This window comes from Balaenoptera physalus, assembly GCF_965194825.1.
Source record: "Balaenoptera physalus genome assembly, chromosome: 17".
Classification (NCBI taxonomy): domain Eukaryota; kingdom Metazoa; phylum Chordata; class Mammalia; order Artiodactyla; family Balaenopteridae; genus Balaenoptera; species Balaenoptera physalus.
This window is the reverse complement of record NC_138895.1, coordinates 3,927,320-3,988,267: the sequence shown is the minus strand read 5'-3', so window position 1 is coordinate 3,988,267 and position 60,948 is coordinate 3,927,320. Positions and strand designations below refer to the sequence as shown.

The 60,948-nt window shown below is 43.7% G+C and overlaps 1 protein-coding gene across 2 annotated transcripts; it reads right to left on the bottom strand.

The window, feature by feature from the left end:
* Window positions 1-3,810: 3,810 nt before the first annotated feature.
* Window positions 3,811-38,158, bottom strand: LOC309646593 (uncharacterized protein). 2 transcript variants are annotated; one of them, XR_014255450.1, is made up of 6 exons: window positions 36,449-38,158; window positions 9,787-9,873; window positions 9,305-9,453; window positions 6,326-6,408; window positions 5,302-5,372; window positions 3,811-4,010 (listed from the first exon to the last, which is right to left on the bottom strand). XR_014255450.1 is itself a non-coding variant. In XM_082433114.1 (5 exons), the coding sequence occupies exons 1-4, from the start codon at window positions 36,505-36,507 to the stop codon at window positions 6,395-6,397; spliced, it is 309 nt and encodes a 102-aa protein (XP_082289240.1). In that variant the 5' UTR covers window positions 36,508-36,534; the 3' UTR covers window positions 3,811-4,010; window positions 5,302-6,394. The 2 variants fall into 2 exon arrangements, 1 of the variants encoding a protein (XP_082289240.1); XM_082433114.1 differs by having other exon boundaries at window positions 5,302-6,408; window positions 36,449-36,534.
* Window positions 38,159-60,948: the final 22,790 nt, after the last annotated feature.

Below are 60,948 nucleotides of genomic sequence, written 5' to 3'. Positions count from 1 at the left end.
CCAGCCAGATATCTGCACCCGCCCGCCCAGCACCCCTACACCATTTGGAATAATATCAAGTGTAGCGTCCTATAGTGGAAAGTATCCACTATGCTTACTAACACCAAATGAAAGAAATATATGGAGAGGATGAGCAAAATATTTTTTAATAGTTCCAGATAATGCAACACATGAAGGAAGCTTCTTCACAAATTGTTTTCCTTCCTGTGATGAAAGCCAGGCATTTAAAATTTCATGTGAATTCAATTCCAATCAAAAACACTGAGATTTCTTAGTTCATTTAAAAATTTGTATTGGTTAATTTTTCATTTACTTCCACTCATCTTTAGCAATTTAGGTTTTGTAATTTATTTAGCATTTATAAGAAACTATTGCCCTTCCTGGCAGGACTCCATGGGATACTGAGTATACTTATATTTTTTTGTTTTGTTTAGTTTATTTATTTACTTATTTTTGGCTGCATTGGGTCTTTGTTGCTGTGTGCAGGCTTTCTCTAGTTGTGGCGAGCAGGGGCTACTCTTCATTGCGGTGCGCGGGCTTCTCATTGAAGTGGCTTCTCTTGTTTCAGAGCACGGGCTCTAGGCGTGCGGGCTTCAGTAGTTGTGGCTCACGGGCTCAGTAGTTGTGGCTCATGGGCTCAGTAGTTGTGGTTCACTGGCTGTAGAGCACAGGCTCAGTAGTTGTGGCGCACGGGCTTAGTTGCTCTGTGGCATGTGGGATCTTCCCAGACCAGGGCTCGAACCCGTGTCCCCTGCATTGGCAGGCGGATTCTTAACCACTATGCCACCAGGGAAGTCTCTATACTTATATTTTTATCACACTCCAGGTAACTCCTTAAAGGCAGGAGAGCTTTTGGTAGACTGTGTACATTCATATGCTTGTCTAGTGTTTTTCAGAGTAGGATCCATGGACCTTAGGAAATCCCAGACATTCTTAGGGATCTATGGATTTTCTATGAAATTTAGTAGTTTTTGTTTTTTGATTGGTATATATATATATATATATATATATTTTTTTTTTTCCCCCTGTGTCATGAAGATAACCAGCTCATAATCACTGACAGTTTCAGTTGTCAGGTTGGATTGGTGTTTACCCACAGTGGCACCAAGCAATATGACTTTAATTGTTAGGAGAAAAAGAAACTTGGTGGGGTGGGCAGGGAGTGTGGGGTACCTCTTAGTAATGCTTTGTTGCTGGTTGAAATTACACTCTAAGTTTTCAAATAAAATTTGAATAATGTTTAGTGTTTTCTAAACACCGTTTAAACTTTTCTGTTTTAAAATATGGCAGGTTTATAATAAAATTTAAGATAATTAAATAGTTAACATTTCTTAAAATTTCAGTGCTAATAATATATTATAGTGTCTGTGGGATGATTATTTCCGTGCAGATTATAGTTGCTGTACAGAGCAGGTGGGGTTAGCTAGCATTTCACTACCTGAATCAGAAACTTCACTGTTGAGATACAGACCACTATATATAAAATAGATAAACAACACAGTCCTACTGTATAGCACAGGAAGCTACATTCAATATCCTATAATAAACCATAATGGAAAAGAATATGGAAAAGAATATATATGTATGTATGTATGTATATATATAACTGAGTCACTTTGCTGTACACCAGAAACTAACACAACATTGTTAATCAACTATACTTCAATAAAAAGTTTAAAAAAGAATCTTCACCGTTGAAATAGCTAGCAGGCGGTATACTACTAACATCTACACTAAAAATGTATTTGTTAATCTGAATAAAAGGTACTAAATAATTTTTTTGTTGGTAAAAGTTGTAGTGACTCAAAGGATCATGGCCCTTTTGTTCTTGCATAAATGAATTACAGCATCTTAATCCCCTCTTCCAAGCCTTCGGGGCCAAGTAGAAAGAGAATCTGATGCGTATTAATTAATAACCCACAGAGGTGTGGGACAGCACTCTGTAAGCACACAGACTAAAATTTCAGCACGAAACAGGCACATTCACACTCAGCGGATAAACGAAATTAGAACGAACCCTCAACATCAATTCTTTTCTGCCAAATAAGTTGTACAAATACTTTTGATTCTCCGTGTTTTTTTTTGTTTTTTGATGTTTAGAATTTCAGATGAGAGGCTGCGGACCAGCCGAAGGCTCCACCCAGCCCAGGTGGCCTTACATCAGAGTGAAGTTGCAAACTGTCACGTAGGTGCTCTTTGGCGTGACCCAGGACAGACAGGAAAGATTCCTTTGGGTCTAGAAGATCAGGAAGTATGACTTTTTAAATTTCCTGGCTAAGCATTTATGCATTTGGCAGGATTTGGCCCAAGGTTTGCAAGTCTCCCGAGAGAGACTGTATAGCCCCAAGTACCTCAAGCCGCGGGAGGTTACTGATATCCATCAACGGCGCTCGGCCACGTGGTTGGGGTCAGTGGGCTCATCACAAGCGGTGAAGCCTTCAAGCCCATTAAAGTGGGGAAGAGCATGCGTGTTTCGGTCTCACCGACTTGAATTTTACATTAAGTCCTGTAAAAACCGCACGTAACCCCCGCATAACTGAGACCCGGTCTTGTCGGGAGTTTTTAGAGCTGCTTGAATTGGGGATACAGGATGATGGACTTGAACACATTCTACCACCTGAGCTCTACGTGATTTTGAGAGAGTTACTACTTGATGCCTCAGGATCGTAGTTTATAAATTGAGAAATGATTTGTCATGAGGACTAAACCAGCTGGGGTCAAGCACAAGGCCATGAATTTTATAAGAATTCCAAAGATGTGGGTTCTCTGGAGCGCCAGCGACAGCAGTCAGATCTGGCTATTTAATCAGAAGGGCATGGCGTGGAGAGCTGTAGGTAAATGAGGAAACATGAAGGAAGGACGAGCTGAACCTTCAGGAGGGGCCGGAGCGGGAGGAAGAGGAAGTGGGGTTGATGTGGAGGTTCGGCTCCCGTGACCCCCTGGGTGTGTTACTCCGGTTCAGCTGGGCTCTGGAGCAGCACCAAGGGGGCGCGGCGGGGGGGGTGCCAACACCTGCGCTGGAGGTGGAATCCGGGGCTGTTTCCATCCCTCCATCTTTAATTCCTATACCAAGACCATGTCCTGTAAGAAGCAGCCTTCCAGCTGCAATAAATAATTCATTACAAACTCAGGGGAAATGAGGAATAGGTGTCATTTATGTACCACAATGTTTTATAGTCTAATTCAAATCTTGGCCCTGCCGTTTATGCGTGTGACATTGGGCAAATCACTCTGAGCTCCGTCTTTAAGGCAGGTTATAATTGTGCCTGCGTCCCACGGCTGTGGTCAGTGCGATGGTGGCTTGATGCACTTCCACTGACCTTACACTGAAATCTGACCTTGGCAGATTTCAAACGAAACATCTCACCAAACAGGGTACATTTTCATGCATTTCTGTTGTATCCGTAGCTACCCTTGGGAGGGAACGCAGTTCACAAAGGTAAACACAGCAACCAGAGAATGAATAGCTGGACATCAAAGCCACTCCCAGGGAGGGGGTCTGTGACAGCGGCTGGTTAACGTGTCACTAGGGGCTCTCTGAGGGCACAGTTCGGTTTCATTCTTTCCCTTCTTCCTTCCTTCCTTCCTCCCGTCCACTCCACTGCCAAGGGCTGGGTGGGTCACCAATGCTGGGGACACTTGGGGCTTAGAAATAGGTTTCAGATATGTTTTAAGATAGTGCTAACTGATACCCTCCTTTTGAATATTACTTATCTCACCAAAATAAAATGACTCGGATAAAGACATATATTAAAATACCTGCTCCTATATATTAAAAAAAAAAACAAAACAAAACTACACCACAGACAAAACAGAAAAGGCATGTTCTAAAATCACAGATTATGTCAGGAGAGCAGAGGCGTATTTGAGGTGATGAGAATTATCAATAAGGAAATTCAGTCCCGCAGGTTCTCAGTAGACGCTCCACAGTCTTTCCTTATCTCTCAAAAGGTGATACAAGTCAGGAGTTGGAGAGTATCAAATCTGATAAGTTTGGTGGATAAAGGAGTCTGGAAGAAGAGAGGAAGAAAATGCTGAATTCTCAAAGGGCAGACATTCCCTCTGCTTCCAAGCGTCCCGGTGGCGGCCAGGCATCAGTGGAGGGACACACCACCCAGATTGCGTTTTCTCCTTGCCGGACTTTGTCTGAGGTTGTAGCGACCGGAGTTCTCCTGTTCTCAGGGCAGAAGGTGGAGTGGGGCGGGGGGGTGGGGTCCCGCCCCTGGAGGGGGCAGAGAAGTGACCCCGTGGGATAAGCCTGCTGGGCCATGCCTGTGACTCAAACCGTGGGGTGGAGATTCGAGGTGCACGTGTGCTAGAAAACATCCCTGGGGGGGAGCTGGAGCACACCTAAGGGACCCCCGCGGCCTCGTCACGGTGTTTATTATTTTCAGTAGTTTTCAGCCAAGAAGCCCTCAATGAGAGACAGCTATGGAATCTGGCATCTCTACTTCCACCTCAGAAGGATGGGTTTCTCCACTGCTATGTCATCTACTTTCTCTAAAATAAGCAGTCAGAGGTAATCCCCAGCCCAACCCAGCCAAACTGCGCTATTCAGCCTGCTTGATAAGAGATGAGCGAAAACAGACCTTCTCTGAACAATCAAAGTAAATCTGAGGAATGTTTAAAGGTCCAAGAGGCATAAACTGTCAGGGTGGTGATGGGGCCGGTCACTAAGAGACTAAGGGGGTCACTAAGACTAAGAGATGACAGGCTGGGAACACTAAATGAAGCCACGGGGGTGTGGTAGGTGCCAGCGGCCGGGCGCGAGGGAGATGGAGGGACAGAGGGCGGACGCCACAGTCCTGATGCTCCCCGAGGAAGGGAGCTCCGTCAGAGGGCCTGGCTTGACCCCTGTAGGGAGATGGTGATGCTTGGGGTGGCAGTGGGCTGGGAAGCGGCTGAGCTGGGCGGACTGTGCGGTGGCCTAGGAAGAGCCAGCCAAGGTGGGAGGAGGCGTCACCCGGAGCCCGCTGAGCGCAGAGGCTGTTCTCTCTGCCGATTTGTTCGACGGCAGCCCAGGTAGAGAGAGACCCACACGAGGATACTGATCACAGCCAGAAATAAACAGGAATCCTGGAAGTATGAGCCCACCTCCTGCTGAGCCATGTCCCAAACTGCTAGAACTCCTGTGAAGGGTAACCTAAAAGCTCAAGAACATTTCCTCTTCTTCACATTCGTCTGCAGGTGATGTCGCCCCTTTAGAAGTGCCCTTTGATGTGACCTGTGAGCATGGCAAGCGTGTTGCTGTCCTGTCCTGCCCAGCTTTGTTCTCCGTAATTCACACGTGTGTCGACTCACCTCAGTTCAGCTCGAACATCCAGGGAGGTGGGCCTGTTCTCTCCACTCTCAGTCGCCCGTTTGGCCAGAGCCTGTGAAATGAGGCCTTTAAGTACCTTCTAATTTTGGTATTTATTATAATAGTGTAAGAGTCTGACTATATTTTTGAAAGGAAAACCGATTTGATGGTCACTGAGCAGCAATTCGATAAAAGAATTCCTGATGTGAAAAGAAGGAGTTTAGGGTTCTGAGTTCACAGGGGCCACTTGCAGCAGGAGAAAAAGGCTTTAATTCCCCAAATCGGTTCTGTGTGTAGACCATGTTTTACTTTTAACAATACACCAAAAAATATTTTCCTGTTTTTTGGAAAGATCTTCTTTAATGACGTTGAGAAGGAGAATAATATAATCTACAACTTAAATTAAGGATTCAGAAGCAGTTAAGCTTCATCTAGTGAAAATTCAAACATGTCTTTTCTTTTTCTTGGTTGCAACGCCACGGCATGCGGGATCTTAGTTCCCTGACCAGGGATCGAACCCATGCCCTCTGCAGTGGAAGCATGGAGTCTTAACAACTGGACCGCCAGGGAGGTCCCAAAACATGTCCTTTAAATCAATAGGAAACGAAGCACATGAAATATTTCAGTGAACATGAAGGTTTTAATATAGTTAAATATCTTAATTATTCTTCTGATGGATCTAGGAATTTTTCTTTCAATGTGACTGGCTCATGGTAGAAATAATTAAATTGGCTGCCATACAAGACAGCTCTTTCTAATATGAACTCTCTAAATTTCGTGCTTAGTACTATGTGCTTAAACACAGCAATATATATTCAGAGTTCAAACTCTCAGTGGATCTCCGGACCAAAAGTTTTGTTAAGAAATCAAGGAAGAGGGTTACCATGTGTTATATCTATTTCCTTTTTAAAACAATTCCTAGATATTGCTAGAGACCAAAGTTTCGAATCAAAATGTTTCTGTCGGTTTCCATGTGGACGCTGCCACAGTGCACGTCACACAACACACGCTACCTGGAACCCAGACCTGGAAGTTTGAAGAATCGTGTGGATAAACTGATGGAGAATTCCCTGGCAACAGGGCCTCAGGCATCTTCTAGCCAGTTGGTCCTATGGAAGAGATAAGCCATTTCAGCCACACATGTCATTATCCAGCTTTGGAATGCATCCAAAGGAAACAAGAGAGGCTTCTGACATCAGAAAACACCTGTTGATTTTGGAGCATCTGTATCAATGAAGGCAAAACACACAGCAGATGTGAGCCTGCTCTGCGGGAGTAAAAGGAATGTCAAGTATGAAAAAAAAAAAAATCAAGAGGAAATGGAGATAGACACTTCCAGATTCTTCTACCTCTTTGTAAATATGCCATTAACTAGGTTAATTTTTTTTAAAAATGTGTCCTCAAAAACAATTCTAGGATGGTATTTTCAGTTTTCCATTGCCTTAAACAAAAGTCTGGTTGTAGATATTTTTAAAGATCAAGAGATATATGACCTCAACCCCCCAGTTTGGCCTAAAACGGTCATAGTAACTATCGATAACGAATGATATTATGAGGAAGTAGAGTCAGTTTTCAAAAGGTTTAGCAATATTTATCTAGATATTTATATATCTTATTTGAAAAAGAAAGTGTTGAGATAAAAGTTCTTATAAGTATTCTTTATCTGAATTCACCAGAATCAGGAGAAATAGATAAGAAGACGTCTAGAGAGAAAGACAGTTAAATTTCCAGCCTGAATTGTTGGATTAAAAATAAAATTAGGGGATTGTTTGGTCAGAATCCTCTTTCTCTGCCTGTTGGTGTTTCCTGACCGTCTGTCCCAGGCTTCTTCTCTTCCCACTGTACACGGCCTCCCTGTTCTACCTCTTCTACTACCTTGAGTGCCAAGGACCCCCAGACACACCCCACACTCCTTCCTGAGCCCTGGACCTTTGCGTCCAACAGCATGCTCGACCCCTACAGTTTAATCTTTCAAAAACAGAACTAAAGCACGCAAAAAAGCATGAGAGCTAATAAATGAATTCAGCACATTCCCTCAATCTTGGGCCGTCGTGTCTCTTGAATATCCTGAATCTGTCACATCCCCTCCATCCTCACGCCCACCTTCGTGATTCATAATGCCATCATTTCTTGCCTAATGACCACAACTGGTCTCCATGTTTCCAAGCTTGCCCTCCTCCAGTTCATTCTCATGATTTAGCCAAAGGCAATGATATTTCTGAAATACATGGTCCCATTTTAAATTAAACCAAGATAATAATTTCTCTTTATCTCCCTTTGAACCTTTCATTTTTCTTTCATACATATGAGTAAATATATATGATTCTGGAGATACAACAATTAGAAGACATGATCTCAGCCGAAGGAGCTTGTAGTCTAGAGGGAGTCCCCAAAAGTATACGGGCAATCGGGGTGTATTACAGTGAGTGCTGGAGAGGGTCGTGGTCAGGGAGCCTGGGTGGGTTAGGAGAGGATTCTCGGGAGTGGTGAAGTCTTGGCTGATTCTTGGAGAATGAATAGGAATTATTCAAGCAAAGAAAAGGAAGGGAAATTCCAGAAAAGGAGGTACCTTGTGCAAAAGTCTGGATGTAAGAGATTCCTTATGGAATCTTCAAAAGACAAGGAGAAGCCAGGGTCTCATATGGCCATCTGTGGGAGTCATGTCTCTTTTGTTAAAAAGAAAGATATCAGCTCAGATGGAGCTGATAAAAAAGGGCCTGTGTAACTGAACAGACTGGGGGCGACATGGCTCGGGCAAACTTGAGTCTCAGTGGCCGACGTGACAGAGGTGTGTGTGACCCAGGCTCTGCTCTGTTGGCCCGTCTCTCTCCGCAGGTCCAGGGTCCACGTCCAGGTGGCCCCCAGCAGCTCCGGGCTCAGATCCCCCAGGGTGCATACCCAGCAGATCGAGCTCTTCCTGAACAATAGTTCCAAAGACTGATTTTTCACTGGGCTGATGGACACAAACGGCCAAGCCTGCATCAGTCACGGTGCCAGCGGGACCACATTCCCTCTGCCTGCCAGCCCTGGAACTGGATTACCCCGAGGAGGTGGAGAGGCACGGCGGGGGGATCAAAGCACAGGGAGGGAGGGGGGCGGGAGGCTTCCCCAAGGAAAGTCAGACAGTGTGACCAGAGGTAGGAGGAGGGAGTGACGGACAGGCTGAAACAGCTGCGGCCTGTGAAACCCAACTAAGGCTGCTGGGCTCCTTCCAACAGGCATTGGGGTCCCCGACCCACAGGCAAGAGACGAATCCCAGCGGGGACAGTGATGGAGGCGGCAGCATGGAAGACAAAGACCCCTACCTGGACGAGGCTGTATTCATTCAGGTAACATATTACTGTTCCTGAAATCAAAATAGTGTCGCTACAAATAAAGAACACGGTGAATTTGAACGATACCAAGATGGCAGAACTTAGGTAACTGGTTAAAGGTAGCAACTACGCAAGTGGAGGCTTCTATTCCGGGGCTGGCGAGTGGGGTTGAGAGTGACTCCCAGGTTAAAGCCTTGGGCCACTACGTGAGCAGAGACCATTGACTCGGGGCAGGGGCCGCAGCCGCTCTGCGAGCAACCGGAGCTCAGTGGCTGCAGGGCACCTGTGTGGCATCCGAGTGCCGCGGACGCAGGTACCCAGGGCTCCTCGTCCCAAGCCCGGCGGAGAACCCAGGGGGTGTCCAGCTCCTGCCGCCCGTTCATTCAGGGTGGAGAGTGGTGAAGAAGACCCTTTTCCAGCTGGCAAGTCCTGAGGGACGAGGGCCAAGTCCCCAGTGATAGGGAAGGACGGTGCTGGCGGATGAAGACCCCCGCCCTGCCCTAGGGACCCTGGGAACCCAGGGAGGCGTTTTTAGCGATGAAACCTCAGGCATCATTCAGAGGCACAAAAGCTTCAGGAGATGATGAGACGGAGAATAAATTAACTTACTAAATCAACTATATGCCAATAAGATTTTAGAAAATAAAAATATAAAACAAGAAACAATAATAATAAAAAAAAATTAACTTACGAAGGCACACTATGCTCCGGAAATCTTTGTTTCCCCTCATACGTTGGCCCATATATAAAAACAGTCGACTGGCAGCTGGCCTCTCTCCTAGGGGTCCGGGAAGCAGGACCACCCACGCAGGACTGGGTGTTTCCGGGCCACGGCCGGGGCTGCAGGAAGAACAGGGTTTGTGGCAGAGATACCTGGAGGTGTGGGCTTCCTGACGCCACGTTCTCGACAATTCTGTGCAAAGAGCCAGAGGATGCGCTGCGGTCTCCCTTCCAGGACTAAGCCCCGAGCATCCCTGGGCAAAACGGCTCATGTGACCAAAGGCCCTGAGGATGAGCCAGAACTGCAAGGTCAACCTGGCTTTCTCCTTCCAGAGTCTTCCCCAAGGGTCGGGGAGACACAGCCCAGTGAGCCCGAAAGCCAGTCCTGGTGGGCAGCAGAGAAGGGTCCGGAGGTCCTCGTGAAAGCGCAGGCACACTGAGCTCTTGACTAACCCACAGCTCCGGGTCCCTCCGTCTTCGTGGTTTTCAGTATCCAAAAAGGAGGCAGCCTGGGGTGTATGAGGTACTGCTTCCCGAGGCCTAAGGAGAAGTGAAAACAACGTTGACTTCAGGTCAGAAAACTGTCAGGAAAACTGGAGAAGTGCTGTGTGTCACGGTGAGGAAACACAGATCAGGAGGAAAACAGCTTCTGTGTTTCCACGGGTAATTATAACATCATTAAGGAAACAGGAGAAAGCCATTAGCATGACATGAATGTGTCTGTTTTTAAGGGTCGCTCAAACAGGTTAAACCTCAATTGCACGCATAATTTTTCAAAGTGTCCATAAATGATGTTTTACTTTTGCTACTTCACTATTTATTGAAGTATGTGATGACTCTTAAATATTCCATTCCTAAATTACCTCTAAAATTAAGACTAAAACAATAAATACCTGTAATACTGATATGGCAAAGAAAAGAGCTCTCCTGTAATTATACAAAGCTAAGCCCTGGTCAAAATCAGTATGGTTTGTCAATAGTTATTTGGATAGTCAACTGTATGGAGGATGTGGACTAACTTGGGTGCTAGAAAAATAAGGAAGCACTGTGCTTCCTTTCTCGGGCAAGATCTCTACGTCTGTTATCTGTGGGGATCTCTCGGCTGCAAAGCAAATCACAGTGTTCTATGTATAGCTTTGTTGATTGACGGGGTCTCAAAGGCACACACCCAGGGTTTGTTTCCAATGAATAATGTTAACAGACAAAATGGCTAATAAACCTGCAATGTTGTCTCAGGCGATGGAGGGAAAGGGAAGATCTCTGGATGATTTAGGTAGTTATTCTTCTTGACCTTGGGGTCCTTCTGTCTCAAAATGATATGAAGATTGGATTCTCCTTCATAGGTTCAACTAATGCAGGTGTGGAGTAGGGTTGGAACGAGGTACCTCTCGCTTCTACAGAGCGGTGGTGTCTTACCCTGGAGAGAGTCTGTGGGTCAGAGGAGCTGGCTTGTTTATTGCCCTGCAGGATCACGGCTTTTATTCCCAATGGATCCCTCAGGGTCACACTGAAAACTGCAGCTTAGCAGCACGTGAGGGACCCAGCTGGGATCTGCAGTGTGTGCAGCTTTGTAGAACCCCGCTGGGGGAAGGGCTGTTGGAAAGATCGCAGGTCCCTGCAGGGGAGGGACTGTCCAGGGCACCTTCAGGTGCCATCAAATTGTTATGGGTGCCTCAAAATCAAAAGCAGCTCCCTCTAGCACTTTCTGTAACAGCTAACTGTGGCAGGCCTCGGTGTCAGTGCATCAGCTCCCTTAACCGTCCCAGAAACCCCACCACAGGGGCCAGACAGACCCAGACCCGGCTAGAGGAGGAGCCCAGGCCGCGGGAGGCCAGCCTCTGCTCCTCCCTGCTTAGCCAAACCTCTAGTGTGTTATGTGTCAGACCATCCTGCGTGATGCCCACCTGCCGTCTTCCCCTCTCTCTCATCATTTGCAAACATATACAAAAGATGGCTGACTAACCTCTTCCGACTTGGGGAGCCAACACCAATTCCCTTAACCTGGCTTGGCTCATGGATCTGAAAATATGTCCTGGACTTTGGGAAATGCCCAAAGGACAGTCTTTTCAGGGAGCAGAGAAGCAGGTGATGTGACGTGGCAGAGGGTGTGCCGGAGTCGGGAAACCCAAGTTCCGATCCCGGCCTTTCTCCAGACCAGCTGAGTGACCGTGGCCAGTCGCTGCCCCTCGGCCTTCAATGAGGCATCAAACGAGGAGCTGGCCCGGAAGATCGCTCCACTCCCCTCAGGCTCACACACTCTACAAGCCCACGGTAGGAGGTTTCAGAGATTTGACAGAGCGTTAAAGAAAGCAGGTGGCAGTTCAGGAAGAATGTTAACTAAACATGAAATTTGATAGAGTGTCATGTTTCTGCCTCTGCTTCCTGCTCACAAATCCATCTTCCCTCTGATGGACAATCTTTGGGCTGAACTGGTGAAGCCTTACTTGAGTGATCGAACTTGTGACACTACTTGTTTCTAAATGCTCAGTTAACAGTTTGATGTTTGAAGAGGACTCAAAAGAAAACATGATATACACAATGGAATACTACTCAGCCATAAAAAAGAATGAAATAATGCCATTTGCAGCAACATGGATGGACCTAGAGATTATCAGACTAAGTGAAGTAAATCAGACAGAGAAAGACAAATATTACTTGATAGCACTTATATGTGGAATCTAAAGTATGACACAGTGAACTTATCTACGAAACAGAAACAGACTCACAGACATAGAGAACAGACTTGTGGTTGCCAAGGGGTGGGGTGGGGAAGGATGGATTGGGAGTTTGGGATTAGCAGATGCAAACTGCCAAATGTAGAATGGATAAACAACAAGGTCCTACTGTGTAGCACAGGGAACTATAGTCAATATCTTGTGATAAACTATAATGGAAAAGAATATGAAGAAGAATATATAGATTATAACTGAATAATTTTGCTGCACAGCAGAAATGAGCACAACATTGTAAATCAACTATACTTTAACAAAAATTTTTTAAAGAAAAATGAAGATTAATAATTCTGACATGAGGCTGTACACACACAGTTCTCTGCAGGACTGAAGGATAGGTGGAGAATACTTTGAAAATGAAAGCTATTGTAATCATATCCTTGCAAAACATTTGATTTCTCATCTATTCTGCTGACTTTAAAATGATTAGATGTGGTGTTGTCTTTCAAAACCAGGCAAGTATTACTAGTGGGTTCAATAAGAAAGAACATTTTACTTTTAAGACATTATCACATAACACTTTTCTCAACTGTTGGATCTATTCCATTCAAATATGTAGCTTCTTATTAAACAAATAAAAGTTCCAGTTCCAGAGAAAGCTTTCATTTAAAAAAAAAAAAAAATGAAGGATTTATACGCTCAACCCTTACGCTCTGCTACAACTTTAAAATTGTGATTAAATTTATAGCTCTGTTGGCCTTCAGGCGAAGCAATCACCGGCTGTAACCCTCATCTCCTGTACGTTTTGGAACAAGAGTTACTTCTGATTTGTGACATCAAACAGTATTAAATTTGGTATAGGATCTTAATAAAAAGCTATTTAAACACACCAGAAGGAAGAAATTGAATATAATAATCGGGGTTCTATAGGCATCTCATTAATGTTAAGCCAAACACAATTTTTGGAACTATTTCATCAAAGGACTGGAGTGTCAGCTGGTTTTGCCCTTATGCTGGTCCACATCTCCAGAAAAGACAGTTCCCAGCTCCAACGTGGGGCTCTGGCCTTTTGACCCTGCAGTGATTTTCAGAGAAAGCCTGTGTGGGTGCGGGGTCCGGGTGGACGCACACTTAGAGACAATATCAAGCGGCCGCGTGAGCTCCAGCTCTGAAAAGAATTGTGAAGCTGCATCCTGTCAGAGTTTCCTCTCATTCCTGTATTTCTTTTTCCCTGTAGCTCCTTATTGGCAGCAAATTGACTATTCTTTCGTACTGTTTCTGTACATTCTTTCCCACAACGCTTTCTCTTTTTCTTTTTCTATCTCCCTCATCCCCCTTTCAGGACCTCTCCCCCCCTCCCCCCGTAAGTCACCTGGTTTTCCTTATCTTTCCCCTGAGTTCTTTCATCCCTGCATCCCTTTTTCTCTCCACATCCTTCTCCATGCTGCTAATCTCTGGGAAGAAGCAAACAAAAATTACAGGGAGAAGGAAACTTCATTTCTTCTGTATCACCAGAGTTACTTATTTTGTGCTTATTTTCTCCAGGGCGAAGTGATTCAATATTCACATCTTGATTGAACTATGAAGAGAAATGAGTTTCTCTGATGTTGGTTCACTGAGAAAGCAAGAGAGCGCTGTTCTGACACGCCTTCCCACCCAAATAACCCCCAGCTACTAGTGAGCTTGGATGGCTGCTGGGTGTAGAGAAGATGCAGCCCCACTCTCACGGGGTGCTGGGGACACAGAGACTAGACAATTATCCACAACACAGCGTGACATGGAAAGGGCTGATTCAAACGCACTTCTGAATTCTCAAGATAAAGTAAGCAACTGTGCCTTGGGCTGAGAGAGAGGGACGGTCTCGGAGAGCACGTGACCTTTATGAAGAGACCTGGAAAAACCAGGAGACCCCCAGGCTGAGTTCTGCGGACAGAGAGGATGTGGCCACTCCTGACTGAGGGCACCCGCGAGCCGAGGCCTAGTGGCAGCGCAAAGCATCGCTCAGAAATACGGCGTACGTGGGGGGTGGCAGGAGACACCGCTGGAAAGGTCACTAGAGCCAAATAACGAAGGACGCCGTGTGCCAGAGCCTGGTGAAGAATCCCGAGCTCATTCTGCAGGTGAGGAGGAAGCATGGAAGAACTTTAAAAACCAAAAGCGACAATGGACACACGTGCGTGTTTGAAGGATAACTCTGAAAGGTGAGGCTGGCTGACCAATAGGACGGTGGCAGTAGTTCAGGAAAAGGGAGATGTAAGCAGGAATAAGGGGAGGAAAGGCAAGGAATGGATATGAGAGCCATTTGGGGGTGAGGATTGGATTTGAGGAGCTACTGCCTAAGGCGGGGGGGGGTGGTTAGGAAGAGAAGGACTCAAAGATAACTTCACAAGTTTTTTAAAATTATTGTTTTGAGTTTCCTTTTTTATTGTTTCCAAATGAATGGATAATAATATTATTAACCCAAGTAAAAAGTTAGTTTGGGAAAGGGAAGTTGATGAGTTTCAGTTGGAATGTTCACTTGGAGATGCTCGTGGGACATTCATATGCATTTGAAGGGGGGCCATCAAACCCAGGGAAGCAATGCAGATTTGGAAACTGTTGATGTATTGCCAGTGACTGAAGTCAAGGATGTGAATGAGACACCCCAGGGAGAGCATTTAGAGAGTGAGAGAGAGAACCTAAGTTGGAACCCTGAGAATAGCCAGTGAGTAAGGGCAAGGAGCAAGCAAGGGGCGGGGAAGAGCCGGAAGGTGGGAAGAGATAGTGAGAGGGTTAGTGGCGCAGACATCAAAGCGAGAAAGATTTTTCAGAAGGGAGAGGACAACAATGTCAGAGGCTTAAGTGTGGTCAAATAAGATAAGAAACAAACACTGAATTGGATTTTGAAATTTAGGATTTATAGGTAATCTCACTGTGAAGGGCTTCAGAAAAGAAGTAAAAGAAAGCAATATTGCCAGAGGGCTAAGAAATGTGTGGAACTTGAGAAGATCAAGATAATGGGTAGACAGACCAGCACATCTCAAACGTTTAGGTCTTGAGAACCATTTACACTGCATGAGTATTGAGAACCCCAAAAAGCTCTTGCTTATGTAGACGACATCTATCAGTAGAGGTTTAATATTAAACATTAAAACTGAGAACTTTTCAAAATAGTTATAAATTCATTAAAAATAACAAAAAATAACAAATCTACTGTAGGCAACATAAACAACATGCCTTTTTGTGAAAAATGATTATATTTTTCAAAACAGGTGCTTCTTTCGGGGTTAATGAAAATGTTCTAAAATGGACCGTGGTGAACATGTAGCTCTGTGAATACACTGAAGACCATTGAATTGTACACTTAAGTGGCTGAATTGTATGGTCTGTGAACTATATTTAATAAATAATAAAATGGTTTAAAAACCAAAAGAGTGGGCTTCCCTGGTGGCGCAGTGGTTAAGAATCAGCCTGCCAATGCAGGGGACACGGGTTCGAGCCCTGGTCCGGGAAGATCCCACATGCCGCAGAGCAACTAAGCCAGTGCACCACAACTACTGAGCCTGCGCTCTAGAGCCTGCGAGCCACAACTACTGAAGCCCTCGTGCCTAGAGCCCGTGCTTCTCAACAAGAGAAGCCACTGCAATGAGAAGCCCGCTCGCCGCAACTAGAAAAATACCGCGTGCAGCAAGGAAGACCCAACACAGCCAAAAATAAATAAATTTATTAAAAAAAAAAACCCAAAAGAGTGAGCACAGGGTGTTTAATATATATATTTATGGGATGATTATAGTACCAAGTTATAAACGCTTATTAAATAATTTTAGTAACACTGATTACTTAATCTCACCCTCCTCTCAAACACACAAACAATACAAAAAAAATTTTTTTGAGGCTATTCTTCTTGGGGTTAAGTGCAGGCATTGGAAAAAGAGAGATGTCATACATTTCCTCATGGAAATAAAATAATAGTATAGGATTTTATTACCCTTTTCCCTCTCCTTTTTTAAAAACAAGTTCATTGAGGTATGAGTTACACACCATAAAATCCATCCAGTTTACATCTACAATTCCGTGATTTTGTGTAAGTTAAATACAGTTACTTAAGCACAGGGAACTCTACTCAGTGCTCTGTGGTGAACAAAATGGGAAGGAAATCCAAAAAAGAGGGGATGTATGTATATGTATAGCTGATTCACTTTGCTATACAGCAGAAACTAACACAACATTGTAAAGGAAATATACTCCAGTAAAAATTTTTTTAAAATACAGTTAATTCCTCACAATTCAGTTTTAGAACATCTTCATCACCCCGAAATGTTCCCTGGTGACCGCTTTCTGTCAGTCCCTGCTTCTATCCCAAACCCACTTATCATCTTTTGTCTCCATACTTCTGCTTTTTAAAAACATTTCATATAAATGTTATCAGACAATATAATATTTTCAGTCTGTTTTCTTTCACTTAGCATAACTTTTTGAGATTGATTCATGTTGTTGTATATATTAATAGTTCTTTCATTTTTATTGCTGAGTAATATTTCTTTGAATGAATATACACACTTCATTTATTTATTCATTAATAGATGGACATTTGCAGTGTTTCTAGGTTTTGGTTATGTTCTTTTTTTTTTAATTGAAGTATAGTTGATTTACAAAGCAAAGTAAGAACAGGGTTTGTGAGCAAAGTAACTCAGTTACACATATATACATTCTTTTCTATATCCTTTTCCATTATTATTTATCACAGGATACTGAATATAGTTCCCTGTGCTATACAGTAGGACCTTGTTGTTTATCCATTCTCTATGTAATAGTTTGCATCTGCTAATTCCAAACTCTCAGTGCATCCCTCCCCCAACCTCCCTTCCTCTTGGCAACCACAAGTCTGTTCTCAAGTTTTGGTTATTATGAATAAAACTGCTATGAACTTTTGTGTACAAGTCTGGGTGGATGTATGTTTCTCATTTCTCTTGGGTTGAATTTCCGGGTTATAGGTATGCATGTGCTTGACTTTTTAAGAAACATCAACTGTTTCCCAAAGTGGCCGTACCTTTCTGCATTTCCACCAGCAATGTATGAAGGTTCCAGTTTCTCCACATCCTTGCCAACACTTGGTATTATCAATTTGTTTGATTTTAGCCATTCTAATAGGTGTATAGTCATCTATTCTTATTCACCCCACCCCCTTCCCCAGCCCTAGGCAACCACTAACCTGTTATCTATCTCTGTTGATTTGCTTATTTGTATAAATGGATTATAAAATATGTGGTCCTTTGTGATTGGCTTCTTACACTTAGCATCATGTTTTCAAGGTTCATCCATGTTTTAGCATGAATCAGTACTTTATCTCTTTTTATTGCAGAATAATATCCCATTGTTTGTATACCACATTTTATGTATTCATGGACATTTGGGTTGTTTCCACTTAGTGACTATTACAATGCTGCTATAAGCATTCATGTACAAGGTCTGTGCAATGTCTGTTTTCATTTTTCTCTAGGAGTGGAATTGCAGGATCATTTGGTAATTCTATGTTTAATTGTTTGAGGAACTACCAAATTGTTTTCTGAAGTGGCTGCACCATTTTATATTCTCACCAGCAGTGTATGAGGGTTTCAACTTCTCGGCATCCTCATCAACACTTATTATCTGTCTTCTTGATTACTCCTATCCTAGAAGCTGTGAAGAGGTATCTCACTGTAGTTTTGATTTGCATTTCCCTAATGACTAGTGATACTGAGCATCTTTTTATGTACTTGTTGGCCATTTGTATATCTTCTTTGGAGAAGGTTCTATTCAGATTCTTTGGCCATATTTTAATTGGGTTGCCTTTTTATTATTTTTTAAATTTATTCTTTTACCGTGGTACAATATACATGACATAAAATTTACCATTTTAACCTTTTTAAACCATACAGTTCTGTGGCATTAAGTACAAAGTGTCGTGCAACCATCACCATTAACCATCGCCAGAAATTTTTCATCTTCCCCAGCTGAAACTCTACCCATTCAACAATAACTGCCCATTCTCCCCTTCCCCTCCCTGCTGGAAACCACAATTCTGCTTAAAGTCTTTATAAATTTGACTACTTTAGGTACCTCATATAAGTGGAATCATACAGTATTTGCCCTTTTTGTGACTGGCTTATTTCACTTAGCATAGTATCTTCAAGGTTCATACATGTTGAAGCATCTATCAGAATTTTCTTTCTAAGGCTGAATAAAGTTTCATTGTATGTATACACCACATTTTGTTTCTCCACTCATCTGTCCATGGACACTTGGATTGCTTCCACTTTTTGGCTATCATGAATAATGCTGCTATGAACATGGTTGCAGAAATATCTCTTCAAGTCCCTGCTTTCAAGCCCCTGTTCTTTGGGGATATACCCAGAAGTAGAATTGCTGAATCATATTGTAATACTTTGTTTAATTTTTTGAGGAATCACCATGCCATTTTCCACAGTGGCTGCACCATTTTATCTTCCCCCCAACAATGCACAAGTGTTCCAGTTTTTCCACATCCTCACCAACTCTTGTTATTTTCTCAGTTTGTTTTGTTTGATTGTTTTTTTATAATAGCCATCTTAATGAGTATGAATTGGTATCTCATTATAGTTTTGATTTGCACTTCCTAATGATTAGTAATATTGAGCATCTTTTCTGTGCTTATCAGCCATTTGTGTTTTTTTTTAATATCTATTCAAATCCTTTGTTCCTGTTTAAAATTGGATCATTTGGGTTTCTTGCTACTTTCTTTTGATTATTGAGTTGTAAGAGTTCTTTAAATATTCTAGAGTCAAGTCCCTTATCAGATATATGATTTGCAAAAATTTTCTTCCATTCTTTTGGTTGCTTTTTACTATCTGGAGTCCTTTATTCAAAGTGTCCTGTGAAGTAAAAAAAGTTTTTAATTTTTATGATGTCCAATTTATCTTTTTTTCCATTGGCTGCTTGTGCTTTTGCTGCCATATGTAAGAACTAGTGCAGAATCCGAGGTCACAAAGATTTATACCTATGTTTTCTTCTAGTTGTTTATAGTTTCAGTTCTTACATTTAGGTCTTTGATCAATTTTGAACTTTTTTTTTTTATATGGCACGTGGTAAGGGTCCAACTTGATTCTTTGGCATGTGAATATCCAGTTTTCTCAACACCATTTGCTGAAAATACTATACTTCCCCACTGAATTGCACACTTGTCAAAAATCAGTTGACTATAAATATGAGGGCTTATTTCTGGACTCTCAATTTTATTCTGTTGATCTATTATGTCCAGCCTTATGCCAGTACCACACTATCTTGATTGCTGTTGTTCTGTAGTAAGTTTTGAAATTGGGAAGTGTGAATTCTCCAACTTTGTTCTTTTTCCAGGATTGTTTTGGTTTCTCTTGGCCCTTTGAATTTCCATATGAATTTTAGGATCAGCTTATAAATTTTTTCTAATAAGCCAGCTGGGATTTAATAGGAATTGAGTTGAATCCGTAGGTCAATTTGGGCAGTATTGCTATCTTAGCAACAGTAAGTCTTCTAATCCATGAACATGGGATATCTTTTCATTTATTTAAAACTTAAAAAAAGGGGCTTCCCTGGTGGCGCAGTGGTTGAGAATCTGCCTGCCAATGCAGGGGACACAGGTTCGAGCCCCGGTCTGGGAAGATCCCACATGCCGCGGAGCAACTGGGCCCATGAGCCACAATTACTGAGCCTGCACGTCTGGAGCCTGTGCCCCGCAACAAGAGAGGCCGCGATAATGAGAGGCCCGCGCACGGCGATGAAGAGTGGCCCCCGCTTGCCGCAACTAGAAAAAGCCCTCGCACAGAAACGAAGACCCAACACAGCCATAAATTAATTAATTAATTAATTAAATTAAAAAAAAAAAACTTAAAAAAATTTTCAACAATGTTCTGTAGCTTTCAGGGTACAAGTTTTGCACTGCTTTCATTATTTCTAAATATTTTATTCCTTTTTTGAAGCTATTCTAAATTGAATCATTTTCTTAATTCCAATTTTAATTCCATGCTACTCTTAACCACAGCAAACCCAATAACTGGGCTTCGTTTCTTGATTAAGGAAGAAAGTTTCAGATGAAGAATCTCAGTTCATTCTGAAATGCTTATGTCTGGACCCAAGGATAAAGTTACAAATTGATTCAATGTGTTTTAAAGGTCTCAGATGATAAGACTAAAACATATCTGGACACCCTGTTTAAGTACATGCATCTAATATTCAGATTGAGAAGGAACAGAAATAGGAATACGCTAGCATGATGGTACAGCTTCCTGGAAGTGCAGCTGGAGTAGCTACAGAAATGAGAGAGGTCATGAGGTCACAGGGATGGCACAGCAGCCAGTAGCCTTTCCCACAGTGGTACCCCAGTGACCTTGGGCAAGGGCTTCACCTCTGTACCCCCTCAGTGTGCACATCTTTAAAATGGGAATGATAACAGTTTATACACTGGTTGCAGAGTGGTCTCCAAATTGGGGTGTCCATACTCCATTAGTACACAAACTACCATCATGCAAAAAGGAAACATAAGAACTTCTATTTGTTTATTCACGTCACTCCTCTCATTTGTATTTTTATTTATGCTTTATAAGTGTACAGAATATAACGGGATGGTGGTGTATTTGCATATTTTACATTGAATTAGCAAACACAATTTGTTTGTTCATGCTCAAACAGTTTCTTACTGATGGAGACTCTTGACTTAAAGCCAGTGCACAGCAAACGTTAGCTATCATCAAAATAATATTCATAATTGTCATAATATCATTGTAAGTCTAAAAGGATTCATTATACTATTTTGATTTATTTTCTTGCCACCATTGATGAGATTGTGAAATGCACAAAAGTCAAAGATCAAAATTATCAGAATGAATTACCCAGCAACTCAACCATGAATAAATAATTTTTTTATTATTATAATTTAAAAGTATAGGAAAATATTAAGGTCAAGAAAGAAGGAAAATAGATTTAAATTTTCATGTCCTTCATGTGTAAACAGTAAGCCCCCTGAAAAATATTTCCTACTGGACTAGAGTGAGGGTGTGCAGAATCCATTTGTTTTTTCTGATTTTTAAATCTCTACTCATGTCAAACACAGGAGCCCCGAATTGTGGGAATTCCAGACATCTCTCAGTTCTCCAAAGCGGCCAGGTCCAAGGTTTGGGCGTCTAATCTGGGAATGTCCTTCTCCAGCTGGGCCAGCTTCCCTGCCATTCTTCACAAGGACTGTGTGTATGGCACCAGACTTACTTTCCCAGAAGTGCTTCTGGGACCTCGGTCTGCACAAAGGGGCTGTTAAATGTGCTTCCCTCCTGCTGGCTCAGCTGACTCCCGTGCCTCAGGTCACACACAGCTCCTAGTTCCTATCAACTTTTCCCAAAGGAGCGCTGGGCTTCTGCAGGAGCCAGCACTTCCCTGGAACAGGAAGCTCTATTTGCACTGCCTTGGAGCCCGGTGCGCATCTATAAAAGGGAAAAGAGTCCTTTGGGAAAAGGGCAGGGCGCTTGGACGCTCTTTAAAAGTGAAAGCTTTGCAACCGGTTTCTGTTGTTTTACACTGTTGGTTGATACGATTTTTCAGAATATAAAAATACGTGCTCTTTGGGCTAGTTGAACCGTAAATCTGAAAGCTGACATGACAATAAACAAAAAAAAATATGGGGAGAATGTCATGCGAACCCTCCAGAGTATACACCTAGAACAGTTATTTCTTTCTTTCTTTTTTTTTAAATTAGTTTTTATTTTTCGCTGTGTTGGGCCTTTGTTGCTGCGCACGGGCTTTCTCTAGTTGCGGTGAGCGGGGGCTACTCTTCGTTGCGATGTGCGGGCTTCTCAGTGCGGTGGCTTCTCCTGTTGCGGAGCACAGGCTCTAGGTGCGTGGGCTTCAGTAGTTGTGGCACGCGGCCTCAGTAGTTGTGGCCCGCGGGCTCTAGAGCGCAGGCTCAGTAGTTATAGCGCACGGGCTTAGTTGCTCCAGGGTGTGTGGGATCTTTCCGGACCAGGGCTGGAACCCGTGTCCCCTGCATCGGCAGGTGTATTCTTAACCACTGTGCCACCAGGGAAGTCCCTAGAGCAGTTATTTCTTTCTTTAGCCTTCCAGAACATAATTCCAGTTTATACGTGAATTATTCAATCATACTTTAAATGAGGAAGAAAGGCTACTAGACTTTGTTATATCATGATGTTTAGTCTGTGGATGGTCGTTACCAATTTTCCATGCTGGTGTCCAACATGTAAGTAGTCTTCCATCAGCTGATAGACACACTTAATGAGTGATCTGAATCCCCCAATTCAGCAAAAGGTATGCCAGGAAAAGAATGCATTGGGAGAGGGAGGCTTTAGGAATCAGAGCTCTTAGGGTATTTCATTATAATGGTCAATAATTATTTAATCATAATTTAAATTATTAAAAATAATTAACCAGACTAACTATTAATAGTAATTGTGAACAATTATTATGAATTGTTGCAAAGCATTAAGTGCTTTACACATATAAACTCATTTAACCCTCATGATAACCTTGTGAATTATATACTATAAGAATTACGGCTAAGTAACTTGGTTAAAGTCATGGTAAGTAGTGAAGCCAGGACATAAACCCTGGGTACCTAGACCCATAGAGTGGTGCCCTAAACATTATGCTCCACTGCCTCTTACATTCTGTGCCTGACCGTGTTCTAATCAGTTTAGATACATTAGCACTTTTAATTTAAACAACACCAATAATGTGGTAGGTTTCATGAGAGAACATTCAGTCATTCTTCATTTATTCAGCACCTGCTAACACCTAGGACCACACCTAGATCGAATGCAGTGATTCTGATGTCCTTGGGGCTGGAGAAAGAGGCTAAGAGGCCGGCATCCTCTGTGTGAGCCCCTCTGCATTCCTGGTCAGAGATGTATCCATCTATCCATCTTTCCACCTATCCATCTTTCCATCTATCCATCTTTCCATCTATCCATCTAACCATCTGTCCATCTGTCCATCTTTCCATCTAACCATCTATCCATCTAACCATCTATCCATCTAACCATCTATCCATCTAACCATCTGTCCATCTTTCCATCTAACCATCTATCCATCTAACCATCTATCTGTCTATCCATCTATCCATCTATCCATCTTTCCAGCCCCATCTCCCCCACCTCCATCATCACCTCCTCCCCAGGCTTCTGCACAAGGTTCCCTGCATGAACCTGGGCACATGTTTTCACTGGCTGGAACATGCTCCTTGCCTTTCAGCCACTCCACTTCACCCCTCACACCCCAGCTTGGGCATCGCCTTTCCGGACCCCTGCAGAGAGGGTTCATCTTCCTTCTTGCTTTGTGCCCCCTGGGCCCTGCCGGCCTCACCAACTGCTGGTAGCGATGCATCACCATTGCCTTTTCACAGGGCCAACCTGCAGGTCTGGAGAACAGAGCTGGGTCTTATGGAACCATGAAGTTCCACTGCTGAACCCAGCGCCTCACACAGAGTACGCAGTCAGTAAATGTGGAGTTGGTCTGTTAAACTGATTCTATCATCTTCTTTGGAAGTTACTTTCTCCAAAGCTGCAGGACTCTGGAGAAATTGTATCATGAAGAGAAGCAACCAGTAGGCCAATAGCTGAGAGATGCAAGGTTGAAGGGTGGTTTTTGTTTCTTGCTTGTCTAGCTGCCGCTACTATTGTGTAGATGACACAGGTCCAGGGTGGAAGGGACTGGGTAGAGAGGAAGGAGGGGAGGGTGAAGGCGATAGCTGAGAGCCTGAAGTTTGGGAGAAAACAGTAAGTAATTTCCTCCCTTCGTAATCAAGTTTCTCAAATGAGTTGTCTGTAGCTGTCTTATTGTTTTCTTCACCTTCTAGCACCTTCCATGTGGCCTTCTCAGGGGTCACCAATGACCTCCACATGGCTGCCACCGTAAACCACTTCTCCATATCTTCAGGACCAGAGCAGGATGTAAAGTAATTCTTCTTTAGAGGAGGAATGGCCACTCGGTTGTATCAAGAGGAGAGGAAAACTAGGACAGATGCAGGTGATGGTACAGATTTGGCGGCCCCAAATCCAAGAGATCTTGTCTGATATTTCTATGTTTTATGAAACAAAAATGAAAACCAAAGTCAATGAAGGAGAGGTGGGGCATATTTGAGGTTGAAGGAAATGACAGAAAATGTTTGAAAAGTTTTTTCAGAGGCTGGAGTGTAAACAGGTCAGAGAAGCATGGTGAGATTGCCAGCAAAGGGAGCCCCCTGAGGTTGGTGGTCCAGGGTGTGTAGTGATACCAGTGTGCGTGGCTGGGGACCTTTCCTCCAGCAGTGCCCAGCTGCTCGGTGCAAGGACAGACGGTGAGTATAGTCGGGTCCATCCCACCTCAACTTTGCCAGGCATGCGCGAGAAAAGAAGGGCACGTGAGCTTAGAGCTTGCAAGCAAGTGGTGGCTGGAGGGGCCGCGGCATCCGACCTGAATGCTGGCAAAGTTAACAGAGGAGCGACCCACGAACAGGGAGATGGCGCAGAGGCGTGGATGGCGCCCCGAGGTCGAAGGACGGTGCTGGCGGGAATCTCTGCTCAAGAAGAGGTAGGAACAGGCTTCGTGACCAGCAAGGAGGATGTCTGAATTCGTGACTTTGGAGGTGGAGCAGTTTCAAGAGATAACGTGGTTCAGACTTCACATTCTGCACCGTGAGAACAGGAAGCCGTGAACATTAGAGAATAAGGTCACTGGGTCACGGAGCTAAGAGGTCACGGGGTCAGATGTGTCCGAACGAAGGCAAACGCCAGGATGAGGAGGAAGAATCAGGTTCTGCGTCTCTCACGAAGGGCGGTGAGTGGCCAGGAGAGGCCTCGGCCGAGCCCTCCGTCCTAAAGCTCAGTTGTTTGGGCAGTGGGGGCAGGTGCAGGCTGGCCTTGACATTGCCTTGGTTGTCCATTTCCCTCTGTGAGCGCCTCTACGCATCCAAGGTGGTGAGAGAGTCGGTAGACAAGCTCACCTCTTGCCTTCCACATTTAGGCTTTATCTACTCTTCTCATCTGCCTCTTGAAACCTTCTTAGCTATGAGAATCAGCTGCTCAAGTTAAAGGGAGGAATAAAGGTATAAAAAAAAAATAATGTAAGTGGTGCAGCATTTCCTGTTTAAAATTAGAAAAGCCACTGCTTCTCAAACTAGATGTGTATGCAGCCAAAAAAATGGGGTCATATAAATTTCGAAGAAAAATGAGCGGTGGATTTTGCTCACGGGAGAGTGAGCTTGGTGGTGCAGGGGGAGGGGGGGCAGCTCCACGCGGAGGCGCGTAAGACAGCCTGCCCCCTCCTGAGCACACCGTGCCCTCTGGAAGCCGGCCGGAGTGGCACTGTACCATTTCCTAGCCCGCATCGAGCAACCTGGACTGAGTCCAGGTTTAACTGAGGAGGCTGAAGAACCTTTTTTATTTGATATCATATCACTTTAGGATCAGGCAACTCCCAAACAGATTTCCTCTGTGATGAAATACCTTTTTTCCTTTAAAAAGTTGCAATTTCTTAGTAAAGATTACTCAGCTAGTCCTTACCATAACCCATGAAGACAATATGTATTTTTAGGTTTTGTCTTAACAGCAAGGAAACTCACTCACAGATGGAAAATGATTTCACTAAGGCCATCCAGTGAGTCAGGCCCAGCACCGAGCTGGACAAATTAGGCATCCCAGGTCTCAGCTATTAAACTTCTAGGTCCTGCTAATAATCTGAGACAAAAGAGAAGCACTGTTACGGTATCTTTGGAAAGTAATTTTAATGCCAAGTTTTGTGATTAGACTACACGGCACCCTTTCCCTTGGAAAAGCTCTACTCAGCACCCTGGTAAGGAGGACAGGACAGGAGGGGACAGGTGTGACGAACAGAGCACAACACACAGGATGCAGTAGCTGCTCAATAAAAAAGGCCCCCTGCCGCTGCCCTGCCCACCAGTCTCTCCCCTCCCGTGGCGTCCCCCGCAGCCAGGCTGGACTCAAGGGGTGACAGTCCCCCGCCCACCCAGTCTTTCTTCAACACTGACCTGACCTCCTCCTGGTCCAGCTCCTATGCAGCAGCGAGCGAGCCAAGCATCCGGGCTGTGCTTTATCAGTCTCCATGCTGAGGCTCCTACCCACATGTGTATTTTTCTCCTAACTACACATGTGAGAATCTAGTTCTGCCTAAGGGGCTTAGTTATTAATTCACTCAGAAAAACAAAAACAAAAAACTACCTTTGTCAACACAGCACTCTGATATGAAGAGGCTGAATTTCCCAAGCTCTGCCCAAACCAGTAGCACCTCACACACAGCTAGAAAGTCTGCCTCAGATTAAATGTCACTGATCGTCGCTGAAGGGATTCTAATCCTTCTCATTTCTTTTTTTAAATCCTTTTTTTTTTTTTTTTTTTTGGCCACGCAGCATGTGGGATCTTAATTCCCCGACCAGGGATCGAACCCATGACCCCTGCATTGGAAGCGTGGAGTCTTACCCACTGGACAGCCAGGGAAGTCCTGTAAATTCTATTTTAACGGCACACACATCTCTCTAGGTCAGACTCTTACAGATGCTGTGACAGTGGCAATATGTGTATAATGAAGATATTCCCCATGTTATTTTATGGCCTATTTCTTTTAAATGAGGTAGTTCTTTCATTCTATGCCATGTTGTTTAGAAATAGGATTGTATCTGTGCCTCTTTTTAAGGTTCAGTAGGTCTCTTGCTTAGAAAAGAAGATATTACATAATCACTAAAAGAAGAAAGTTTAGTTCTTCAGTCCAGAATCCCTGAATTTTAATATAACCTTGTTATGATGGTTTTTCTTGTTTTACTTGGTCAATAAGGTGAGTAGCTTCTCCCTTCTGAACAGAAGAGTAGAAAAAAACTCTATGGTACTTTTTTAAAAAATGGACATATTTCTTACTTTTAAAAAACGCTCTCTGGTGTTTGAGGAAAATAACAGATTGTGAATTTCCCCATTTAATGTTAATACAGTTTCATAAACTAACGTAAAGCACTGTGACTACTTATAGAGCGAAACAGGATTAGGAGTTGACACTACAGGCCCAAGGTTAGAAAGTATTCTGCTAAAACAGCACCACGTGCGCCGCTAATGCTACCAGCGCGGCGTCCCGAGCAGGCGCGGGTCTGAGCCCCACCGGCCTCCAGGGGACACAATGAACAGGCGCCCCCAGCCCGAGGCGGCAGCGCGGGCCTTCAAGCAGGGGGTTGCTGCCCCCGCGCCCCGCCGCTGCCCCTGGACCACAGCCCTCGCCTCCCCGCGCTCGCAGGCCATCGCTGGGGCTTGTGCAAACCCGCTCCTCCCAGGGGGATGGGGAGGCGGGGAGCTCCTCCCCCAGGGCCCGGCTGGACCCCACTGGCCCCCCTCGGCGGGAACTGGAGCTCCACCTCTGCTCGCTCCCCGCAGGCTCTCCTCGTCCGGCCCAGCGCAGTCCTGGGCCACCCGCTGCGTGGCCCGTGCCCGAGCATCTCGGGCCTCGCCAGAGCCGCCCTCGCTGCCCAGAGCGCACGCCTGTCTGTGCCTCTCAGAGCCCTCTTAGCAAATGCAACACCCGCCACACCGGGGCCCACATGCTCCCCCTCCCAGCCTGCTCCTGCCGGGGCTGGGGGAGGCACCTCGTGCACCCCCAGGAGGAGCCGCTGGGAGAGGTGCCATCCGACGCCATCCGCGAGGTGCGGGTCTCCATCTCCGCGGAGGAGGCCGTCGGGATGCACATCAGGGTGGACGCCTGGGGACCACCCAACTCCTGACCCGCTTCCCTCCTGCGAGGCGCGCCTCCCTCCCCGTCCTCTTGCCTTCCCGCGGCCAGGGCGCAGCCTTAGGATAAAGTCCAAGCCCTGACCACGGGGCCGGGGTCCACAGTCACTCTCCCCGCCGGCGGAGATGCTTCCACCAAGCTCACGTCGGGTCTCACGCCGGGTCTCACGCCGCGTTCTCACCCTGGTTCATACCCTCGCCTGCTCCCCTTCCCTCCGGGACTTTCCCCTGCTGGTCCCATTCAGGATGGGCATCTCCTCTTCCAGCAAAATTTCTCTAACCCCGTTGCCCAAGCCCAGGCCCGGGCGAGGTGCCTTTCTGGGACCCACCACGCGACGCTTACCTGGTTACCCAGGTCGTGGCCACCACCCTACCACACGCGACCCACTTTGTCATCATTCCCCTCCACCAGACTGTGGTGAAAAGTGGATCTGAATCCTGATCTGCTTGGCTCCTGTTTCCCTTCTCCCCCCTGTACCTGCCTTTCTCCGGGGCATCTGCACATTTCCCATTTCTCCTGTGTCTGAGGAAGGATGAGCTAAGCCTGCTCGCGCCCTGCTATCTGCAAAGTAAACAGTAGGTGCCCATAAAGCCTGCACAGTGCCTCACTGCTCTGTTTCCACTGGCTCGACTCTTGCTTCCTGAGAGTGAATAAAATGACATGGGTGCATTTGTTTATGGCATCCTCTCAAATGCTGTGGTGCCCTTATAAAAACAACACGTATTTAGTATTTTTTTTAAAAATCTGACAAATGCAAGTGAGAAAACAAAACTCATCCACAATTCTAATTAAAAGTTGAAAATATTTTTATAGTTATTATTTAAATTGTGAGTTTCTTTGGTTTTTATTCTGGCTGCATGTTATGAGTATTCTGTTCAATATTTTTGCCTACTTGCCTGCATCGACATCTTTTCTGTTGATTTTCAATCTGAAGCTAAAGAAAAGGCAGTCCTGAGGTCTTCCCTTGGCTGTGTGGAGAGCTCCTTATGTAACTAGGGGAAGACACTCACTTCAGTAGTTGTGAGGGTACCATCAGAAAATAACTGACTTCCTGGGCTTCTCTGGTGGCGCAGTGGTTGGGAATCCTCCTGCCAATGCAGGGGACACGGGTTTGAGCCCTGGTCCAGCAAGAGCCCACATGCCACGGAGCAACTAAGCCCGTGCGCCACAACTACTGAGCCTGCACTCTAGAGCCCACGAGCCATAACTACTGAGCCTGTGAGCCACAACTGCTGAAGCCCATGCACTCTAGGGCCCATGTGCTACAACTACTGAAGCCTGCGCGCCTAGAGCCCATGCTCCTCAACAAGAGAAGCCACCTCAATGAGAAGCCCGCGCACCGCAATGAAGAGTAGACCCCGTTCGCTGCAACTAGAGAAAGCCCACACAGCAACGAAGACCCAACGCGGCCAAAAATAAATAAACTAAAAAAAAAATACTCAGAGATGAGCGGAAAATTTGTTAAAAAAAAAGAAAGAAAGAAAGAAAATAACTGACTTCCAGACATTTGGGAAATTAGAAAAGGGAATCTTTTGACTCCATTTACCACTGGCTTCTGTGTTTCAAGATTTTCTTGCAACCTTGACTAAAAAAATGCATAGTAAATACTCACAAATCAGAGAATGGCAGGAAATAAAGGTCAGACATATCAGGAATAAGAAAAATATGCTTTTACATATTATTACCTACTCTTGCTTTGAAAAGAAAAACAGCTTGGCTTGTTTCTTTATAAATCTTCATGTAATACTGTATACTTTTTGTACAATTAAACTATGAGATCTTTTGTATCTAGATCAGGAAATGTGATTTGATTAAAGTGAGATTTCAGAAAAATTCCTTTCGGGTAAATGAGAAGATAAAGTGTCCACACCAGCTCTTAGGATGACGGTGTGATACTTCTGTTTAATCCAGAGTTGCCTCAGCATATATTATAGAAACGCTTTGAGCCAGGTTCATATTTTGACACTTCGCTCATTTTGCCAGAATCCCAAAGAGAAGTTAAAAGACTTCTCCAAGGGCAAACAACTTCAGAATTAGAAAGCTCATCCTTTTTTAAACTTTTTTTTATTGTGGTAAAAACACATAACATAAAAATCACCTCAACCATTTTAAGCATACAGTTCAGTAGTGTTCAGTATATTCATATTGACGTGCAACAGTGCTTTTTCATCTTACAAAATTGAAGCTCTGTCCCCTCTAAGCAACCACTCGCATTTTCCCGCCCCAGAGCCCCTGGCAATCACCCTCTGCTTTCTGTTTCCATGTGTCTGACTAGTTTAGAAACCTCATATGATTGGAATCATACATGTTTGTGCTGTGTCTGGCTTACTTCACTTAGTATAATATCCTCAAGGTTCCTCCAGGTTGTAGTGTGTGTCAGAATTTCTTTCTTTTTTAAGGTCATAATACCCCATTGTATGGCCGGACCACATTTTGGCGGGAAGGCACCAAGAGCACTTAGAGAAGCCTTCCTGCAGGAGATGCGACCTAAACAGAGTGTCAACATCGGGAGTTAGGCAGATGCAAGACCCTTCTCCAGACAATCTGGGACTGAAGTGAGAACATTTCCTAAACCAACGCTTTCCAAGCTTTTCCTTGGCAGGTAGGCTAAAGCCCAGTGTATACAACCGATCAAAAGTGCAGTCTCTCCTACGGGGAAAGAGAGAGGCGGAAACCTCAGTCTTCCGGTTTCTGCCTCCCCCTTTTCATTGACTACGGACATGGTTAACCTCATGATGGCACAAGCGTGGTGGATGCTGACTTGGACGTGGGGCACAAGGGGCTTCTTTGGTGCTTGATCTGGTTACACAGGTGTGTTCAATCTGGTGAAATTCATCAGGCTGCCCCGGAGGACATTACGCTCAATGAAGTAAGCCAGGTACAAAAGGACAAACACTGCATGATTCCACTGATATAACTCATACCTAGGGTGGTCAGATTCAGAGAGACAAAGTAGGATGGTGCCTGCCCAGACTTGGGGGGGGGAAGGGGGACAGTGAGTGTTTCATGGTTGTGGGCTTTCATTTGGGGAAGATGAAAAGCTTCTGGAGGTGAATGGTGGTGTGGATGCAAAACCACGTGAATGTACTCAATGCCATCGAGATATTCACCCCAAAATGGTTAAAACAGTACATTTTGCCCTATGTACACTTTTACCACAATTTTATTTTAAAAGAGAAAAATACTGATCAGGCTGTATATTTACGGTTTGCACACTTTTCTACATACAAAAGTTGTTTTAAAAAAAACCTACCCAAAGCCTAGTTGTAATCGGCACTCTCTGGAAACTTTCGAAGCATGGTGTTTTTCCATTCGTTGGACTGGCAAATATTTCTATTTCGTGAAGAACTAAAGGATAGTTCCTGCTTTTGCATCTCACCTCCCAAGTCAAAAAAACCCAAGATTTGACAACCTTGGTGACTCCCCCCTGACTGCTATTTCCTGAAGTTTGTCGGAGGCTATTTCTGCTTCTGTTTAGATTTCCCTCCTCCAAAATGGCCCTTGCTGGCAGGCATGGCTCCAGTAATGAGGAGACTGGGCTCTCACCCTGGTTTCCTCTCTGTGAGGGACCCTGGGGTTACACCGTCGTGTAGTGATGTCCAGGGTCAAGCTTTCAAAGGTTCCGTGATTGTCAGGAAAACTTCTTCAGCTGAATGAGTTTTTTAAACTTCCCTGTCAGCAGAAAAAATCCTTCTGAAATAAATTATTCACTTTGGGCATGGAAATCAAGGGAAAATGTTAGAAGATATTTATTTAAGATAATACTGCTGACTTATCATGATAATTTACTTAAGAAAACATTCATGAGACACTTCTTCTTGAAATGAAAAATCACTTGCTCTTGAACAATGTAAGTTTTGGTGAAGGTTCATAATTCCGTAACAGTTACACTAATTATAAAGAACTATTTATTTAGAATTATTTAGATTTGCTACAATTATGATCCGAAATGGCACTATCCAAACAGATTTTAATTAGGGAGGATTTTGTGTATGTATGTAGTCTTAATTCTCTTGGTTGATAAAAAATAGGAAAAAAATAATTGTGAGTTGTTTAAAACCCTACTTACTGAAATGCTGACTTGGATGTTTCTTTTTTTTTTTTTTTTTAATTTTATTTATTTATTTATTTATGGCTGTGTTGGGTCTTCGTTTCTGTGCGAGGGCTTTCTCTAGTTGCGGCGAGCGGGGGCCACTCTTCATCGCGGTGCGCGGGCCTCTCACTGTCGCGGCCTCTCTTGTTGCAGAGCACAGGCTCCAGACGCGCAGGCTCAGTAATTGTGGCTCACGGGCCCAGTTGCTCCGCGACATGTGGGATCTTCCCAGACCAGGGCTCGAACCTGTGTCCCCTGCATTGGCAACCACTGCGCCACCAGGGAAGCCCTTGGATGTTTCTTAATTGTCTAAGTCAAAAAAATAGCCAGGGAGTTAAAAATCCAAACTGTTTTAAAGGTGAACTCCCTTTGTAGTCTGTATTCAGTAAAATAATATTTTTAATTTAATTTTTATGATATTTAAAAATATTTGCCATGTCAATATAGTATCATATGCGCTTTCTGAGTTTTTAGTATGAAAATGAATTCATAGACTATTTTTGTGTCAATATATATGTCCTGAAACCATAAGAACTATTCAGATTTACAAGACCATCTACTAAAGCTACATTTTTACTGGGTGTGTAAAATTACTCTCCTTTATTTTTAAGTTCGAGTTGACCATGCATTGAGAAGACCTCCACTGATTCTGCATCTAGTTGAGTGCACTTAAATTATCTCTAAAAAGTTTGAAGGTTTATTAGCCAAACAATTTTTGGAGTACGTCAAGAATTAATTTTATTTTCCCCTGACTTTATTGGGTGTATATATATATTTTTTTTGGCCACACAGCTGTGGGATCTTAGTTCCCTGACCAGGGATCGAACTCGCGCCCATGGCAGTGAAAGCACAGAGTCTTAACCACTGTACCGCCAGCCAGGAGATGCCCTATTGGGTGTTTCAATAATAGTAATACAATCAGATGTCAGTCAAATCTTTATGCTGTGCATCTTATACAGTGCTGTATGTCAATAATATCTCAATAAAACTGGAAGAAAATAATAATAATAATACAGAGTCCTATCTCACATTCATTGAGCATTTTCTATTTTCCAGGCACTATTCTTGCACTTTACATTTACAATCTCATTTAATCCTCACGTTAGCCCTGGGGGATGATAGTACTATTATTATCCCTAATTTACAGAGGAGGGAACCAAAGCACAGAGAAGTTAAGTAGCAAAGAGCTAACATGTGACATTAGCTAGTTAACAAGAGGCAGAGAATTCCCAGCAGGGCTGGGAAGCAGGACATTTTCACCCTTAGTCTACTCGGGATCCATTCTGCATGGTGTGAAGGTTCCACATCTGGTCCACAACTGGTCAACAGCACATCCACAGTCATTTTGATCCAAAGCCTGTGCAATCACTGGACGGGCACCGGCTTGGGGACAGGGGTCAGACCTCTCCTCTCCACACCCTACACCTCTCTAAGCATCCATGGGCAAGTTTCCACCCACTCCAGAGAGATGAGAGAGTCTGGCCAAGAAAATCTGGTGAGAACTGGAGTGTACCCAATTTTCAACGAAAAATAACTTTGAGGCTGAACTTTAATCTTTCACCACTTCAGTGAAGTAGAATTTAGGTAGAACATCTCAGGATTTCCCGACCTTACCTTTACTCTGAAGGAGAACCCTCTCGGTATAGCTGAAAGGACCAACTGCCTTTAATTAAACCCTTGAACTTTCTTGGCTTTGGAAAACTTACTGGAGGGAAATATCCAAAGACTCTAAAGTTTAGTTTATTTTCAGAGCCACAACTAATATCACCAACTAAATCTGTGGAAGATTCTGGCAAATGGCTGAAGCCGAGATGAGTGAGGTAGTGCCTGCCTTCTAGGTTTTCCAGGAGGAGTAAATGATATGAAGATGTGAAAGGCCGAGCACAGCCTTTTAAGCTGTGTTTTAACCTGTCTGTTAAAATACACCTTAAAAAAGCATCCCATGTAAATTATGGAGTACAACGATTATGAAGCTTCCCCCATTAGAAAGTTCCTCCATTTATTATTAGTTTTCTAGTAGCTTGTTTTACTCTGTAGAGTCTATCCATGTATATTAAAACTACAGATCAACACTCATACAAGAAACTCAGCAGAAAAAATGTAATCTGCTGAAATTTTAGAGCTCTCAAAATTCAAACTGAAACTTCTTCTTTCCTGTGAATGAAACTCTAGTCAGGGAAAAAGAAACCTTTATTTGCCATTAAAAGTGTCTTCTTTGTCTAAATATTATATTACACTGATTTAAGTCTAACTTTAATGGAATATCTACAATACCGTCTATCTAATGAATTTCACGCCACTATAAATGTCAAAACAAAAACATCAGAGTGTCTCAGTTCTTTCCTCTTTGCCTTGAAATTGGGGTTAATTTTGAAAGCTTTACAATCAAAGTTGTGTGTGCATTAGTTACATAGTACAGAAAAAATCAACTTTTAAAAGACTAAAAATTGAACTACACGAGAAAATGCTGAAGGAATTGGAATTATTAGCAGCAAGACTGGGGACCTAGAATGGAAATGAAATGCATTCAGCTTTTACAGGACTTCCAAAATGAATTTACAAACAGCTTATACTAATAAATTCTAGAACTTTGTGCTAATCAATAGCAAAAGTTCATACTGCAGATTTAAAATATGTTCCACACTATATACGGTCTACATAATCAATGATGAAACAAAGCCGTCTAGGAACCATACGAACATTCTGTACAGATATTCATACTGATCTATTTATATCAGAGTCCCCAGAGCTATCAATTCACAAGAACGTATTATTGCCACAATCTCTTAATTCTGTGTTCCAAATAATAAAACAGCACCAGCAGCTAATCTGTCCCTCACAGGCCGCCATAGTTTGACAGCGAGTAAGGCTGCATTTTAAAACAGTGACGAGATTCAATTTCAATCTCAATACCTACAACTTAACTGTCACACAGTAGTAAGTATTAGCAAAGATGTTCCACACTGGGATCTCTAATACACTGCTGGTAAGAAAGAAAAATACTCTGACAATATCCAGTGAACCTGAAGATAGGCATTCAGACCCCAGGAATACCTGAGAAAGACCTGGCATCCAACTCGTAGGTGTTTCCCCAACAAACCCTTGAAAGTGTGCCTCAGGAGACATGGACAAGAACATTCATGGTGGCATTAGGTCACAGCCAAATACTAGAAATGGCCCAAATTTCCACTGATGAGAGAATGGATCAATAGCTTAATGCACAATACCCATACTGTTGAGTACTATACAGAAGTGGAAATTGGTTAAAATTAATGTACTAGTGTTCCATGTTCTGATTGGATAATTGTTTTATCCATGTTTATTACCTCAAAGATTTTCTGAGGGTTATGTATAGCAAACACCATCAAGAAAGTGAAAATGGGAGAAAATATTTGTAAATCATATATCTGATAAAGGACTTAGACCTATAATATCAATATATAAAGTGTTCTTATACATACCTTAAACATTAAAAAACCAAGTAATTAAATGTTTTAAATGGTCAAAGGATCTGAAGAGATATTTCACCAAAAAGGATATACAAATAGCCAACAAGCACATGAAAAGGTGCTCAATATCATTAGTCATTAGGGGAATGCAAATCAAAACCACAACAAGATACCAGTTCACACCTACTAGGATGACATAGTAAAAAAACCAGACAATAAGTGTTGACGAGGATATGGAGAAATTGGAGCCCTCATACGACTGCTGGTGGGAACGCAAAATGAAGCAGCTTCTTTGGAAAACAGTCTAGCAGCTTCTCAAAAGATTAAACATAGACTTACCCTATGATCCATCATTTCCACTCAAGTTATATACCCCCCCAAATGAAACATGTGTTCACACAAAAACTTGTACAGAAATATTCACAGCAGCATTATTTATAATAGCCAAAAAGTAGGAACAACCCAAATATCCATAAATAGATGAATAAATAAAACATGATACTTCCATAGAATGGAATATTAGACAGTAAGAAAGAATGAAGTACCAACACATGCTACGTCATGGATGAACCATAAACATGCTACATTAAGTGCAAGTCAGATGCAAAAGGTCACATATTGTATGATTCCATCTACATGAAATGACCGGAATAGGCAATTCCACAGAGATAGAAAGCAGATTAGTGGTGGCCTTGGTCTGGCAGGTGAGAGGAAGGGGCGTGTCTGCTGATTAGTAAAGGTGTTTTTGGAGGTGAGAATGAAAATGTTCTAAAATGAACTGTGGTGATGGTTGTACAATTCTGTGACTATTTTAAAAACAATTGCAAGAGAGGCCACAATAGTGAGAGGCCCACGCACCGCGATGAAGAGTGGCCCCCGCTTGCCGCAACTAGAGAAAGCCCTCGCACAGAAACAAAGACCCAACACAGCCAAAAAAAAAAAAAAAAAAAAATACTAAAGCCACATTGAAGGGGGCAGGTGAAATTAATTGTAATGGTATATTTTATTTAAAAAAAACAATTGAATAGTACACTTTAAAGAGATGAATTGTATGGTATGTGAACTATATCTCAATAAAGCTCATCGAAAAGGTTATATGCATTATAATACAACTTATATTCAAATTTTAAGACATGCGAAACATTACATATTGTACATGCACATACTTGGAAACATGCAGGCAAGGGTGGCATTCAAAAATATTGAAAAGCTTGTACTGACTCATCAGAGTCAATGCCAGCCTTTACACAGCAGTGAACACGTGGGAGAACATCCGTCCAGCAGGCGGGAAAGACAAACGCCAAAGTTCAGACAGCAATCACCTCTGTGCAGGGAGAGAGGGGAGGGGACCACGCTGTCCTCAACTGTTTCTTTAAAAGCAAACTCTCAAGTAAACATCACAAAATGTCCAGATTTTATCAAAGGTGGCTGGTGAGTACCGGAACATTTATTGTAAGATTCCCTGTATTTTTCTGTATGCTGCAAAGCTTTCATGGTTTAAAAAATTCTACATTTCTAGGCCTGTCCCACTGAAGGCCGTGACAAACGTCTGATCAGGGCTGTTTGTTGCTGGTTGTTAAACACTGGCCTGCGTTCTGCTGAGTCCAGGCCAAAAAAAGCCTGGTCATTTCCACAAAAGCGAGGACAGAAGGGATCTTCACGGGTCATGGTGAGGGAGAAAAGCCGTCTAGGAAGCCGTCTAGGCGTGAAGGGCAAACCCCTCCGCCCAGGTCTTCTGAAACCAGGTTTGCACTACAGGAGCAGGAATTGTCACTGAGCACAAAGCAGACGGTTCGGCTCCCCTGAAGCCAGTCTGGTCCAACAATCCTCAAGCAGCGGAGTCCACGGCTGCCAGAAACTTCCTGACCCGGAAGCAGAAGGTTTAAGAGCATTTCTGGTAACTCTTGGATTAAACCCCTGATTTCTGGGAGCAGGTTGCTGAAGTTTCTGGCACAGGCGTGTAGTTAGAAAGACTTCGTCTGTTGTTTAAGAATCTAATCGCAATAGTCCAAAGCCAAGGATGCCAGTAAAACAAAACAAAACAAAATCTCGTCTTTCTTGTCCTGTGCAGCACATTGGTGGGACCGGGGTTTAAGGACTTTTACATTTTTTATAATTTAATCCAAGGGCTGTGTTTGAGAGTCCCTTAACAGTTTAGACGCTAACGACTAGATGTGAAATGCAAGCCCCTCCAGCACCTTCGCCAGGTTTTCCTCTCCCGTGGCAGCCTCTGTGCTTTCCTGGCATCAGAGGAGCTCAGGGATTCAGGAGTGGGTGGGAGGGTGCGACGACGGGCCCTCAGGAATAAATGGCGCGGGGTGCGGGGCTCAGGTCCCTTTGAAGATGTTTCTGTCTTCCCGGCGCTCAGAAGCCCCAGCGGTCGCCTGCATTACATAAACTGCTCGGCGAGTTCGTCCCTTCCCCCAGGTGACTCATGACCGCGCGTCCTTCCAGCGGGGATAAAAATACAATGCATGACAGCATCGCAGCGTCTGCAATTCCCAAGGAAGAAGTGGCTTTAGACGTTTCCCTACCGAGCTTGGCGACGGAGCGCCGGAGAGCGTGTCCGAAGGCGGTGGGCCCTGGGACAGTCTGTGCCGCGATGCGGGGGCAGGAAGCGGCGGGTCCCTGCAGCGCGCTGGCCCGAGATAATGCCATTGTGTGGCCGCCGGCGGCCGCTCCCACCGCGAGAGCCGGGCCTGGCGTCGGGCGCCCTGGCCGCGGGCCAGCCGGGCCTGCCGGCCCGAGGCGGGGTGTGCGGCCCCTCCCGGCGCTCGCACACAGTGCCGGCCACACCTCACCTTCCCGAGGAAATCTGGCCAGAAAGCCAGACTTCGTGACTTCGCCTCCTTCTCCTTTACGAGCTTGCCCGCCCCCAGCCCTGCCCGGCTTTTGTTTTCCACTTGGGCGCAGCGCTGGTATTCGCTCCGCGCTCGGGTTGGGATGCAAGGTCCCAGGCCGTACAGCAGCCGATGACAGGGGGATGGGGAAGATATTTAAGGGCCCCGGCCATGCAGAAGCTGATGACAGGGGGATGGGGAAGATATTTAAGGTCCCAGGCTATACAGGAGCTGATGACAGGGGGATGGGGAAGATATTTAAGGGCCCAGGCTATACAGGAGCTGATGACAGGGGGATGGGGAAGATATTTAAGGGCCCAGGCTATACAGGAGCTGATGACAGGGGGATGGGGAAGATATTTAAAGTCCCAGGCCATACAGGAGCCGATGACAGGGGGATGGGGAAGATATTTAAGGTCCCAGGCCATACAGGAGCCGATGACAGGGGGATGGGGAAGATATTTAAGGTCCCAGGCTATACAGGAGCCGATGACAGGGGGATGGGGAAGATATTTAAGGTCCCAGGCCATGCAGGAGCCGATGACAGGGGGATGGGGAAGATATTTAAGGGCCCCGGCCATGCAGGAGCCGATGACAGAGGGATGGGGAAGATATTTAAGGGCCCAGGCCATGCAGGAGCCGATGACAGGGGGATGGGGAAGATATTTAAGGTCCCAGGCCATGCAGGAGCCGATGACAGGGGGATAGGGAAGATATTTAAGGTCCCAGCCCATGCAGGAGCTGATGACAGAGGGATGGGGAAGATATTTAAGGGCCCAGGCCATACAGGAGCTGATGACAGAGGGATGGGGAAGATATTTAAGGTCCCAGGCCATGCAGGAGCTGATGACAGGGCGGTGGCAAAGATGCTGTATCCGCCAGGCCTCGCTGCTTCCGTCAGAACCAGACCCTCCCTCTTAGAGGGACCGTGGCCCTCCTCACTCCTCCAAGAACACTCACCAAGGACTCTTTTAGCCGTATTTAGCAGCAATATTGTTTGATTTTAACTGGACATTGTTCTAAACACACAAAAGAGTTCAAGGATGTGGCCCATTGCATTTTGTTCTTCTGCCCCCCTCCCCCTCCCCACGATGTCAGGTTTCTCTGGGAAAATGGGATGAAAATGTTTGGGGACATTTCCACAATAAAACACTCTAAAATATTTTTTTAAGATTTCCTTTCTAGTCATGTCCAGATTATAACTCAAATCTGCAGAAGTCAGGAAATTCCAAATTTATGTTGACACTTTCCCCTTAAAAGCCTCACCAGATGATAAAGAGTGTAAAAATCCTGTTCCAATCCAAATGTTCCAAAAATGACACAGGTTGCCAGATTCTTCTAGCAAAAAGGTGCTTAAGGACAAGAAAGAATGGCCTTTTAAGAAGCAAATAGAATCTTTCAGGCAATAATTTTTCTAAATGATTTCTTAGTATAGACGGTGAAATAATCATTTCAGGAGGGTTGGCTTCTTGATTTAATTTTTACAGATTGAGAGGAATTATATTTACGGGTGGAAGCAATTTAAAAAGTGGTGGAATTTACCCACGAGGTCAGCAGTTCTCAAGGTGGGAATGAGTCCGTGGCATCATCCGGGGGACCTTTCTGGACCACTCAGTCAGGTCAGTCTCAAAGGTTCTGGCGGCCCCAAGCAGAACCCTCATGGGCAGTGGCCCGGCTTCCCACCTGGTGGGACAGGTTCGGCTCCAACCCCAGCCCTGCCAGCAGCAAGCGGTGGATGAGAGCATATTATTTCCATGTCTAAGACCCAGTTTCCTCATCTACGAAACAGAGGATGATCATAGTATCTACCTCATGGGTTATTTGAGATTAAATGAGATAATGCATGTTAGCATAAGAAAGCATGTCTAAAAATTCCTCCATAAACACTAGTGAAAATAACCATCATCTAACAATATTCGTGGTGTTAAGGAAATATGAGCACTGTCAACATGAGTATGAGAAAAGTGCATCTGAATACCTTTAAGACGTGGCAGGAAGAACCTGACAAAAAGAAAACCTCAGGGATAAAAGTTTTTGTTTTTGTTGTTTTATTGATGCATAGTTGATGTACAATATTACAGAGGTTACAGGTGTACAGTATAGTGATTCACAATTTTTAAAGATTATACTACATTTATAGTTATTATAAAATATTGGCTATATTCCCTGTGCTGTACAATATATCCTTGTAGCTTATTTTATACCTAATAGTTTGTAGCTCTTTCTCTCCTTCCCCTATATTGCCCCTCCCCTCTTCCCTCTCCCCACTGGTAATCACTAGTTTGTTCTCTATATCTGTGAGTCTGCTTCTTTTATGTTATAGAAAAGAACTAGTCTGTTGTATTTTTTAGATTCCACATATAAGTGATATCATACAGTGTCTGTCTTTCTCAGTCTGACTTATTTCACTTAGCATAATGCCCTCCAAGTCCATCCATGTTGCTGCAAATGGCAAAATTCCATTCTTCTTTATGGCTGAGTAGTATTCCATTGTATATATGGACATCTTCTTTATCCATTCATCTGTTGATGGACACTTAGGTTGCTTCCATATCTTGGCTTAGGGATAAAGTTTTACAAGGAAAATGGGATGTACTCTTTTTTTTTTTAACATCTTTATTGGAGTATAATTGCTTTACAATGGTGTGTTACTTTCTGCTTTATAACAAAGTGAATCAGCTGTACATATACACATATACCCATATCTCCTCCCTATTGCGTCTCCCTCCCATCCTGCCTATCCCACCCCTCTAGGTGGACACAAAGCACCGAGCTGATCTCCCTGTGCTATGCAGCTGTTTCCCACCAGCTATCTATTTTACAGTTGGTAGTGTATATATGTCCATGCCACTCTCTCACTTCATCCCAGCTTACCCTTCCCCCTCCCCATGTCCTCAAGTCCACTATCTACGTCTGCGTCTTTATTCCTGTCCTGCCCCTAGGTTCTTCAGAACGATTTTTTTTTTTTTAGGTTCCATATATATGTGTTAGCATACGGTATTTATTTTTCACTTTCTGACTTACTTCACTCTGTATGACAGTCTCTAGGTCCATCCTAGAATTACGGTTTTCTCAGGGTATATGCCCAGTAGTGGGATTGCTGGGTCGTACGGTAGTTCTATTTTTAGTTTTTTAAGGAACCTCCATACTGTTCTCCATAGTGGTTGTATCAATTTACATTCCCACCAAGAGTGCAAGAGGGTTCCCTTTTCTCCACACCCTCTCCAGCCTTTATTGTTTGTAGATTTTTTGATGATGGCCATTGTTACCGGTGTGAGGTGATACCTCAAGGAAAACGGGATGTACTCTTAACACACGTTTCTAGGGCCACAGAAATAACTAATTACACTGACAGAGAAGGGCAGTGACAATATCCAAATATCAGCCGGCTCTGTCCAGGGTCTGAAAGGCCCAATGGGCTGCAGATAAAGAAAACAAAAAGAAGCAGCATGTGGTTTCCAAGTTGTAGACAGAAACCTAAACACAAAAAGAGATGGACATATATACACTACCAAACGTAAAATAGATAGCTAGTAGGAAGCAACCGCATAGCACAGGGAGATCAGCTCTGTGCTTTGTGACCACCTAGAGGGGTGGGATAGGGACGGTGGGAGGGAGGGAGATGCAAGAGGGAAGAGATATGGGAACATATGTATATGTATAACTGATTCACTTTGTTATAAAGCAGAAAGTAACACACCATTGTAAAGCAATTATACTCCAATAAAGATGTTTAAAAAAAAAAAAGAGAGAGATGGGCCTTCTGGGAGACACAAAAAGTCATGGGAAAAAGAGCTCTAGATTATAGACAACCAGCAAGAAGGACCAGGAGAAGTGCAGGGGTCTGGCTCCTCCACACCCACCTTTGTAAACCTGTGACCACTTGGCCACGGCCTGGGATTGCGGAGAAGGGGGACCATGGTCCCGCAGCCCCGAGAGTGTTGACGCCATATCTCCTACTGACCTGACCGGGGGATGACCCAGGGAATTAAGTCACCTTTTTTTAGACTATGGTACGATAAGGAAGTCTTGGAGGGCTGAAGAGGCAAATACATGGTCTCTCATGTTAAAATAAAAAAAAAAAAACCAGTCTGGCCATGAAATGGACAGATCAGCTTAATCTTCCTGTCTGTAAGGATATTATATTTAAAAGCTACCTGTCAATACACAACCAAGAAGACTGTGGGAAGAGGAAACCCTTTCAGACCAATTTCATTTCCTTCTGTGACGGACAGTGAGACCGTGTAATAAAGGCAGAACAATGGATGTGGAATCGGAGGAAACGTGTCCCAGCATCTGCTGGCGGCGTGGCAGCCAGGCCCGCGGGCGCTCAGGCCACCTTCCTCCTCGGCCTCCCCAGACCCAGCGCCCGTCTGCCTGACCACCTGCCAGCCGGCTGCTTCTCCCGAGGCCCACTCACTGCTGCTGTTTGCTTTTAGATTTGTTTCCAGCCCACGTCTGTTGTTTCCTGGGTTTAAGCGGCAGAAAAGGTTCTGCGGAGAAATAAGGGTGGGATTTGGAGTCAGAACAGAACAGTGATGGCTGCCTGGCCCCGCCATTTACTTCTGTGGACTCAGGGGGCCACTGATCCTTTAGAAGTGAGATAGCCTGTCTCACCCAGTGGGGATCACCACACCATCCTTTCATGATTACGATGAGGATTAAAAATCAAGGACAACTATAGAGCTCGGTTCAATACACGTGTAATTTGCTCCTAACTGTTGATCTTACCTCTTTTCCAGCTCTGGGCTTTATCTGGGTTCAAGATCCTTATTGAAAGGTATGCGTATGCTTCCAAAAACAGTCTAAGAATTCACTTGGTTAGGTGTCAGATTCTCTCCACGGGCCCTGCTCTACCCACAGTTCAGTTTGCATCCGGAAAGCAGGCCACGGCCAGGGGCCGGGAACATTAGGGAAGGAAGTGTGACCATCACACAGACTGCAAGGACCTTCCTTCCTTTTCTCTCTCTGTCCTTCATCTCCTCTCTTCCTCTTTTTCCTCCTCTTCTCATTCCTAGGCCTTGATGCTGACAATGAGGAAACTCACAGAGTCTACAAACTTGTACCTGAGGCCAAGATTATTTTCAAGACGCTACCTGGGGGGGGTTCACATGACAACAGTATTTCGATGCTGATTTGAATAAATGTGGAGTCCCAGTGAGTTCAGCCCGGGTGTCTGGGCCTCAGAGCACTGGAGCGCACGTTCGTTGACTTTGCCTCCTTCGTTCTGTGCCCCTGGACATCTCGGAGCTGGTAAATATTTGCCCTGCAGTGGGGAGGATGGCAGGGGCTGCGCAGGGACGTGACAAGGCAGCTCATCCTCTGTGTCAATAGCGTGAAACAAACAGTGGCAACGTGCGAGGAGGGCATGCGTTGGTTGGGTTCAGAGCGGGGAGCCACAGACGGCCGTGACCTCCAGATTGCATCACAGGGCCCTTGGGAGCGGCCCTGAACATCAGCTCTTACTCCCTGGAGGGGCTGAACCCAGAGATCCCTGCAGGGTTCTAGGACCAGATGAGTCCCTGGCTTTCTCATTATCCTCAGTCTGCTTGCTACCTTCAGCCCCTAACTCTCTGCTAAAAAGAAGAGAAAGGCGATGGGGGAGAAGATCCACTTAGCTGAATCAGTAAAGAAACAAACGTGCCCAGGGAGGAGCTGGACTGCACTGCCGGCAAAACCAGAAGTGTGCAGAGCAAAGTTTAGCAAACGGCCCCAAGTCGTATGTCTGAGACAGGTGAGGGCTTTGCTCCTGAAGGAAAAGGGAACCAGATGAACTACCCAGATTTCTGTTCCACTCTCCCTTTCAGTTTGCATAAACAGTCTCAAAATATAAATGGAATTGACAAACTGAACTTTCCACCCCTTTCAGTCATACGAAGCTTTTCAGGATATCACAGTATTAGTCTATATATAGTAAGTGACTTCTGATGGAAAAGAAAAAATTAGTCAGCATTCCTAGGAATTGCTAGTGAAAATACGTTCTAACAATGCAAAAATGAAAAATAATACATAGCGATGCATTGTCTCAACCCAAATGGTGCAATAGCGTATGGATATGTTTGTTTCATAATTAACAATATGTATGATGATCTTTTGAAATTTCAGCTTGAGGACTCAACATGCATTCTTGGAAGGTAGCATGCATGGCCTGGGCGAAGCTTTCAGAAGACTGATTAAACCCATGGGCTGTGGGGTCAGGCCACCTGGGTTAGAACACTAGCTCTGCCACTTTGCCACTCACTAGCTGTGTGACTCTGGGCAAGTTACCTTAATCTCTCTGTGCCTCAGTTTCCCCAGATGTAAGAGTAACATCACCTCCCTCACAGACTAGCTGTGAGAATGAAGGGCGATAATCCAGGCCAATCGCTGGGCACAGTGCTTGTGACATAGGAGACAGGAAAGCTGATTAACAATATCACATTATCAAATGAAGTCATTTAAGTGAAAATGCCTTATACCTTGTACAATTCTGGGTACATGTCAGCTATATTTATAAGCATTATTAATGATAGTTGTTGATATATGTGGAATCTAAAAAATAAAATGAATAATTAAAACAGAAACAGACTCACAGATACAAGAGAATGAACTAGGGTGTAGAGAGACGGGCAAGGTAGGTGAAGGGGATTAAGAGGTACAAACTCCTAGGTATAAAATAAATAAGTTACAAAGATGTAATGTACAGCATGGGGAATAGAGTCAATATTTTATAATAACATCGTATGGAGTATAATCTATGAAAGTATCGAATTACTATGTTGTACACCTGAAACTAATATAATAAGTCAACTACACTTCAATAAAAAAAGAGAGAAAAAAAGAAAATAACCAAAAAGAAAAATAATATTTGTTGAGCACTTAGCACACGTAAAGTAAGGTCCAAGGTACAGGAGTACCAAGAAGTCGGGAGATAGAACATTAAAAACAAAAATAAATTAATTAATTAAAATAGTATGATGGTTCCTTAAAAAATTAAACTCACAAGTACTTACAAGTACCATGTGATCCAGCAATTCCAGTTCTGGGTATACACCCAAAAGCAATTCCAGTTCTGGGTATACACCCAAAAGCAATTCCAGTTCTGGGTATACACCCAAAAGGAACCAAAAAAAGGACTGGAACAGATGTCTGTACACCTGTGTTCATAGCAGCATCATTCATAAGAGCCAAAAGGTGGATGCAGCTGAGGAGTGGATAAACCAAATGTGATGTATACGTACAAAGGACCATTAGTCAGCCTTGAAAAGGAGGGAAACACTGCCACGTGCCATAGCCCGGATGAACCCTGAAGACATCGTGTTACGTGAAATCAGCCAGACACAAAAGGACAAATTCTGTATGATTCCACTTATGTGAGGTCCCTAGGGTATCACAGTCACAGAGACAGAAAGCAGAAGGGTGGGTGCCAGGGGCTGGGGGAGGGAAGGATGGGGAGTTAGGGTTTAAAAGACACAGCAATCTAAATCATCCACCTTTAAAGCCAGAGAGGACTTCCCTGGTGGCACAGTGGTTAAGAATCCACCTGTCAATGCAGGGGACACGGGTTCGAGCCCTGGTCCGGGAAGATCCCACGTGCCGCGGAGCAACTAAGCCCGTGCGCCACAACTGCTGAGCCTGGGCTCTAGAGCGCACGAGCCACAACTCCTGAGCCCACGTGCCACAACTACTGAAGCCCGTGCGCCTAGAGCCCGTGATCCACAACAAGAGAAGCCATTGCAATGAGAAGCCCGTGCACCGCAACAAAAACCCAATGCAGCCAAAAAAATAACGATAAATTTAAAAAAAAATTTTTTTTAAAAGGTTTAAAGCCAGAGAGAAGAAAGCTCTCCTTGTCCCCTCTCTTTTCCACGGCCCCTCATCCAACCCGCCGACAAGTTCCTGTGCTTAAGATCTGTCTACTGCAAACCACATCCCAAATGCGTCTTCTTCCGGCACCTCTACCGCCACGCCCGTCTTCTCTCCACTAGACGGTGGCGACAGCCCCTGACTGCTGGGGCTGCATTTTCCCCACCCCCACCCCCAGTGTCCACACAGCAGTCACAATAATGTTTTCAAAAATTTGTATTGTGGTAAAATATACATAACATAAAATGTACCATTTTAACCATTTTTAAGTTTTCATTTAGGTGGTTTTAAGTACATTCACATCACTGTGTAACCATCCCCAGTATCCATCTCCAGAACCTTTTCATCTTCTCCAGCTGAAACTCTGTGCCCATTAAACCCTAACTCCCCATTCTCCCCTTACTCCCCACTCCAGTAACCACCATGCTTTCTCTCTTTATTAACTTGATGCTCTGCGTACTTCACATAAGTGGAATCATACAGTATTTGTCCTTTTGTGACTGGCTTATTTCACTTAGCATAATGTCCTCAAGGTCCATCCATGCATCTGTATCATGTGACAGAATTTCCTTCCTTCCTGTGTATATATTATATCACATTTTTTTGGAATAACACTTTCAAAACATAAAAATAGCTGATAACATAATGAACAATTTCTATGTACCTATATTAATTCATTGAATCCTTAAAATTACCCCAAGGAGTTACTACTACTATTCTCCTTCTGTAGTCAAAGAAACCAAGGCCCAGAAAATTTAAGGAACTTAACACAATTATACCTCAATAAAGCTGGGCGGGGGGAGAAAAGAAAAAAAATCAGAGAAACCCAAACTGAAAGACACTCTAAAAAGTAACCGGCCTGTATTTTTCAAAGATATTGATGGCAAAAGACAAACACTAAGGAACTGTCTCAAATTTTAGAAGACCCCCAAGACACAGCAACTAAGTATAACAAATGACCCTGGTCTGGGTCCCACACCAAAAAATTTTAAAATAGCTATAAGGCACTTTACTGAGATAATCAAGAAATTGGAATATGGGATGCATATTAGATAAAAGTTTTGAAATAATTTAAAATTTCCCAAATATGATCATTAATCTGTGGATTTGTAAGAGAATATTCTCACTTCTGGGAATGCGTATAGGAAATACACACTGATGGGCATGATATAGGCACCTACATACAAATGGTTCAAAAAATATATATAAACATGTATATACAGGGTGAGATAGAGAGAGAATGATAAAGTCAACGAATTAAACAAGCAAACAATAAACACTGGAGACGTATCCCAACCACAGCAGGTTAATTCTGAAGGGCACCTTTTCCTAGCTAGTGACATGGTTTAACAGAGTGAGTTTAAATTTCACCACAGGCTTATTGGGCAAGCAGCATTCGCATGCCCCAGTGTTGTTAATTAGTGATCTAGAATCGCCCGACAACTAGGAGGAGACAACCTTCAGCAGAATTTAGGAGCAGTCCGGTACAAAGGGACCATATCTTCACTGACTCTGTCTTCAGAGCTCTACTAATCCCAGTGTCCATGTGGATCGTTTTACGACACAAGTTGAGTTAGCCACTGGGCTTGATGCTGATGGAAAATACTCTAAGGCGAATAGCACAGATTTCTTGCTTATCTCAATAAGATTAGTATTTATAGGTCCCCGAAAACCACCCTATTTCTTTCATGACAGAGTTAAACAGATACTTGGAGGAGTAGAGAGAGGGGAACGCTAGCTCTGTGAGTCACACATCTGGGGACTTTCGTTGGCTAAGGTTGATCATCACAATCTAAACTATGGACAAACAGAATTAATCTTTCTATACGAACTTTTCCAAAAAATGTTACATTTTATTAATGATTGAAATACTCAGGAAAGTTGGATGGACACATGAAAAAAATACTTTTAGAGAAATTGAGCAAATGTGCATTGCTTCTGAGCAAATCAGGGGCCTATAGAGTTGATCACGTCTAAGCCTTGAAAAAAAGAGGTGCCTCGTATTTATAGTTAGTTATACTCAGCCGGTTGTGGAAATAATTTCCGATTATGTTTTTCAAACACAAGGTTCTAACTGGGGTAAAGAGCAATGCAGTGAATGTTCCCCTGATAAACGGGCTACAGTTACACAACCCCAAACCCACCTGCTCCCTGGCTTCTGAGCTGGAATGGGAGAGGCCAAGAAGAGGGGACCTTGTGGGCTCAGGGGGCCAGATTGGGCAGATTTGGGAGCGAGCCTGGCAGCTTCCAGGAAGGGGAGGGGGCTGAACCCTACTGCTCTGAGACTAGAGAGACGTGCTTCTCCTTCTCGCTCCTTGAGGAAAAGGGAGGCATTCTTGGCCCAAGTCACAGGGCACAGGGCCCACCCTGCATGCCCCACCATCAGCATTCCATGAAGAACAACAGCCGCTTTTCTTATCAAACTAAACTCTGCACATTTTTCCCTTCTTTGTAGTTTACTGGACATATTGCCCGGTCACATGTTCACAGCTCTACAAACCAGAGAGAACTTAGGAGACGTGCATGAAAATAACTGCCCTTATTTGATGAGTAAGACTACAAATGGCCAGGGCATGAGTACGGGCAGGGAGAGTAAAGGAGAAGATTGGTGTAATTCAAACGGGAACTGCATGCCTGCTTTCAGGCAATAAGCTAGGACTGGGAAGGAGAGACCATCCATGCAATACTAACAAAGGATTACCAGAATTTCATGACACAACCTCGCTTTTAAAGGTTAGTCACTGAGTTAACCATAAGGGGCTGGGTGAAGCCAAGGCCACTTAAGAAGGTTTCTCTTCTCCAGGTGGAGGTTCACAGTTGCTCTCCTGAATTTTCATCGGCCACTCTGTGAATGTGGATGAGTAATGGCTTTTTTTCTTGCATTCTTTCTCTCAGCTTCTCGAAACCCCCTTGACCTCTCTGCTCTGGTTTAACAATGAAATCAATGACATCCTTGCAACCTGAGGAAAGAAAAAGGAATCCCTCAGGTTCTTTTCTCAGAGGAAATTAATTTGGGTGTTCTCTAGCCAACACCTAAAGTGTTAAGATTTCTATAACAGGTGAATTCTCAGCAGTATAGGCAACAAACGAAAGACCCAGGATGCGTATGCTTTTTACCTAAAAAGGCAAACCGCCTTAGCAACAAACCATCCATCTCAGCTCCCCCCATAAGGAACTGAGAAAGATAAGCGTTCTGCTTCACCAACATCCATGCATGGACCTGGGAGTAAAAGTTTTCCATCTTAAACTCCAAGGACAGGTGTAAACAGAGGCTCAGCCTTCCTAAGAGGCTGGTTACAAAGGAGGACTAATCAGAAGCCTTTCATCTCTGACCCTTTACCTTTAGGACTATTCTGGGGCATGGAGGTGACAGGGTTTGTGTCCTTTGTGCCCAAGGAAGTGACAGGCAGCCTGTTGATCAATACCCGCCTTTAGTAGTGTCTTCAGAACTTAGAAGAGGGGCCAGAAAATGAAGCAGAAATCGTCGATACCCAGGTCTGGGGAGAAGGAGGTTATCATCACATTAATTTCATTTCTAAAAAAGAAGAAACAACAAAGGCAAACCGATGACATTTGTGTTCATTGGGAAATGAGTGTGTTCCCTAAAGAAACGAGGACCTGAGAGTCCAGGCTTTAGTCAGTGTGATGCCCAAGACGAGGTGGGGCTGAGTCTCTGAGATCTGATACCACCTGCACTGTTCACCCGGGCAGCGATACTCAATTTTCCAAGAACCGCTAGCTGGACAATAATTTGTAGCAAAAAACATAAAAGGGAAGAATTTCCGACAACAAACCTGAGGCTTTAGGAATGAGCAGTTCAGTAGATAAAGGTTTGGGAGAAATCAACAAAGCAATTAAGAGAATGGAAGGATTGATTTGTGGGCAAGATCATTCCTTTGATGTTTAGCTTGGCTAATCAATAATTCTTTTTTCCCCTTTTTTCACGTGGATTAAGGGACAAGAGAAGAGTAAAAGATTAAGATTAGTAACCTACCAACACCTGAAATAAACAATTTTACAGGAGAGACAGGAATTCCTTTTAAATGGTCCAACATAATTTAATAGATCTAAGAAATTAATTCAAAAAGTACTGTGTCACAAATTTTTTCTTTTAATGCCCCAGTCAGCTCTCTTTAATTACTTCTTATACTGAATATGCGTTCACTGGCTCTTTGTTAGTTTAAAATAGAAAAAAAATTGCAACTTAAATTCTTAATAGAAGGATGTTTGAAATATGAAAACAATTGCTTTTAAGAAACAATAAAAACTCACCCCAGGAGATATTTAAATTACATCAACACTATGTTGAATCAAATAGAGATGAAAGGACTGAAGTTGTCTCCTCCATTTCTGGTATATAAAAATTCTTGTGGGAAACGTGTTTTAAAATTTTCTTGACATATTTTCCTATTGAACTTCGCCCTTCTAATTAGTACAAGATTAAGATTTGCGGGGTCTGATTCTGACAACACAATATCAACTTAGCTCTTATTTGGTTTTTTAAAAAAAAGAAAAGGCCGAAGCTAGAGGCGGGCGCTCAGGAGCTGCCTTGTAGGGTCAGTAGCAGCATCGGGCGGTTGTGCTAGCACCTGATTCGCACCTGCACCTGGTCTCCCTGCTTCTCCTCCGACTCTTCTCCACGTGCTTCTCGCATGCAGAGGAGGCTTTTATAAGTGCGCGTTGGATCATGTCGCTTGCCCCCTTAGAGGCCTCCCATCGTACTGGGATCAAACCCGAGCCCTGACGACACCTTCGAGAACCAGCCCGACGGCGATCCCCCTCTGCCCTCACCCCCATCCCGACTTCCCTTCCGCCAGCGCCCCCTGCCGTCGGCCGGACGGCTCTTCCCGCAGACTCGGGCAGAGCTGACCCTTCCCTTCCCAGGCCTCGCTCAGGGCACCTGTGCTCAGAGGGCCGCCCCGGCCCAGCAGCACACGCTATCTCTTCTGGATTTCTCCGGATTTATTGCTCTCCTGCGTCATATGATTTATTCACTTAGGCATTTGCCTTCTCCGTTAGCTCATCCCATGAAAGCGTGACCGTGCAGTTCGCAGAGGCATATCGCCAGCATAGGGTAGCAACCGACGGGTATTTGATGGAAGGAAGGGGTGGGGGGGGGGAAGGAAAGAAGGAAAGAAAGGAAGGGAGGGAGGGAGGAAGGAAGGAAAAAGAAAGAGGGGACGGAGGGAGGAGGAGTCATGCAGGGTGTGACCACAGGGCTCTGGGGAGAGGCATAAATACATACTAGGAGTTCCCGAAGAGCAGAGGCGACGTCTTTTTATTAGCAGCACACGTACGCCTTGTGTCTAGCACATAACACGGCATCGGAAGATATTTTAGAGCAGAAACTGAATAAACGAGCTAAAGTTTACAACCCCGTTGAGGATAATCTCAGAAAGGTAACAGTGCCGTAACCACTCTGCAGCCTGGCGCTGCTCTAGGTTCTTCGCCGGGTAAGCGCCGGACTAATCCTCAACAACCCGAGGAGACGCACCCTGACCGTTAGCCCTGTTGACAGCTGTGGGCCCAAAAGCACCATCCACAAAGGAGGTGTGCGCCCCACGGCGTAAGCTAGTGAGTGGCAGGGCCAGTGTCCGAGGACACCGTCTAGTGCAGGATCCACGCTCGTTACCACGAGCCTCTCGTCACCGGTGGGGTGGGATCCCACAGGAGACAAGGCTCACAGATGGGGCGGGCATGAGAACAGTCCAGAGAGCAGGTGGGGTAGGGGAGCCATGCGGCAGGTGTGGGGAGGCGCGGGTGGAGAGTTCCCACACCGTGTTCCAGATCTCCAGGGTGGATGGTCCAGGGGCACCTTTCCTGACTTCCTGTTTCTGTGCCCAACACCCGGTACTTATCCAGTAAATGCCTCTTGGCCTGGTACGTAGAGGACGACTAGTGAAAAAAGTGAGATGAGATATAAGAAGGGTTGATTGGGCCCAGGCCACTGAGGGGCAAGGATTTGGGATGCATAGAAGAATAGAGTGAAATTATTAGGTGAATTATTCAGATGGTGCATGGGATGGATGGGAAAGAGGAGAATTTTAAGATAGAGACAGACTAGGAAATGAAGGAACTTCTGTGTCCACTAGAGTAATAGAGTAGTGATAAAATAGTAAATTAATAAGATTAAGAAACTATTAGAAATGTCCACAACAGATGAAGGAATGAACAGATGTGGTCTACACATGCAATAGAGTATGATTCAGCCTTAAAAAGGATGGAAATTCTGATACTCGCTACAACATGGATGAGCCTGGAAGATATTCTGCTGAGTGAAATAAGCCACAAAATGACAAATACTGTACAATTCAGCCCATGTGTGATACCTGGAGCTGTCAAATTCACAAACACGGAAAGTAGAATACAGGTTTCCAGGGGCTGGAGGGAGTGGGGAGGAATGGGGAGTGATTGTTTCGTGGTACAGAGTTTCTGCTTGGTATGATTTTTTTTAATATAAATTTATTTTGTTTTTGGCTGTGTTGGGTCTTCGTTGCTGCGCGGGCTTTAGTTGCAGCGAGCGGAGGCTGCTCTTCGTTGCGGTGCGTGGGCTTCTCATCGCGGTGGCTTCTCTTCTTGCGGAGCACGGGCTCTAGGTGCGCAGGCTCAGTAGTTGTGGCACACGGGCTTAGTTGCTCCGCAGCATGTGAGATCTTCCCGGACCAGGGCTCGAACCCATGTCCCCTGCATTGGCAGGAGGACTCTTAACCACTGCACCACCAGGGAAGCCCTGCTCGGCATGATTTTTAAAAGTCCTGGAAATGGAGAGTGCAGGCGGTTGTACGATCCAATGAATTTACTGAATACCACAGATCTGTACACCTCAGAATGGTTAAATTGGTAAATTGTACGTTATGTATATTTTAGTACAATAAAAATAATACACACATACATAAACTATTAGATATGGGACGGAGAGAGTGAGCGGTGGAAGATGGCTCTGCATTTGGACTTGGATAAACGGGGGACGGCTGACGGGAGAGCAGGAGAGCAGCCAAGATGCAGGAGTTTGCTGGGACGCGTGGGTGCGAAGGTGCCTGTGAGCCTTCCAGATGAATCTCCAGCAGGGGTTCTGTTGCTATCACCTGGCCCTCAGGCGAGGAGACGCCCTGGGAGGCTGGACCAACTAGGCCGTAGACTCACCCCACAGGCACGGGGAGGTGGTCAGCTCATGTATTCGCTGCTGGCATATTTCTAGGAGAAAACAGCAGGCTATTAAGATGTTGTCTGCAGGGACCTCCCTGGCAGTCCGCCGGTTAAGACAACGTGCTCCCGCTGCAGGGGGCGCGGGTTCGATCCCCGGTCGGGGAACTAAGATCCCACAGGCTGCGAGGCACCGTGAAAAGATTTAAAAAAAAAAGATGCTGTCTGGGTTGTAACCTGTGGGGATGTATCTTTAAGGCTGCGTTGAAGGAATTCACACCTGGAAGAAGGTATCGGTTCCTTCTAAGTGCCGGGCATGGCCCTGGGTTTTTCCCTTCGTGGGGAGACTCCCCTCCTGAGGCCGAGTCCTGGTCTCAGACTGGCCGGAGTCACGTGGCCTGGAACAGACCTGCCTTCACTTAGGCACCCGGGACCCAGCAGGGCCACCCGGGCAACCCCGATAGAGTGGGTGGTTGCCTCACCGCTCCTTGGGGCTCACAGAGATTTCCAGATGCCTTATCTAGGCCCCGGAATCCGCCTCTCGGGCCTGACTCACCCCCTCACTTGCCAGCAGATTCTGCAGGCTCACAATGTGAGGAAGTCAGCGTGCACAATCAATCGGGGGGCCTTTTGTATGGCGGCGAGCTTCACTTTTCCTGGCTCTAAATAGCACCTCTGCGGTGGCAACACCACGGCAGGGTCACTTCTATTTTCAGTTCTTCAGGCTGAGCTTCTATAGGTTTACGTTAAACCAAATGTCCAGGGGATGTTTCCTTTCGTTAATAGGATGGCTTCATCTACAAAGTGATGACAACACCCGCTCCCTTTAAAAATTGAGAAAAACTAACTCCCGCCCTTGTATATTGATACGTTGCCATCCAAACATTTTAATCTTAAATTTAAATAGTTGCAAAGGATGTGACCTCCAGTGTATTGGGAACATTTAAATTTGTGAATAAAAAATATATATAACTGAATCACTTTGCTGTACACCTGAAATTAACACAACATTGTAAATCAACTATACTCCAATAAAAATTAATTAAAAAAAAAAGACTAGCTGAACTAATGAACAAAAAAATAAATTTGTGAATAAAACTCTTTATGCACCCAGTGGAACACCTGAAACTAACACAACATTGTGGATCAACTATACTCCAATAAAAATTAACTTAAAAAAAGACTAGCTGAACTAATCAACAAAAAAGTAAATTTGTGAATAAAACTCTTTACCTCACTTTCCAGTGCACCCAGTGGAATTCTAGTACCACAGTCATCTGTAACCTATCATTATCTGCTTTAAATACGGGAACAAGATTTTTCAGAAACCGTCAGAAATTTGACAACCGTCCATTTTCCACTCAAAAGCCACCTTTCCAGTCCACATCCCTTTCAGAATTTTATCCTCATGTAATATACTTATTTGCTTGAGAATTTATTTTACTGATCACCCATCATGTGTCCCTGGAAAAAATGTACGTAAGTTAAAATCTGATATTTTGAATAGAGGTACCATATGATCCAGCAATCCCACTCCTGGGCATATGTCCGGAAAAGATAAAAAGTCTAATTCTAAAAGATACATTCACCCCAATGTTCATTGCAGCACTATTTACAATAGCCAAGACCCAGAAGCAACCTCAGTGTCCATCGACAGATGAGTGGATAAAGAAGATGTGGTACATAAATACAGTGGAATATTACTCAGCCATAAAAAGAATGAAATACTGCCATTTGCAGCAACATGGATGGACCTAGAGATAGAGATGATCATACTAAGTGAAGTAAGCCAGACAGAGAAAAACAAATACTATATGATATCACTTATATGTGGAATCTAAAAAATAATACAAATGAATGTATATGCAAAACAGAAACAGACTCAGACATAGAAAACAAACTTGTGGTTACCAAAGGGGAAAGGGGAGGAGGGACAAACTGAGAGTTTGGGATTAACAGATACACACTACTATATACAAAATAGGTGAGTAGCAGGATTTACTGTAGAGCACAGGGAACTATATTCAATATCTTGCAATAACCTATAATGGAAAAGAATCTGAAATATATATACATACATATATATATATATATATATATATACACACACACACACACACACACACACATATATATATATATATGAATCACTTTGCTTTACACCTGAAACTAACACAATATTGTAAATCAACTCTACTTCAATTTTTTAAAACCTGATGTTTTTAGTATTTCTTGTGATCAGGTGGTTTTAAGGTTTAAAAAATTTATCCTGGATAGGATAATCGATACAAATTTTGCTAGAATATAATTGAGCCAAACAACACATTTCCCAATTTTGATAAATGATTATTAAATACGAAGGTAAAATTTCATTGAAAGTATCTCTTCATGGAATGCAGAGGTGGAGACATTGACTTGATAAAGGAAACAATATTTCAAATGGTTTCTTTTTTGATGGCTTAGAGATTATTGCACCTCAAGGCAGTGTATCGCAATGGAATGCCCTTCTCTTTTCAACTGGGGTAGGGTTCATGTGAAAGCACAGGTAGATCTATACATTATAATCTTATAAAATGGATAATTAGGTGGTGGAGGAAGATGAAAGAATTTTAGAGAATCCCAGAGAAGTCTGATCTGTCCCTTGAGTGTTCATGAAGGCTTTGGGAAACGATATGCTCCCAGGTACACTTGGGGTATTGGGTTCAGCTTTCACAACAGCCAAAGAGGAAGTTATCTCTCAGCTTCAGCTAATGAAACCAGTGGAACCAAGGCGGTACCTGTACTATTTCAGCCTCAAGGAGTGACCACAGTTCCTGGCAAATGGCCAGGAAATTGCTTATGTTATTGAATTTATACTAGAAGTATAAATGGTCTTTCTCCCAGGGATTGTAGAAAAATACTTCAGCTAAGAAGTCTGTCTCCTTCTTCTAGCTAGCTGTCTAGAACGGAGATCTAGCCCGACTCAGTCAAATCTCCAGTGTTGCCCAGAGGTGAATTTAGTTGAAGTTAATGAAATTAAGTTTTAGGGTTTCCCACTCACACTGGCCCTTTCCAGAATCCTAGAACGGGTCAATTGTGTTCAGCTGGTCTTTTCTTTTTTTTAATTTGAAAAAGTAAGATGTTTCACAGCAATCAGTTAAGATCTCTGCCTCTTTCCACTCTGCCTCTCCTCCATCACATTTCATCAGATGGTGCCCGAGTGGCCTTACACATTCTACATCTGGCTATGACACTGATGTCAGGGAAGATGATCTAAAATAACATGAAAACACTACAAGAAGAACATTAGTGATAAACTGGCTGCCTGTTTTCAATTCTAAACACATGTAAAAGTAGTTACTTTACAAGAAAACTTGACATGCCTTAATATCTTACACTCATAAATGAAAGAAACTTGATAGGGGTGTTCCAAAATTTGACAATAATTGTAAAGATTTACATGACATTGTAAATAACAAGTTGTGAAATTGAAAGAAATTTGTCTACACTATCAAAACTTTAAAAAATCGGTCAATCATGCTGAAAGAAAGACTGATTCATCTTTATATTCTCTCTGTAGAAAATGTTATTACAAAATCAGTATTATATAGAGAGCCATTTAATGAGCATGTCCCCAAAAAACATAGAAAGAAGGCATAGAGATATGTCAAACAATTAGTTAATAAACTATGTGAGGGTTGTTTTTGGATTTGGTGATTTTTTTGTGACGCACAGTTAATTTTTTAAAATTTGTAATTTGTAGTGCTTCTTTCTCATTCAAAATAAATATTTATACATAACATCCAGTGTACTAAAATACTAAAAGGACAGATGTAATAATATTAGGTATTGATCGAAATACTCAGTAGTTCTTTATTGTAATTATTGCTGTTTTTAAAAATTCCGAGAGGTTAAATATTTTATTTTTCTCATATTTGGGCTCCCCACTGTTATGTTAATAGACTTGATCTGTTGATTTACCATTAGATAGCACTTGTCTCTTGTCTTTAATAAATCATCTTCCTAATTAAAAATACCTAAACATTTCAATATTTTTCATGATTGGCTATATGCTTATCTTTATATCTAGACATAATATCTAAAATGCCTAAACAAAAATTATATTCGTCAAAACAAAAATATTTCTATTTATTATTAATACCAAGGCATCATAATATACTCTCAGTTATAATTTCTATAATTTAAGTTTATGCCACTTGGCTTGTAAATACAAATTTTACTGGTGGAAAAAAAAAGCTGTTTACTAAACACACAAGTTAAGATGTCAGCCCTGGAGGAATATTGTACATGCAAACTCAGAAACATAACTAATTTTCCCTAAAAATCCTTGATTTGACTATTCAGGACTTTTCAGATTGCAAGTGACAGAAAATCCAACCGAAACTGATTTGAGTGAACATAGAGCTTCAGAGTCCTAAGTGGGGAGTGCGGGGAGGGCCCTGGTGGGGACCCAGGCCTGGGCCCCGGGTCACAGCCCTACCCTCCTCTGTGTGGGCTCTGCTCTCCAGCAGACGTTCCCCAGCGGTGGCAGGTCGCTTCCAGCAACTCCAAGATTACGCCTCACAACCTCAAACCCAGCTGGAAAAGGGAGGGTGCTTTTCTCTCAACAGTCCCAGCAGAAGCCGGGTCTCCTTAGCTTCGATGACTCGACCCAAGACCCAGCCCTGGGGCCAGCAAGGGGCACTGTGCCCAGGGGCCAGGGCTGACACGGTGCTGTTTTGTTAAAGAGGGGGAAGTAGAGCTGGGCGGGGGAATAACTGCTCTGACAGGTCATGAGGTGTGAGAGTCGAAAAGTTAGGAAAGTGGTTTTGTAGGTGCTGCACCCAAGACGCCATGTGTGTGGGATGGCAGTGAGTGTGTGTGTGTGTGTGTGGTGTGTGTGTGTGTGTGTGGTGTGTGTGTGTGGTATAGATGGTGTATGTGGCGTGTGTGAGCGTGGTGCCTACACGGAGAACAGAGTGTGGGCAGTGAAACGCGTCCCCGGCGCCCGGTGGAACTGGAGTGGGTCCGGGCCTGTGGGTACCCGGCTGAAGCGAGGCCGCGGCTCCGTGTGAAGCCTTGTGAAGGAGCCGAGAAAACAGCTGCCGAAGCCAGCAGTGCGGGCGGGAGGGCGGGAGGGAAATGGAGATCGCGGAGCCCGAAGTGGGCACGCTGACATTTCGTGCGCTTCACTAACTCTGCTTTGTGGCCTTCATAAATTTCACTCGGAATTACTGTCAATGAAATTAATGAAATCACAGGCTGTTCAACAAAAGGCGTATCAACCTGTCGTTTTCCATGGGGTCAGAGAGACCTCAGCTTATCGCAGGTGTGCTTCATCCAGGGCTGGGCGTGGAGTTTGCTTAAAGGACCTTTCAGGGATTTCACGAGAATTCTGTGTCCTGATCTTTCTCAAGAAAGTTCAGCGAACTTTGGGAGCTGGAAACCGTGCTTTAAAAAGGAAAAAAACCAAAACCCAAAAAACAAAACCCTTGGGTCAGGTCTGATAAATCGGTTTCGAGCTATACTTTTCCAGAATGAGACCCTCCTCCAGCTTTCTTAAAAGATGTTTGCAAAAAGTATTTGTACTTTTATTGTTCCAAATAGAAACAGAAAATGGAGAAGACAAGGATTCTTTGAAACATGTCACTTCCAGAATTCAAGATGAAAAATAGGCATTATACAGATGTTATTATCTGTGTTTCTTTCCTGAAGGCTAAAGCATATGTGTGCAAACACATATGTGTTTGAGTGTATCGATAGAATACTTAACTTGAAGACTTTTTAAGAAAATTTCTACTAGTACAGCATAGCCATTTTGCTCAGTATTACCTAAGTTAGAAAATAGAATTTTATTTTACTAATGGAAAAAGATTCATTATGTTATATAAAATGATCAAGCCCCACATTAAGGAAAAACACTGTCTGCTTGTTCCCGATCAAAGGACAATAGCAAAACTGAGACCAAATTTACACTGGAAATTAAAAATTTTATTTCCTTTGCCAGTTCTACAGTTTACTGCTTAAGGATGTAATTCAGGTTACCTCTATTTCTCCATGTGGAGACGGCTGTTCTCTCTTAATTATTCTAAGATTTGAAGAACTACTATGATCCTGAGAAAGGGAGAATTAACGTTCTGTTCTCACTATTAATTTTGTTTTCTTTCCAAGAGTTCATTATGAAGTGTCTTTCCCTGGATCAAGTGACCCTATCTTCCCACCATTCCAAACAGGGCAAGTAGTTCCTCTTAAGGTAACTTGTTTCCAGGAACTACTCTAATCTCATACCAACTTCTCATCTTCCAGATCAGATCAAAATGAAATATTTGAAGTATCACACCGATATGTGTGAACACATGTAGAATGAAGGAACATTTCAAAAATGAAAATATGTACTAATTGAACTAGCAAAAGATGGCATTCTTAAATAATCAACATTTTCTTGAAAAGAAACTTTCAAAAATAGTAACAAAGGCTGCATTTCCTAAGTTCTGTGTGAGCAGAACTGTAAGTACTTCACAATGATTTCCTTTTTTAATTTTTATTGAAATATAGTTGATTTACAATGTTGTGTTAGTTTCAAGTATACAACAAAAAATTGAAATATAGTTGATTTACAATGTTGTGTTAGTTTCAAGTGTACAACAAAGTGATTCAGTTATACATATATATATAAATGTATACATTCTTTTTTACATTCTTTTCCGTTATAGATTTTTGCAAGATTTTTGCAGGGAACTATACTATATTGAGTATAGTTCCCTGTGTTATACAGTAGGTCCTTGTTGGTTATCTATTTTACATATTGTAGTGTGTATATTTTAATCCCAAACTCCTAATTTATCCCTCCCCCCCACCTTTCCCCTTTGATAACCATAAGTTTGTTTTCTATGTCTGTGAGTCTGTTTCTGTTTTGCAAATGAGTTCATTTGTGTCATTTTTTTAGATTCCACATATAAGAGATATCATGATATCTGTCTTTCTGTTTGACTTACTTCACTTAGTATGATAATCTCCAGGTCCATCCATGTGGCTGCAAATGGCATTATTTCACAATGATTTTCTTATTCAGACCCCAAAACAACCCTATGAACAAAGGGCTATGATCCTCAGTTTATACTTAAGTGGACTGAAGTTCAGACAAGTCTCATCACTTGCCCAAACTTACACCGCTTTTGCAGGTGCAAAGCTAGAATTCAGGGGGAGGTGTGATTCACTGATAAAGGTCGGGTTAAAACCATCATAACCTACTCATCCCATGTTATTTCTTTGATAATTATCAAAGCCTTAGAAGGCAAAAGACTTGTCAAAAGAGCTGGAAGTCACGTGGAGAAGTTGGAAGCTGGTACATGGCTGGAAGGAAAGTGAAATGGTGCAGCTCTGGAGAACAGGATGGTGGGCCCTCAAAAGTTAACACAGAGTTACCGTACAATCCAGCAATTCACTCCGGGGTCTATTTCCAAAGGAACGGAAAGCAATGTTTTGAAGAGATGCTTGCACATCAATGTTCATAGAAGCATTATTCACAATAACCAAAGGTGGAAGCAGCCCAAGTGTCCACCGATGGATCAACGGATAAACAAGATGTGGTCCATCTATACAGTGGAGTATTCTTCAGCCTTAGGAAGGCCTGACATTCTGACACAGGCTAGAACATGGATGAAACTTGAAAACATGCTAAGTGACACAAGACAAGAGAAGTCAGATTCACAGCGACAGAGAGTAGAATGGGGGGGCTCCAGGGGCTGGGGGAGGGGGAGTCAGTGTTTAAGGGGTACAAAGTTTTAGTTTGGGAAGATGAAATAGTTCTGGTGATAGATCGTGGTTGCACAACCACGTGAATGTACTTATTGCCAATG

Bases quoted from the DNA above. Each gene is read 5' to 3' on its own strand.
- LOC309646593 (XM_082433114.1), bottom strand. From the start codon at position 36,507: ATGAGTCAGTACAAGCTTTTCAATATTTTTGAATGCCACCCTTGCCTG. The intron at 9,874-36,448 runs GTATGTGCATGT...ACTTCTCCTTAG, and splicing joins CCTTGCCTGCATGTTTCCAA to GCCTCGGGAAGCAGTACCTC. The intron at 9,454-9,786 runs GTTAGTCAAGAG...TTCTTCCTGCAG, and splicing joins GGAGGGACCCGGAGCTGTGG to CCCCGGCCGTGGCCCGGAAA.